The sequence below is a fragment of the Urocampus carinirostris genome, chromosome 1, assembly GCF_059441175.1.
Source record: "Urocampus carinirostris isolate Australia breed hairy pipefish chromosome 1, RoL_Ucar_1.0, whole genome shotgun sequence".
Taxonomy (NCBI): Eukaryota; Metazoa; Chordata; class Actinopteri; order Syngnathiformes; family Syngnathidae; genus Urocampus; species Urocampus carinirostris.
The window spans coordinates 22261143-22323564 of NC_142349.1; the positions used below are offsets into that span (position 1 = coordinate 22261143).

General features: G+C 40.2%; 1 protein-coding gene and 1 long non-coding RNA gene across 6 annotated transcripts; one reads left to right on the top strand and one right to left on the bottom strand.

The window, feature by feature from the left end:
- Positions 1-994: 994 nt before the first annotated feature.
- On the top strand, positions 995-29807 carry trip10a (thyroid hormone receptor interactor 10a). Of its 4 annotated transcripts, XM_088330416.1 has the most exons (16): positions 995-1535; positions 9837-9952; positions 10459-10515; positions 12283-12430; positions 13194-13256; positions 14669-14773; positions 14853-14981; positions 15975-16121; positions 16195-16383; positions 20916-21080; positions 21579-21602; positions 22663-22772; positions 22933-23065; positions 24183-24271; positions 24347-24483; positions 27511-29807. In XM_088330416.1, exons 1-16 carry the CDS (start codon positions 1512-1514, stop codon positions 27660-27662), a joined length of 1788 nt encoding a protein of 595 aa, XP_088186542.1. In that variant the 5' UTR covers positions 995-1511; the 3' UTR covers positions 27663-29807. The 4 variants fall into 4 exon arrangements, with proteins under 4 accessions (XP_088186542.1, XP_088186549.1, XP_088186556.1 ...); XM_088330423.1 differs by lacking the exon at positions 21579-21602 and having other exon boundaries at positions 996-1535; XM_088330430.1 differs by lacking the exon at positions 20916-21080 and having other exon boundaries at positions 996-1535.
- Positions 29808-40645: 10838 nt separating this feature from the next.
- Positions 40646-47746, bottom strand: LOC148373942 (uncharacterized). 2 transcript variants are annotated; one of them, XR_015852846.1, is made up of 4 exons: positions 46922-47746; positions 45744-45788; positions 41004-41118; positions 40646-40839 (listed from the first exon to the last, which is right to left on the bottom strand). It is a non-coding gene; the product is annotated as an uncharacterized LOC148373942 (long non-coding RNA). The 2 variants fall into 2 exon arrangements; XR_015852844.1 differs by lacking the exon at positions 46922-47746 and adding an exon at positions 46016-46177.
- Between the last annotated feature and the right edge of the window lie 14676 nt (positions 47747-62422).

Below are 62422 nucleotides of genomic sequence, written 5' to 3' on the forward strand. Positions count from 1 at the left end.
AAGAGTTTCAGGAGCGAGCAGCAGCAAGTCAACTGCAGTAGAGAGAGTGGGAAAGGTGAGATGGCACAACATTCATTTGGACAGGAAAGGTGAGATGGCACAACATTCATTTGGACAGGTAACTTAAAATTAGTTTTACCTGGTTATATCAGTATCAGAAATTATTTTCCCCCCATTTTATTAACACTCCACTTATTGAAACATAAATATTTTGTTTGTTTGTTTGTACATGATTCAATTGTTTGTTTGTTTGTACATGATTCAAATTGAATCGTTTCTTGTACATGATTCAATTGTTTGTTTGTTTGTACATGATTCAAATTGAATCGTTTCTCCGGCGCCGTCACGAATGGCAGCCACTCCAGCAGCTCCCGTGTTATTTTCGATTGTTCTCAGCTCAGGGATGCTGCTGGAAAAGTGAATTTCCCTTCGGGGATGAATAAAGTATCTATCTATCTATATATCTATCTATCTATCTAATGGATAATGAATAAAGAAGACAGAACAATAACCCTTAAAAAAATCCCCCCCTAGTGTAGTTGAGATGCAATTGCACTTTATCTTGGAAAAGTAAAAAATAAGGTTCCCCAAAGTCAAACGACAGATGCCCCCATGACGGAGCCACTATTTGAGAACCCCTACATTACATGATTCAAATATTTTATAAGCCATCAAGAAGGGTTTGCAGGCCCTGACGGGCCACCACTGTGGTATATGAATCATCTTTGATATAAAACACAGTATATTTTCCAAACAAAAATGTCTTTAACTGCATTGTTCGGCAAAACATTATTTGATAAATGCATCAAACTGTGCAATGTGTGTATCGATTTTACTAACGCAGTGACAAGCTATCCTTTGACCGACTACCCAAAGGATGGACTAACGGTGATGTCATAAAGGTCAGCTTTGCTTTGAAACCAAACCGGTGAAAGAAACTCCAACGTTGTATTCAAACGTAGTGACCAGAGATCGTGCAAGTAACAGGACATATTAAATTGAGTCGACTGCAAAGAGACATGAAAAATCAGATTAAAATAGAACGATAGTCTCGTGATTATTAAACAGGCGGCGGGGAACCTAGGTGTACCTAATGATGTGACCCCTGGGGGTCACGTGACGCCCGACGTGCACGGCAACGCACGAGCACGTTCGAGGACGCGCGCGCCGGTGCGGGAGGGACGTGGCCTGGCAGGCAAATTTAAGTGCGCTGGCCCTTTAAGGTTGGAAGGATTTGGGAGTGACGCTGATATGAAACCTAGTTAGTTTATCCTTCTCTCTCTCTCACTATGAAAAATATTTGGACAAACTAGACGAACAGCTGTCAGACGGCTTTAATGAGCCAATTATGTTACTGGTTTACTTGGCTCGTTGAAAGGAGCTAGCGGAAGTACGACGACGGTGCAGAAAGTGTCCCTCCGCCCGCCGTTCGGGGATTAGACTGGGATAACTTTGGAGGAATTCTTTGTATCCGGGGCGGTCGAGAGGACTTCGCCGGGGGGTGCTTGATCATGGACTGGGGAACCGAGCTTTGGGTAAGTCGCTTCCGAAAAATGACCATTCCTGCTAGCCTATGCTTGGCTAGCTACCAGACTTGTCTTAATTACTCTGGGTGACGCATTCGTGGTACCTCTTTCTGGGAAACTGGAGTTTTGGAAAGTTCGTCCACGTTTGCACAATCACTCGCGCAGGGCAATTCATTTGTCGCTAAAGTTGCAGAAATCTGTGTCCGTTTTGGTATTTTGGATTGTTGAGCATGCAGCCTGTGTCTCATTTGATGTCCGACCATCACATGCAGTGGAATTAAACATCAAGGGCGTTACGTCACCTCTTTCAAATGTTTTTCTCAATTCTGTGCAGGATCATTCGAGGTGTCCCGCAGGGTTACAACCAATGGGAAGTGTTTCCCTGGTGACACTTGTCCCCCCTAGAGAGAACTCGTGCTCGGGCAGTATAATGTTGATGTGAAAACTCAACTGTAAATTACATTCATGTGCACCACAAACTACTTAACATGCACATTACAATGTCTATTAAGCGTCAACAACAATATGTTACTCTGTCATTGTGACTCAATAACAATTGTTGTTTGTTACCATACAACATGCTGCTTTTTTAAGAAAGGCAAAGAATTATTTAAGATTTTGCGTAATCATTTCTTGTTCTAGTAGTTAAGAAATATCTCGTGGGTATCTTCACGGATCCCCTAATCACCTGGGTTGTCGGGGCACCAGTGAGGACACAACTCTGGACAGCTTTCTCCACTGCTGACGTTTAATTGCCTTTGTTTTGGTTGTGGCAAAGTTAGCACCTGTCCATTCCTTTATATTGTTGGCCCAGTTTATTTCTGTTTTCCTCTCCTCTTGCCCCTTGGAAAGTGCCCTGGAGAATAATCTTGGCCAGTCCTGATGATCTTGTGATGTGACCATACCACTGTGAACTGTTGTCAACAGTTTTTCGTATGGTCCAACGTTCCTTCTGATGGTGTTGCGTACGGTTTCATTTATCACATGGGCTATGTAGCCAATGCCTGGAAATTTCCTGTAACATCACACATCCATGGCCTGGAATTTCCTTTCCAGCTTTGCTGTGAGCGTCCCTGTCTCACAAGCTTATAGGAAGATGGAAGTAATTAGCACTTGCATTAATCTGATCCTTAATTTCATTGCTAATTTCTTTTCTCATCATATGGCTTTAGGTCATGTGTCTATACAACAAGGATGATATAATTGCAGCATGCTCCCCTTCACCTCCAATTTGGAGCCTTTTTTTGTGATTTTGGAATTACACTCTAGTAAATTACAAAACCATACACAACAAGTCTTCAGTGTCACATTCTACCTGAACCTTTTAATGTAGCTAATCAGAAAGTGGAAAGAGCTGCTCGCTGAACAAGAGTGTGTTTTCTTATTAGTTTACAAGCTTAAATTTGTTTACTTAGGCAAGTTGAATGTCTGTGTCTCCCTGCTTTTAAGGCAAGTTTCTTCCACTCCCCAAAATACCATGCTTGGCTATGCAGAGTATTGGTGCAGCATAGGTTGAGTTTCAACTCATGACATGTGAAGTTGTGGGCGTATACTACACCGTGTAGTGTTTTTTCTGATTCATCCACCTTGGCAGCTCAGTGTAGAACAGTGACTTACTCTAAACTGTTGATTAAACTGTTTTGAATCATCAATGGCAGGGGTCGGGAACCTGTGGCTCTTTTGATGTTAATATATGGCTCGCAAATCTGAGGTAGGGGTTTAAAAAAAATTATCTTTTGTTTAAATCCATCCATCGATTTTCTACTGCTCGTGTCTTGTGCAGAGTTCCGGTTGCATGAGCGATTGTCTATTATTTTAATTGGATGATAATACCCTACGTTGGCCAATACTGGGCCGTTGCTGGGGGCACAGGTACACGCCCCCTTTTGCGTCCCTTGGCACTTGGCTGTTGGTCATTAGCTCAAAGCTAACCCTTCGACAGAGAAGATGGCGAAACGAGAAAAAAGATGATGAATATTGTACATCTCAGGACGACTGGACCGAAGAATTGGCCTTTGTGGAGAGGTATGCCTAATTTGCAATGACAAAATTGTATCGATGAAACGGTTGAATGTAAAGCGGCACTTCGACACACGCCATGCTGCCTTTGCATTGAAGATGTGGATGAACAAGTTCAAATCATTGAATGAAGAGTTGGAAAGAATTGCACGACAGAAAGCGGAGTTGGCAAGCAAGCACATGTGGACAGAAATGAACAAACTTCAACCCGAAGACGAGTTGGTCCTCAAAACTTGGAAAGCGCTTCCAGTCACATACCACACACTGAGGCGTGTGAGTATTGGTGTATTGTCAATGTTTGGATCGTCGTATTCATTTGAGCAGTCATTTTCACACCTCAAATACATCAAGTCCAACCTACCATCACGGTTAACGGATGAATGCCTCAATGCCTGCATGAAGCTTAAACTCACCATGTCCCAACCAAACTACAAAACCATCAGCAAATCCATGCAGCACCAAAAGTCGCATTAATGGTGAGTATTATAACAACATTATTTAAAATAATAAATTAAGACGCTTGTTACGCTCACATTAAATTGAATTCAGTCTTAAAATATATTTAATGGCTCTCACTGAAACAAATTTCCAAAAATTGTTCTTTTATGGCTCTCTCAGTCAAAAAGGTTCCCGACCCCTGATCTATGGGTTTCACAACATCACTAATATGCTAAGTAGAACCACCAACATCTCAAATGGCCCTTCGATCTTCACTGTGAATGCTCTGTTCATGACCCTTTTAATACTCTCAGGGAAACTTGAAACATATGACCTGTAAGCATTTAATGGGAACTGTTTCTCTTATCCTCAGTGGTATGTTGCCAAACATTTTTTGCACATCCCTGTCACAGAGTTCAATTGTTTATCTCTCTGACGGAGACATTATTCCCTCAGCATCCGCTCACTGCATCCATTTGCAACTTTTAAGACCACAGCACACAAGTAGACAAGTGGTAAGCATATTTGAAACGTCTTGAGCATGAACATTGTCTGACAGGCAGAATTGCTGTGAGAGATAAAGACTGGGTGGTTCGGTCCTCATTACAGCGTTTTCCCCCTTGGGTCACGTTTTCGGTCTTTTCTTTTTTTTTTCCGCATGCTTGTGCAACTGTCTAATTAGTTTTGTCCTACTTCGATTGGACGGTCGTAGCATCAGTGAAAGGAGACCGTCTTACCCCCTTATTTGCAGTGTTTTTTTTCCAACTTGCATTCATTATTAAGTTGATAATTAGAGTATTTGTGTATCCCACTTAAGTATTTCTTTTGCCATTGCATATGAGTGTTTCTTAATTGTGAATTCTTGTTGATTGTGATTTTGTTTGATTTCCATCCCCAGCCTGTAACAGGGGTCCACTTTATCTTGCTGAATTGTTACAATGATGTAGATTTCATTAGCCCAATTCCATCCTGCCATCTAGAAATTTTTATCTCGTTTCAGAAATAATGTATCTGACTCCTGTAGCTTCAGTGGCTATTATGTGCTTGTAAGTTATGTTTTGCTTAATTTCTCCATGTCTTCTCACCATTTGTACTGAAATATACATTAACAATTTTTTAGGAATTTCATTTTGAATGCATCTTTTATGTTTTATATTGCATTGTTTGTTGGCAATCATCTAACTGAAAACTTTTTTATGTCATTTTCGTTGGTCTACTTAGTTACTCTGAACTCCCAATTGGTAATGCAAATTGACTGTCTAAATATCGGGTGTCAAAATCAGGTCTTCCAGGACCACATTCTTGCCTACGTTAATGGTTTTCCTTCTCTGACACACAGATTCTTCAGCAAACTCTTGAGTCTTGATAGCAATCTTGTTGTGGGATTTAGCTCTCTTTGAAGACGAGAACTTTTAAAAAATGCAGAACTGGTGGTTGTGAAGCCAGTTGTGTGTGAGTTCTCATCATCTACTCTAGTTGCTGTCAAATGCAAAAAAATAGCTCCTTGACTGCCTGTTTCCTGCAAGGCAGCTAACTTGTATCTTAGGTCCCCTATCTAAATAAAGTAATTCTGTAGTTTGAACGTCCTAATGTAACATGAATGGTATGTTAATAAAAGCACAATGGTAAAATTGCACGTAGAAAACACAGCTCATTTATTTTTCACAGTGGGTTACATGCTTTTTTATTGCAATTTTCTGTAATCTGTAAATTTACAATTGCAATAAATAAGTTACTTATTGCTGTCATAAAAAAAAGTTGTTTGAAGTTCAGAAAGCCAAATGGGGTCAATTGAGGAATCACGCTCAACACTTGTTCTTTGAATGTTCACCTCAACAGTTACTTGTCTGGCATTTGTCCCCTGATCACACCTAATCCCACTGCTATTTGGGTGTGCAAGACCAGTAAGGCAACTCGTGCGAGCTAATATGATATTGAATGCTGATTGAGTTTTCTACACCTTATTAGGGCTAGACAAGATAATAATGTTGACTTGTCAGACAATTGCCATATTAATTATTTTGTAGTCAAAAATCAAACAAAGACTGCATGTAAATGATGATCAATATAGGCAAAAGTTGCTTTCTTTGAATCAGCTCTGAAGTACAGGGACTCAGTCATAGAGAAATGGATTTACTGTTAACACTTGTATTGCTTCGATACACTTTGTCCCATTCTTAGAATTTTGTAAACAATTTAAATCAAAATTGATGTTCAATATTAATCCACTAGTTGGAACATGCTAGTCTAATTGATGGCATGTTTCTCTTAAACCAATTACGCTGCTAAAATAATTTGCTTAGGACTAAGAAATAAACTTTCATTCTTCCATCTATTTTTAATCCAAAACCGCATTTCTCCACATACAAGATGCTGCTTAATGTCTTCTTCTACTGTGGTCAATCCATTTATTATATCCATCTACCCATCCATTGTCTTCCGATAATCCTGGGTCGGGTCGCGGGCGGAGCAGCCTTAACAGGGAAGCCCAGACGCCCCCTATCTTCAGCTACTTTCTCCAGCTCATCCGACAGGATCCCGGGGCGTTCTCAGGCCAGCCTAGAGACAGTCTCTACAGCGTGTCATGGGTCGCCCCCGGGGTCTCCTGCCGCTGGGACATGCCAGAAACATCACCCGAGGGAGTAGTCCAGGAAGCATCCTTATCAGATGTCCGACCCACCTCAACTGGCTTCTCTCACTGCGGAGGAGTAGTGCTCTACATAGAGTCCCTCCCGGATGACTGAGCTTCTCACCTTATATCTAAGGGAGGGCTCAGACACCCTGCGGAGGAAACTTATTTCAGCCACTTGTATCACACAGGCCACTAAGGCCCGATAAGACTCTCTTCAGCTTGACTGCAACCCTCACCGCCGGTGACCACCAAAGTGTCTGAGGGATGCCGCCGCGGCAATCACCGACTACCTTACGGCCACAGCTCTGATTAGCCGCCTCCGCGATGGAAGCACCGAACATGGTCCACTTGGACCCAATGTCCCCTGCCTCCTTCGGGACTAGGGCAAAGTTTTTCCTGAGGTGTGAATTGAAATTTCTTCTGACAGGAGATTGTGCTAGCTGTTTCCAACAGACCCTCACAACACGCTTGGGTCTGCTGGGTCGGACCAGCATCTTCCCCCATCATAGGGGCCAACTCACCACCTAGTGGTGATCAGTTGACAGCTCCGCCCCTCTCTTCACCAGAGTGTCCAGAACATGCGCCCGGAGGTCCGATGAAACGACTACAAAGTCGACCATCGAACTACAGCTTAGATTGTCCTAGTGCCAAGTGCACTTATGTACACCCTTATATCTGAACATGGTGTTCGTTATAGACAAACCATGACGGGCACAGAAGTCCAATAACAATACACCACCCAGGTTTAGGTCAGGGGGGGCTGTCCTCCCAATCACGCCCCTCCAGGTCTCGCTGTCATTGCCCATGTGAGCCTTGAAGTCTCCCTGCAGTCCTCTCGAGAAGACTGGTACCAGAGCCCAAGCTGTGCGTGGAGGAGAGTCTGCAGTCGGAACTTCTCAACCTCACACACCAACTCAGGCACCATTCCTGCCAGAGAGGTAACATTCCATGTCCCAAAAGCCAGTTTCTGTAGCTGGGGATCGGCGCGCCAAGGACCCCTCCTTTGACTGCTACCCAGCACCGACCCTTTGGGCCCCTCGTCAAAGGGGTTGAGCCAATTGAAAGAGGGACGCACGTTGTCCCTTCTGGCCGTGCCCGGCCGGACCCCGTGAGCAAAGGCCCTGCCACCAGACGCTCGCCAGCAGATCCCACCTCCAGGCCTGGCTCCAGAAGGGGGCCCCAGTAACCCGCATCCAGGAGAGGGAAATTGTGGATCAATGTTTTTTCTCTTCATAAGGGGTCTTCTGATCTGCGTTTTATCTGGCCCCTCACCTAGAACCTGTTTGCCATGGGAGACCCTACCAGGGGCTTGAAGCCCCTGACAACATCGCTCCTAGGATCATTGGGACACATAAACTCCTCCACCACGATAAGGTAGCAGATCATGGAGGAGCTATTTTATTATAACCATCCCTAAATATATTAGTGTTAAATTTATTTTTAACGAAAGAAAATTGTTACAATACACCTAATTCTGAGTCTGACCCCCTAATTTCAATAGAATGGTATAAAGCTTTTTAAAACTGTACCATTATTTTTTTTCTAACGGGTGCTTTCAAAAATATACCTGTGCAGTACTATGAGCTTAAAACAAAACTTTCTCGCACAGCTATGTAGTAGTAGTTATTGTAATGTATCAGACATTGCCCCTCTCTGTACCTTCCTGACTATGGTGTGGCAAAAAGTACTAAAAATGACACACAAGGATGTGGCCTAGTTGTCTAAAAATATTCCAGACAACATAATTACGCTGACTGTGAATAAATAGCACCACGTGTTGATTTTTCATGCTCTTAGCTTCGGGTGTACTGGTTATCGGACTCTAAAATTGCGCATTAAGGATCATTCTCACTATTACCTTTTTAATTTTTTATTTTCATTTTTTGGCCCCGAAGTAAACCTGTCACTGTAATGTTTTGTAGGATTACTTCAGTGCGGCTGGTGCAAAAACGTCATCTGGATAACCTTTCCTTTTAGTACAGTGTCTTTTAACGTTTTCCTCTGTGCTGTAAATAATGTGTATCTGGAGAGTTTGAAATGACCTAATCTGAATTTATTGGGGTTGTTGTTATCGATTTTCCACACCCTACTCTCCCTTCTTCTCTTTAATACAATCAGTAAACGCAAATAGATCTCGGGAATTTCACTGCAAGAGACTATGAGAAATCTCGTCACTCATGCTTGTCTGAGTGTACTTTTTATTATCTGATTCCATTTGCAGATAAGGTTATACAAGCAAGCACATCTTATATTATTGCCAATTTGCCATCGTCATTAGCAATATGATACCATAATAAGAACATAATGAAGAGTCCGAGTTTTTTAAGATCTCTGAGTTGTTTCTGTAGAAACAAATCTATCCTTGCCTGCAAGGGTGTGTTCCTACACATATCCAAGACTTATGTGACGGATTATTTTGAATGTCCTTACAATCCAATACAATATGCTGATCTTCTGGGTTAACTCTCAGATATTTCAATGCCTCCATTACGCCATATGACACTCTAGTGTGTAATTAAAAAGCAATTAGCTGAACCTTTCTAAGATTCAGTCAAGGCAACCGTTCCATTCCGAAATAAACACAACTTGTTTTTTTACGGCACCTTTGTCTCTGAACATGCGAGTGTCAGTTTCTAATCGGTATTCAATATTGAACAGATGATAAATTCAGTTTTTTTGTTGTTGCAGCAACTACAATTTTCAGTACATTGGAATTAATATTTTCCACCTTTTTGTAAAGGCTCATAAATATTCTCTCAGTGGGTTACGGCTTAACACATTTTTTGTGTGTCATGGCAAGTTATGTATCCATGTTGAATTTCAGTTTCCCAAAAAAGTTCCTTCTGCTATAAATGGCTACGATTTGAGAGTCTGAAATGCTGGTGTTGAAACTGACTGTGTTTAGTGTGTTTGTGGTAAAGGCTTGTCATGTCAGCGCGAACCTATAATTGCATCAGTAATGTCTTAGTACTTCACATTTATGAATGAAATATTGGCAAAGCAGTTGAGCAAACTTGCATTTATACGCTTGTTCAGCTGCAACTAAGCTACTTTGCTACTACTCCTGCGAAAAGTGGAATTTTCTACAATGTAAGATTGAACAAGATTATTAATGACATTCCATCCAGTTCAACATTATCGCTACATGATTCACATCCTGCTGCCTTTCTTTTACCTAATGAGTCCCTTGTGCTCTAAACATTTTTTTTTCTTTTTCTAAGGACCGATGTGACGTCATCGAGAAGCACACACATTCCGGGCTAGAGCTTGTGGAAAAGTATGTTAAATTTGTGAAGGAGAGGACAGAGATCGAGCAGAACTATGCCAAGCAGCTGAGGTTGGCCTTGTCTTTTCTTGCATAAACTGTTTCTAAGAGTGCATGCGTGTGTGTTCACATTTGGAAGGGCTGTTTATGGCATGTTTGTCTGGTCTCATGACTATCGGAACACACTGGCCTCATTCTCCAGCTGCAGGCCCAATGCTCCCAACTCCCACTTGCTGTGCATGTGCTGAGGAAGTGGGAGCAGACGGGCACATGACTCCCAGGATGTGGTCAGAGGAAGAACAAAATAAGGAAGAACTAGCAGGAAGAGGACAGGAGTGTCTTTTTTTTAGATACTGTTCTGTGGTTGTTGCGGACAATTGATACATGATGCAATTGTGCTCTCACTTTTTATTTACTCAGACCTTTTTCTGTTGGTAGTAAATTGGTAGTACTGGGATTCAATTATGAATTAATATTTATTATTTAGATCATTATTATTATTTATATTATTGCCAAAATACTCTTTCCAATGTTGTGTATGGTTTTAATGGTTTGAACGCCCTTTTGTCTTATCTCAGGAATCTTTCAAAGAAATTTAATCCAAAGAGGATCAGCAAAGACGAGCTAGACGGCAGGTGAGAAAATTAAGTGCGCTTAATTTTGAAATTGCATGCTGAAATCTTCTAAATGATACTTTAGGGCTGCACGTTCTTGGAAAAAAAAACAAACACACTGCAATATTTACACGAGAATTGCAACTTTGGTGATTTTCGAGTTTAAAAGAAAAGTGCATTTTCTGTGCTAGGCTTTTTGGGTGAGTCATAGTGACCAGTGTTTCCCATAGAATTTGGTGACACCCCAGTGGGTGGACAGCCTAGGGCAGGGATCTCAAAAATGCGGCCCGTAGGCCAATTGCTGCCCAAGGAGTGATTGTTTGCTGCATTAATATGCAAGTTTAAACGGACAATTGAAATATTAAGTGCCTCCTCAAGGTATATAAAAAAAACTTATTTATTAAAAAGTATAATATAGATTTGAAAAATGCAAAATACGGGAACTGTGATATAAACGCTCATTTAAAACCTGTCACCCGAGAAATTGGTATTTGTTTTACATAAAGTGCCCATCTTGCTTTTACAGGTAACCAAAAACCTCAAAAAGGCTAGGCAAGAAAATGGGAGGTAAAATCGTGAATTTTGGTCACTTTGAATCTCCATAGTTTGTATTATTCCTTGCACTCGTTTTTGGTTGCTCTACTCAATAGATGGATATCTAGTGTATAGTTTTACATCAATTCTTTTTCCTTTTAATCTTTTTGTGTTGCAAATTAAACAATATACTTGCAAACAGTGGAATGTTGCAATCAGCTTTTCTTGTGGAAAACCTGATTTGGCCCAGTTTTACCTGGACCCTACCTCCAGAGCAGTGCTAGGAATCGAATGCACTGAACCATTTCAAGGCAGTGGTGTATTTCAGTGTTGTTCACGTTTTTGTTTTACTTATTTTATTTTCATCATTTTTGAGCCTATCCTGGGGAAGAATATTTAAAGATATTATAAAATATAACAAACAATATTTAAAATGAGAAATAATATTTTTTGAAATAGCTTTCAATAATTGTTTCTGTAGTGCAGTGGTTATCACATTTGCCTGACAGCAAAGGTCGTAACATGTTGGTCTGATTGCGCCAGAATGCTGTACTTGCCCAAGACAGCACAGGAAATTTTCCCCCTACGACCCTAGTGGTTAAGGGATCCAACCAACCTGCCCTTTATTAAGGAAAAAACAGTTTTTGAAATGCTATAATTTCGGGGGGTGCTTTGGTTGAACCGGCTGGTTATGCCCACGGGTAAAAGTTCACTGAAGATTGAATATGACACAACCACAAATTCGCCCCCACCCCCCACAGTGAACACAGGAGCCAGTGCGGCGGGTACAAAAACATGCTAATTAACCAATAAACCAATTAACCCATATTGCAAGTGTGTAGCGCTGTTTCAGTTGGCCAACTACTCCTTTCAATCATAAATCCTTGAAAGAAACTGCTGTCTTATACGGTTACACAATCACACTACAATATCAATTAGATTTCTGTTCATCGTGCACCCTACCTCTGGACCATCTGTGAATTTTACAACACTATAGTAATAAGTACACTAAATGAACTGTGCTTAATGTGAAAGACAATTTTAAATTTCAGGTTGGACACCATTGTCAATATGTTATGTACTGAGCCTAAGATTTTGTCTCAATGAGAAATTGCAAAGTTTAATATTCCCCCCCAAAACATGGAAGAGTTCACAGCCCTCTTACCCTGACTTCCCCCTTAGTGTGCACAGTGTTAAATGGAGTCCTCATCAGTAATTTCTCATCCTGCCATCTTTTACTTGTAATGATTTTAGGCTCACCAGCTACCAGTCATTCATGGACATCTTGAATGAGATGAACGACTATGCAGGTCAGAGGGAGCTGGTGGCGGAGAACATGTTGATGAACATTTGTGCTGACCTCACAAAGTACTTGCAGGAGCTCAAGCAGGAGAGAAAATCGGTAAGCAACAGAGATGGTTGTGACTTGGAGTATATTCAATATTTCTCTTAACCATGTAAGAGTGTTTCAAATAATTTTACTCATCTTTATAACCGTCAGCAAGAAAGCTTCTGATTCTATTTCAAAACGTCCCCTTACATCATTAAAATGAGAAATATATTCTATTTAAAATGTGTTTTTGGGTCGTTTTGGTCCCATTAAATAAGATCTTCGACTAGACATCTGAAATTACGAGTAAAGGAGCATGTGGTCAGAAGTATTCCATTGCTTCAGTAAGCAAGTCTTGGCTTTAATTGATTAGTTTTCCCTTTGTGAGTTGTTCAATTGAATTCAATGATCCCATAAAAAAACTTAAGGATGAACTTGACCTTGAGGTTGCATCTTTTTTCCCTCCAAAAATGTTAACTTTAAGTGGGTTTCAATCCTGGAGATGAGGACTCCAGGATTGGAACACAAAGTAAACATTCGGGGCATTTGAGTTGTGTTAAGGTAATGTGGACATTGTGGAAGTTCATTGAAGCCAATTGAGATGTGCTGTCTCCTCTTAAAGGGTCATTCTTTGGCTCTGTCTCATTTGATCATCAGACTGACGGCAGACAAGATGTCTGGCAGACACGCTGGCATTTGTCCATTCCATTTTATTTTTCCTCATCTTGTCACTTTTCACCTTGCCCCTACAAACAGCCCTCTATCCTTGCTGTCACATGAACACCCCCACGCTTTCTTCCCTCCTTTCTGACTCTATTTTTACGAATGTTTGCAGTATCTAATGGAAGCCAAGAAAGCCCAGCAGTCATTGGAGAGCACCAGTAAGCAGCTAGAAAGTGTAAGTGTAATACAATCGTCTCATATACATGTTTCACAATAATATGAGGTTTGATATGGACCAGATATTAAAAGTTATTTATGTCTTATTGGCAGTCAAGTGATTACATGACGACTAAAAATATACATAAACCATATTTCCAACAATTGTGTAGTATCTACATACAGTATCAACTTGCTTCATTCTTGGTTTATTTCCTTTTTTTTTCAAACACCATCAATTTGTTCATACATTTTCCAGTTTACTCCTGACATTTTTTACTGTCTTCTTTGTTAATGTAAAATGTGTATTGTTTCTTGCTATCATGGGCCAAATATAGCATTTAATAATATAAACTTAATTGTAAACAAATCATTTTTTTAATTGTGTGCACCCAGTCAACATAGTACTTGTAAGCTAAGAGCTGTTTATCTGTTTTTGACTGCTCTACAAACACCACACAGTATTGCCATTCGATGGAATTATTTCATTATATGGTACTTGGAATATAAGTATTCAGAAGTCTAGATATAATTCAAGTTTTTTTAAATCTCAAATTTGTAATATTAGACTACTAGATTGCACTGTCTTGTCGGGTTCGAGTGAGGGCCAGTAATAATTCAGCATAGCGGATTCCAGGTGAAATAGAAAGACAAATAAAATTTGTATTCAAATGTTTTTTTTTTTTTACTGGATGAAAGTTTTTATGTAACACTAGGAGGCACTAAATATTACACATTGACCCTTTAAATAAATTGACATAAACAAAAAAGCTGTTACACAAATGATCTCTACTGCAATGGGGAGGAAGACCACAACCTCTTTCACTTATTTTATTTTTGTTTAAAAGTGGCCTTGTTCTGGAGGGATGTGCAACATGGGTCAAAGAAAATTGGATTTCATCTTGAATTGAAACCAATACGTATTATGGGAGGCCTCGAAGAAAACAATACACTATTTGTGAATACTTCATGTAGGGCAAAAAATTTTTTTTTACTAATGCTAAAACCACATTACATTTTATTAAAAAATATTTCAATATTTTGATGTGATGAATGGTCTAAAAAGGATAACGGGCAAACATTACCAAACATTATGATAATAAGTATTTGCCTAACTAAGAAGGAGATTTTCTTTTTGTTTTTACATTTGGATTACCTTATTAATATACCCGTTGTTAACCTGATTTGTCTTAAAGAATATTATATTAATGACAATTGTGAAAGATAATGACTGTAATTTATGGGAGTTGGGGTATGACTATTGAGATTAAATTGGGTTATCTCAGAGTTGTGTTTTCTGCTATTGATTAAAAAAATATTTTTTAAAAATGCAAACCAATAAAGGTTAATACTGTATGATCTAGCCTCATTATTAACTCTTGCATTGTTCATTTTCATCCCCTTCCATGCCGCCCTTTTTTTTTTTTTAAGAGTAAAAAGCGTTTCGAGCGAGAATGGCGAGAAGCAGAGCGTGCAGCGCAGAATGCCGAGAAGACTGACCAGGACATCAACGCCACTAAGGCGGATGTGGAAAAGGTTCAGAGTTTGTTTTCATTCAGTCATCAACAGTGCAATGTAAATTGAAACGACTGTGCTTTTATTGTCCTCTTGAAAGGCTAAGCAACAAGCTCACATGAGAGCGCATGTCGCAGAAGAATCGAAGAATGATTACGCTGCTCAGCTACAGAAGTTTAATAAGGAGCAGAAGCAGTTCTATTTCACGGACATGCCACTCATATTTAATGTAAGTTATTACTCTTAAGGAGACTATAACAACTGTATCATAATTCCACTTTTTATAAAAAGATTATCTTTTTTTGCATTAACTCATTTAGTGCCATAATGTTGAAATAGGTTTTCAGAAGCATTGTCCCTGAGTTCCTAAACATAAAAATACACATTTTTTGGTTTCTTTAAAAAAAAACATTATAAAGAGAGTGTGCAGCTCATCAGTAAGTATCAAGCCTCTGGAAATGATTTCAGGATTTTTGTCCCCACATAGAGGGAGCCTCCACTTCCTAGTTTTGCTTTCTGTATCCAGCGATTAAAGTGTGTAGGCAGCCCCATATGGCGAGTAGGTAATGAAGCAGTGTTTGAGAGAAGAAAAGATATGGATAAGTACAGAGCTTTTTTTTCTATAAAAAGATGACTAAGTCCCTTCGTCATTTTGGGGACAGAGGGATAACGTTTCGTGCACGTCTGCTGGAACGCAATCGCCAAGGAGACTGAAATAATGTGATCATGTCACCGGAAACATCGGGTGCGAATGTGTTCTCTAATTTCGGTGTTCTTGCAATAAAATGTTATTTTTAAGCAAAGCGCCCTTGTGTTTATGGAAAGCATTGTTTATATATTGGAAGTATCACAAATTCAAAAAAAATGTTCTAGTGAAAGTTGTGTTCGAAATGCATCCTTTCACAAAAAGCTGTTTTTCTCAGAAGTTGGCAACGTTCAACTGTCATTTACAAAATAATAGTAAAAGCTAGGAATGAAAGTTAAAGGTTGAAACATTCATTTGATATGTCTGATGCCTTTGTAGCTACAGAACTAAAGTGAATTGGCATTTAATGAGTTAATTTAACAAAATTTTTAGTGTACAGGATTGATGAGAAACTTCAAGTAGAATGTTAACGCATTATACGTTTCCATTTTGCTCTTCTAATAAGTACAGTAAACTAGCTGCTGTTCATCTCAACCTCATTTATATCATCATCTCTCCACCATGTGTACTAACCAGAAAATGCAAGAACTGGACGAGCGGAGAATGAGAAAGTTGGCGCAAGGCTACATCTTGTTTTCAGACACGGAAAAGCAGGTGATGCCTATCATTGGAAAGTGCCTGGATGGCATCACCAAAGCCGGCACAAATGTCAATGAGAAAAATGTGAGTCTGTCCTTCTTTCTATTGGCTTTCAACAGAATAACCGTCTGCTATTTCTCACATTTTTCTGACTCAGGACACCTTGGTGGTCATCGAGCAGAACAAATCAGGTTTTGAGCGTCCAGGTGATGTGGAATTTGAGGACTACAGTCAGGGCATCAATAGGGCATCATCTGACAGTAGTCTGGGGACACCAAAAGGCTCCATTGACCTTTTGGGCAAGAACAAAGGCAAAAACTTTTGGCTTTTCAGCAAAAAGACTAAGGTAGGTTTTGCATGTTACCACTGCAATCAATGAAAATTAGGGTACATGAAAATCTCAATATTGTGTGAAACGTTTACATTTATTTTACGTAAGTCGTTAAAATAAACATGTGAAACAAAAGTGCAAGAACAGGTTTGATTAATGGCAACAGGTACCCACCCGACTGTCAACATCCGGAACAAAAATGTTTGTTAGTGTTAAATGGTAAATGCATTTATTTAGTGCTTTTCAAGTCAATGAAGACCTGCCAAAGCGCTTTACAATGTGCTTCATATTTACTTATTCACACACACACTCACACACCAATAGGGAGTCAGCCATGCATGGGGCCTACTTGCTTATTGGGGGCATTAGGGTTTCGGTGTCTTGCCCAAGGACACTTCGTGTTGAAAACATAACTGAATTAATTGGATAATAATTATCCCTACGCTAATTTGCAACAAATCTAAGGGGTCAATTTCACTTTTAAAAATTGAACTACAGAAATAAATTAAGCTTCCCAATGTGTTGAGACCTGAAAATAGAAAAACATGAACGCAGTAGCACCAACAGTAGTCCACTGTAGGTGGCACATTGTATGGCAGGGCAAGCCTGGATGGATCCTGTTCTCCAAACCATGTCTTTCTTTTTTGATCATTGTGCTCTATTGCACACTGTGGATCACTTCTAGAACACACCCCCTTTGCATGAGTGAGCTCCCTCCTATTTCCCCCCCAAACCTTCAGGCCTATCTGACTGCACGTAGCTGGCAGTCAAGCATTGTGCTGCGCTTGTGCTTTCAACAGCACAGGTCCAGAACAACATCAAATTTTTCCTCCGTGGGCATCCACATACACACTGCTTCCATTATACTTGTCGCTACAATCGCAAGCATTGTGAGGACAAGCCACAATGTTATTTGCTGGGTCAGTAAAACAGGAATCGGGGTCAATGGGCGCTGTGAGTAACCACTGCCAAGTTCATAAGCACAAGGCTGTTTGAAGCGCATTAGTTTGTCAGTGTTGTGTAGACTACATTTTCCACTTCCACTAAACTTTCCTAAATACGTACAGTAGCCCAAATTTTGTGCAAGTTGAGAAATGTTTCTTAATAATTGACTGTTATCCTTTGCTTCTTGCTGGTCCACAACACACAGCAGAAAAGCTTTCTGTGACGGCACTTTCTAAAACGTGTTACTGCCACCTATGCCAGTAGAATGGCAATGGCATTGACAGGCAAATTTTTCATAGTTTTAGGAAAGTGAGATCAAAATCACTCACTCTTATCCGGTACCGTTAGTGTTAGTCAATGACCCACCACCACAACACGTGACCCCTCCCTGCTATTCACATGACTAAATGACTCCCGTCTGTATTTGTGTTGGCTTGTTCAATGCTTCTGTGCCTTCAGCATGTCCCAGGCTGTGTTCTGCCGTGCATTTGTTGTTATCGTTTGTGTGTGCGTGCGCATGTGCGGTTGTGTGTCTTCACTTGTTCTCTCTCAATTGTGACCTCAGCCCGATGAATACTAATTTAACTTAAGAGACTTTCTGTAAGCACCAGCCTATCCCTTTTAGCTCTCAGGTACTCAAAGTGGCTGCCTTCACTTTAAATAAAACTGGCACAGGTCCTTCAATATATTGTCCCGCATTCTTCAAGTATTAACTATTCATGGATAGTTCTTATTTTGGAGTCCGATTTGTATTGCTATCACATTACTGTATACCAGGGGTCGGGGGCCAATGGCTTGCGGGGCAGATATGGGTCTTTTTCATGAGTACATCTGGCTTGAAGATAATCTAGCCCATGAAAGTCTTTGTTGTTCTAATTTCCGTATGTGTGAAGCTAGATTTGCAAATGGTTTGGTCCAGTATATATAGGGCACAGTCTCAACTACGGTTTAGAATCAAGGTGTCACACCAACAAACTCTGTTTTGGCTGCACATTGCTAAGGAATCCTATATGGAAGTTCATTAAGCAATATCTATTCACTGACCCTTTATGATGAAAAACCAAAGAACAAATTTTAAACACTTGAAACGCCAGCCAAGCACCCAGAAAAATTTAATTGGGTGAGCAGTAGTGATAGCCTGAGCTATGCACAGCTCACGCACTCCTTTTTCTCTCTCGCCCAGTGTTGTCTGCACCCAAAGGAAGTACATTGGTTTCCCTATTGTTTGCTTTGTTTTGTGAGATTTTTGCCATTATTTCAACATTAATTAATTAAGAACATAGCCTGCGCCTTGTTTTGAAACCATTATTTCGGACAAAAATGATGGTCAAAATGAGCCTCAACACTCTTAAGTAACTGGGAGGGAGACAAATTTTAAGTTGTATATTTTTATTCATATGAGACACAGCTTCTGGCATTATTATTATTTCATAGATTTGAAATCCACCCAGTGAAATAAAATGTGCTGAAGAATTAGCTTTTGTCTGAAGAGCAGGTTTGTCGGTTTTGTTGAATTTTGTCTTAAAATATATGGTGTGTCTCTCTCTCAAAATAAAAAATAAATACAAATATTTTGTTTTCATGGCTCTTCGGATCAAAAAGTCTCCAACCTTTGCAGAGTACACGTACATGTACTGGGCGATTTAATGTAAATCAGAAGTGCTATCTCCTAAGTTTAAATACAAGTACTTCAATATTTTGAATCATCTTGGCCTATTTCTTAAAGTTTACCTTTGAGATTGAAAGCTTATATACTAAAATATCCTAATGTGCCATAACTTGGGCTTATATCAAGAACTACAGAGTGCACCTGATTATAAGCTGAACCTGATAATAAACCGCAACCCAGTACATCTTTTAGGGATTTTTTTTTTTGTACATACATAAGCCACATCTGAATACAAGCCGCATGCGCCCACATTCAAACATGGGATATTTACAGAGAGAGACGGTACACAAAAGGAGTTTTAATAATATACGATACCTTAACCCATTAATGTTCCACCTACCCGCTGGTGGGCAGCCATACTTTTGATAAACTAATAGTGTCTGTACGACATCACCAGTTACTGAAAAACGTCATGCCACATATCATTGGAAAGCTTACTCTTGGGATTCAAGATCTGATGACCAATTTCAAACTTTACTCATCAGATAAACATCATGGTCAGTCTGAAACAAGATACCCGAAAACTGTAAAGCCAGCGTAACTCACCAATACGTCACCTGGCCGTCTTCTACTTCTTTGGAAGTCCGCGAGAATCCATAGAATCCAACTGTAAAATCCATCCATTACCTGCACCGCCTATCCTCAGTAGGATTGCTGGGGTGCTGGAGCCCATCCTAGCTAGCTTTGGGCAGTGGGCAGGGGACACCCTGAACTGGCTGCCAACCAGTCGCAGGGCACACAGAGACAGGCAACTCACTTGCTCATTCACACCTAGGGACAATTTGGACCGGCCAATTAACCCGACATGCATGTTTTTGGAATGTGGGAGGAAACTGGAGTGCCCGGAGGAAGGCCACGCAAGCACAGGGAGAACATGCAAACTCTACACAGGAATGTTCGATCACATGACCTCAGAACCGTGCCAGACACGCGCTAACCACTGCGCTGCCGTGCTGCCCGCAACTGTAAAATATGTATCCCTAAACACACAATAATGCCGACCAATGAATACAAATCCGCCTTCAGTGGATGTTGCTTCTTTTAATCTATTCGTTTTGCCACAATATTTCTCTTTACAAATAAACACTCTTAAAAATGTTCCCCAAATGGTACTTAGCATTGCACTTTTGATTAACACCTTTTCCATGATGAGGGTCTGTTCATGCTAGTTTTATTCCTGCGCGAAATAACATTAAACTTGCGTCCTCCTCGACACATATATTCCACGTGTCTTACGCTTACCATTACTGCTTGGGCAACCCTGGTGGCCGTCAGAAAAAAACACATGGATAAGCTGCAGGGGATAAAGCTCGGAGAAAAAGTTGTGGCTTAAAGTTGGAATTTTACGGTTATTTGTTCATAATGTGTTGCTTCTCAAGCATATACCAACCTTCTTTGTTGTTTATTTTGTAATCATACAAACTGAAATATTCTTGATTTGATGGATGCTTGGCTCCCAAATGCACTAATCCATTAAGGAATTTGGACCTGTTTAATCAAGAAAATAAGCTTACATACAATACATAATATTTTGGCGACGAGACTAGCTATAATACATGAAATACTGTAGGTGAATTCAGCCTCTAATGGTAAAGGAGAGTTACTGCAGGGGCTGGGCTGCTGTTGCAGAGATGTGGTGTGGTGGGGCTCAAGCTATTGCTGCTTGCTTTACTATTAGTATTCTTTTTTATTTGCAAAGTATGTTCTGCGTCAAAAGGCCTTTTGAGTATGATTTCTGTCAAGTTGCCGGGGCTCAATGTTGTCTTCTTACTTTGTGTTGTGCTTTAAGGTGTTGACGGTGTCTTTTTCTTTCTCCTGTCATCTTCTTTGTCAATTTTTACCCACCAATCCATTTTTTCCCCTTCCCTTTTGCTCTTCCTCCTTTACATGGACCCGCCTGCCTCATCATTTTACCCTCCTTGCTTTGTACCAGCTCTCCCCTTCCACAGTCCCACCTTTCTCTACCCCTCCTGCCCCCTCGCCCGTTAATGGACCCCCGTCCCCCAAGTTTGGCCGGGACCCCCTGTCGTACTGTTTGAAGGAAATCAATAAGACAGTCAAACCCAGAATATCATCCTTCCGCACACTCAGGAGATCGGTGAGTCCCTCCCCAAGGCATAGCCTCTGGGGCCTCTACGTGCAGCTCTTCTACCTATGCACTACTTCGTTTATTGGATTGCATTTTCATAATATTGATTCCTCCGCACAGAATATTTTTCCCCCTCATTTTACACACATCACTTCCGTGCAGTTCCTTGCAAAATGATTAGTCCTCCCTCAATTGTTTATTATTGGGCCAGTTTCAGGCTTCAGAGATACAGGTAAAATATACTTGTGAGTCTGAAGAATCAACGCTAAGTGTGAGACAAATGTGATGCATGATAAAACATATTTGCTAATCTTAAATTGCCAAAAGAGCTCAAGAGGCACTAGTTACCCCTTGCAAGGCTTCCTACGTACGATGTGTTTGTGCTTACATGGAAATGGAATGGTGCACTATTATGAGTTAAACGTTGTGGACACTGTTGCTGTGGGGAACAACGTCTTTCTATCATGGCATGTTTTTCAATGCATATTCTGTTTCTTCCCTCTTCAGAAGTTTACACCAGAGAGGATTCCGGTAATATAGAGTGTATTAATGACGCGGGTTTGGCAGTGGGTGATTCATGAAAGCAACCACCTTCCCAATGTACACTCTCTATAAGTAATACTTCAACAAAGCAAGAAAAAAGTGGATGACTGTAAATCACTGCAGTTGGCTTATTTTGGTCTGCATTGTAAAGGTGGTCACATTTTGGTGGAGGGGAGGAGAGGAATTTAGGCACACGATGCCTTTGTTTGCACCATGAAACATGACAGAAGAGTCTTAGGGCTACATTGATTGATTACAGCTAGAAATATATCAGTTGTAACGTTGCAAGAATTATGTAGAAAATGGGTAATAACATCAAAGGAGGAAAGTTCATTTTGAGTAAAAAAATTTACAATCTATAGATGTTATTGCATTTTAGGCTTGAAAGGTGTATTTTGTCTCATTTTGGTCATTATTTGATTTATTAAAAAACGTATTTACTTACAATTTCTTGGAAATAAAATTTCCATATTCATTCCTTTTACTATTAAGAAGAGGATGACAAATGCAGCAATTAAACTGTATGGGTAATAAAACAGTCACAGGAACTTTGATGTTTGGCTCATTTTTGTAGATTAAGTACACAGTTACTGTTAAAATGTTATTTGGAGTCTTAATACCTTTAAATGTGGTAAAATAAGGACATGGTAGGATTCGGGCTATGCCTGAAAAGCAAAAAAACCCACTAAATTTGAATAAAAGTAAAGCCAATAGTTGTATGTTTTCAATATTTTGTTTAAATATCGATGATTCTTCTCAAACAATAAGTTATTTGATATACAGATTTATTGTAATAATATGACATCATTCTTAAATAAAACAAGTTTTTGTTTTGAAAAAAATAAATAAAAACAACAACTATGTTCTCCATTGTTAAACATACAGGTCTTTTCAATGTAACCCTAACACTTCTTAATTAAGATTATTTTACCTTGCAAAGTGAGCTTTACTCTAATCTGAGCCTTGGTGTGTTTTCCTGAGGTGGGGTGTTTTTTTCATTCTGTGTATTCCGCCGCGATAAAGTGGACTTCCTGTGACCTTTCCACAGCCCGCAGTCACTGAGGACTTTGCTCACCTCCCTCCGGAGCAGCGCAGAAAAAGGCTGCACGAGAAACTGGAGGAAACCAGCCGAAAGTTGCAGAAGGAAATCGATCAGAGGTTTGTGTTTGTGCTCATTCACCTCCAGTGGAGTCTTTCTGGTAGCTATAAGTGAATGTAATATTCTTATACCGGTCACGCAAAGCCACGTAGGAGTAAAACTTCTCAATTTTCTATCAATTTATCTAACTTTCTGTTTCTGTGTCTGTCTGGCTGTCAGTGAGGCCCTGGAGAAAATGAAGGGTGTTTATGAGAAAAATCCTGATCTGGGAGATGCCGCCAGCCTTGCACCCCAAATCAATCAGACGAATCAAAATATAGAACGTCTCAGGGGGGAGCAAAGCAAGTACGAGGTAATTCTGTCTTCAGGGATGTTATTATTTATTTAGGTATTTAGTTATACTTAATTAGCAATTTTACCACAGAGTATTGTAATTAATCATTTATTTTGATTGGGAGGTACAAGGTATTACAATTTCCGAATTCAGTTTTTCCACATGATCTTACTATTCGTTGGCAATGGTCTTTTTTTTTTTTTTTTTTTTTTTTTTTTTTTTTTTTTTTAGTAATGCCACTGCTAATTCGGTAAACACTCTTTTCAACCGTCTGATTTGGCATTCCGACTGTGCAAGCAATCAAACTGCAGTTATTTCCTGAAACTGTCCACCAGAAAAATGCTAAATAACTGTAAGATAACTTTGGTGCATTTACACAGATTGGAACCAGTCTCTTATCAACATGCATTGTCGCTTTGAAATAATAATGCAATGAAATAAAACTCAAACAATCCTTTCTTATAAATTGACCTAGCTTGTCGGAGTCTGCAATACGCACTTTGGTTGGTTCATCACGTTAAAGAGTGGGGCTTAGCCATAGGTCAATTCCCTTTTAAAAATTGGGCACTGGAGTCAAGTCGAATTTTTTTAATATGGCACCTAATCACAGAGTCAAAGGGCGGCCCAAAGTTAATGCACATCTTGTTTCATATAAATACACCTCCTGAAATCTACTTGCTCAAATGAGCTCAAAGTTTTAGGATTCTCATGATATTTCTTACATTTTTTAAGCATAAAGCAAAAAAGACCTAAGCTACAGCTTTCTTTCTTATCTTTCTTTTTTATGTGTGCCTTAAGCCCACACTCAATGGCATACAGTATGTCCAAAATGTGTGGTCACTGAAATGTTCACACCTTAAGATTTTTGAGGTCCATTCCCTATAATGTCAATGTTATCAAAAAATGTTTGTGTTACCCCAAAAAACTTGAACCTTAATCTAAATATATTACAACAATGCTATATTATGGAGTTAAATAATAATAATTAAGGTTGTTTTTTAATCACAAGGACCATATATTCCAATCACCACATAATCCCTCTTGGAATTCAATTTAGTTTATTATTCAATGAGTAAAAACGCACATCCATGGATTTATCATTATTAAATGTGAATTCTGGGTAACCGTATTCCAGGTTTGGCTAGCTGAGGCGGGAGGCCGAGGAGACACGCCGCGTTACAAATCTCACTCCTTCAACAATAACGACACGCACGAACCACTCAGGTGACTTCCATCTTCTTTACTTCACTGTTGGCCCATTGGGATTTTCTCAACATCAGTGTGTGATTGTTTCTACAGCCCAGATGGAGCTCATTCTGATGGAAGCACGCCAGATGCCTCTTCAAATGCCATCTATGCGGAATTTGATCATGACTTTGAAGATGAAGAACTTGCAGCTCCCATCGGGAACTGCACCGCCATGTATAATTTTCCTGGTATGTCGGCGACTATGTTTTACTCTGTGTTTCGGCATACAAGGCAATCTCATGTGTTAAGGCCTGGATACATAAATCTGGTGTCTGAGTGTCCGTATGTGGCTGTTTGATTCATCTTTTTATGAAATTAGCACTTTGGGGAAACATCTCAAAGGCATCTACGCCTAATCAACCAAGTCCTATAGGCTATGGGACCTACGCTCACTTGGACTGGCTTTTAGCTAGTGAATCACCACTCATGGATGTATCCAAACCTACAGTTGAAAAAAATGTTTGATATATCTCCATAGCTCCTTTTTTCACTCTCGCTCTCTCCTATTTATTGTGCTCTCATTCTCACCCTCCTTTTTTGCTTTCTACCTCCTTTTCTCACTCCCTTTCACATTTTTGTGCTCATTTTTTGCTCTTTTTCTCACCCATTTTTTCATTCTTTCCTTTTTGTTTTTTTAAATTTCTTTTGCTGTCTCTCCTTTATTTTTATGGATCTTCATGTATTTCAGGGGTCGGGAACCTTTTTGACTCAAAGAGCCATAAAAGCAAAAAATATTAATTTTATTTTGGGAAAGAGCCACACCATATATTATGAGACAAATTTACTAAATTGCTAAACCCGCGCCCCAGACAAAAGCTTAGTCTTCAGCACATTTATTTTTGATGATGTGATAAAAATTATGAAAAGAGAATAATGCCAGAGCCCCTTTCCCAAAATCAACAAACAGACCACTTTAAACTTGTCTCTTTCTTGCAATTACTCAAGATCGGTTAAACTCCTTTTGACCCTTTTTTATCATACATGTTGGTTTCAAAACCAGATGCAACATTTATTTTGTAAAAACGTCACAACATTCTGAGAATAGGGAGCCTTATGTGCTTACCTTTGGTGAGAGATGGGAGGGAGTGCTTGCACTTTTTGCATAGCTCCACCCATCCCTCCCACTCACCCAATCAAATGACTAAGTTCTCTTCCGGTGTTTTGGCGTATTAACAGTTCTGTGGATTCATCATAAGGTATCTGAACACAGATTACATAGTGAACTTTTATATAAAGGATTCTTTAGCGTTGTACAGCTAAAACGAGATTTTTTTCCCCATTTTTTTGTGTGACACCTTGACTGTAAATTGTAGTGAAAAACGTGCCATATATATACTGCGAAGTAATCACTTATCAGTAAGATTCGTATTGGCTTTGCGTGTAACTTAGTAGGATAGTAGAATCAAGCTTTGGACAAGATGGAGAAATTTTGCATGCAATCAAATTTGTCTCTGAGCCACAGATACTCATAGAAAGAGCCATATATGGCTCGCGAGCGATAGGTCCCCGACCCCTGATGTATTTGATCCGAGACCATTTATGATAGCGTCATTGGTCCTCTTTTTTTACTTTAGTGTATGTGCGCTTCAGGACAGTATAACGCTTTGTAAGATTTTGGCCATTCCCGTGTATTTTCAACTCCTAGCTGACTCAAGTAATCAAACAACACACAGGTGAATAGTAAGTGTATCATGTGATACCTGACTCTAGCCTCATCAACTCAACAAAACAAAGTGCAAAGATGTGGGGGGGTTGAGGTGGTGTGGGTTAGGGGAGCATTTAGTCTTCACTGGCTTGCCAGATTATTTTCTTTCACCAGATGAATAGTTTTATCAAGGTCAGTGCCTATCTTCTGAAACTAAGGAATGAGGATGACATTCTCTTGCTCTTCTCTTTTGCTCTCTCTCCCACATTTTCTCTCGCTCTCCCTGTCTATATTATGCGGGTCCATCTCATGTGTATTGAATCATGCAAGTTCTTTCAAACGCATGCAGACAGCACAGGCACTCTACTGTTTAATTTAATTGCCTTATCAAGGGAAGCACTTCCTTTAGCTGTCAATTTGCACGGATATAGTTTGTTTTGCGCTGGGAAAAACGACAAGGTGAGCGTAGGGGAATCATGAGCAGTGGCATGCACAAATAGACTCTGTGTCGCCTAAGTTGCCTCTACAAAAAACACACTTGAACAAAGGCAATGTCCTTTCTCCACGTGACTGGGCATTAACATGTCAGTATGTCAGCAGTTGAGCCTATGAGATACAATCAAACAGGCCTAAGAGAAATATAAACACATTTCACGTAAATTGATGTAATAACAGTCATCCGTCGGTTATTGCGGTTGATGGGGAGACCAGAAACCCTCGCGAAAAGAGAAAATCTGTGAAGAAACGACGCCCTATCGTAAAAGACCCCCAAGGGTCAAACTTACCTCGAGATGACGTTCTTATTGACTGAGCGTATACGACTGTAACACAATAACAACTATAGATTTACAATAAGAACACAACACAGAATTGCAGTTGAATGTTTTGTCATTATACAAAAGTACAAAAAAATGAAGGGCTTCTTTCAGTGAAAGAATATACACAGTCGTGCCCACCCAACACATTTCTTCCTAACCTGCTCCTGTGATAGCATTGGCTGTGTGCTGTCTGCTCACACAATGCACAATATGTTGATATCAATGACAATAAAGATATTCATTCATTATCTGCACCGCTTATCCTCAGTAAGGTCACGGGGGTGCTGGAGCCCATCCCAGCTATCATAGGGCAGTGGGCAGGGGACACCCTGAACTGGTTGCCAGCCAGTCGCAGGGCACACAGGGACAGACAACTCACTCCCTCATTCACACCTAGGGACAATTTGGACTGGCCAATTAACCTGACATGCAACATTTTTGGAACGTGGGAGGAAACCGTAGTGCCCGGAGGAAACCCACGCAAGCACGGGGAAAACATGCAAACTCCACACAGGAAGGTTCGATCTCATGACGTCAGAACTGTGCCGCACATGCGCTAACCACTGCGCTGCTGTGCTGCCCACAATAAAAACGATTCAATTCAAAGTCTACAAAGTAATGAACCAGCAATAATCAAAGTGCGAAGTAGCGAGGGGGTCTCTGTACATTTCAAAAAATTGATTGTAATTGCACTAGCAGCCAGTATTTGTCAACCAACTGAATTAGTGATGGAAGTTGTTGCTATGTTTTAGGGGCCAGCGAAGGTACCATTGCCATGCAGGAAGGAGAAGTGCTAGCCGTTGTAGAGGAAGACAAAGGTGATGGCTGGACTCGCGTGCGACGGAGCAACGGGGACGAAGGCTACATTCCCACATCTTACGTTTCCATCTCGCTCCATAAATGAACAAGCAGATCATCCCCACGGGACTCATCACAAAGACGTTACAGTGCCAACGGGCGGGACAAGAAGCGCATCCAGGAAGTAGGGGTTTAGGTTGGCTAATACATTCGTAGTCCCACATTAGCAAAAGCACGGTGGAAACATTGTGTTTCAGATGGTGTGCTCTTCTTGTGGTCCTAGTTAGGAAACCCACATAGTGCTATTATCTATTGAGTTCCTGGTATTGCATCAAAATCACACACTAACACTTTAGCTTTAGCATTATAACAAGCAAAGTCTGATTTCTGATTTTTGGACCTTATCATATAAGAACAGACAGAGAATGTAGTGAAACTGTGTGTTTTCACTTGTCGGTTGATAGAAGACTCGCACACAGACTGCTATCGTACAACTTAAACCACAGACGTAATGGTTCTTTGGGCTGTGTTTTCTACTACATGTAATTTATTACAAATGTTACTTTTTTATTGTTCTGAGTAGATTTTTTTGATACTCTTGGACACACAGCGGGCGATGTAGTCACAAAAGGGAGAAGATGAATGCACTTGAGTTGCGCAAGCAGTGACTCTTGTATTTATGTAAGATACAATTTAGACAAAAGACCACTTATTGTCTTATTTAGTCTTTCAAATTAAGATTTTTACCGTGTGATAGAGAAGTAAAAGTCACTAATTATTATTGTGTTGCTTTTAATTGTCTTCATGCAATCTGAAGTTTTTATGCTGCGTTTTGAGAAAGCATTTGTCGTTGGTGCCTTCGGTAAGCCGATCAACGTTATTGTTGCACGTGTCTGTATATTCACCCTTTTTGCATTAAAGATTTTCTCTTAGTTCAGAACTAAATTTTAAAGTGAAATGCGATATATATTTGAACATTAGATTTTTATATTAAAACTGACTCTATTATTCTGCTTGATTAAAATTGCACGTGATGGCATGTCCAGTTTGTTGGATTTATTTGAAAGTTACGGTGTCCTGAAAGAAAACAATTGGTCCAATTGGTTGTGACACTCCGGCCTCACTAGATGGCACTGTTGTATCTTTCCCTAATGGGCATGCCGTCGCCATCTCCTCATGTTATTTTTTACATACAGTACAGGCAATCCATTTTCATACCTCATTAGGTTGCACGGCACTAAAAACAATTAAGATTAGGATGTTTTCGACTTCTCGCTCGAGTTCTCATTTGCAACCCAAAGTACTGACGTCAATATTAATTACTGCAACAAAATGCAAAGCCCGGTGCTGCGTCAACCATGGGAACACTTAAGCAATGGTGAGGAAACTTGCATAAAATAAAAATGAGTTTTACACAGAGTCAGCGTTGAACTTGTCATTATTGAAGAGATTGATGTCCTCAAACAGAATACTGAAAGTCATTATTGAGGTTATTATTGAATATTGAGGTTCCATTTCAAGCGGGCAGGAGTTCAGCTGGTGGTATATTCTTGTCAGTATTGAAATGAAGAACTTGGAGAGGGAAAAATTGATAGCTTTGACTCTTTGGCGGAGAGGGCAGCTTTGTTCCATCATAAGCGTTAAAGATAAATTGCAGATTTATTTTTGACTATTAATCTGCAAATTTCTCCTTTGCATCTTATGTGACTCAAACTGTTGGGAGCCTTCGCTGGGCAGCTTCCTTTAAATGTAATGTATACAAACGTCATTCCGGTGTATTTGCTAGCAATCCTGGCATGTATTAAATTAGCTTATATATGATATTAATGGTGCAAACCATTTAAAGGTTGCAGTAAAAACTGTCATTACCAAGGTCAAGTCAACCAGTGCAATGTATCACCTGTATTGCAGAATATTACAGCCTTATGTTGTTTTCCAGTGAATACAAAACAGCAACATGTGGAATACATCATATGTTTCAAGTTATAATACTCATCTATTAGATTTCAGTGAAGACTACATCGGATGATAAAGAAGGAAATTTAAAAATATGTATTTTGTTTATACTTTGACCTCTCCACTCGCTAAACCTGCTAGGTAGCCTCATGTAGGTCTTTTGGCGCTCCCTTGTAGCTCGCCTTTGTGTAAATCTCTTGTCACTATGGCAACTGAGCCAGTGAAGAGTATTTACACTTTATTTGCATAACTGAGTTTATTTTCAAAATATTGTGCAATTAAAGGTATTTGACTTCTGGATTAAATTGTTATACAGTTTATTTGTTCCTCTCTTGGCCTTTTTTCCGAAAGTTGTAAAAGAAAGGTTTCTGTTTGATTTTTATGCAGTTTATAAAAAAAAGATGATTTATTTTTTTCTTCTGATAATGTTAGTTGTGTTTATCATATTTATAAACAAACAGAGGAGTAAGGGTTCAAATATTCAACAATCGTGACATTTCCGGTGTATCGGATCAATTTTGATTCGTGCTACCATGTATTTACTTGGATTGGATCAATACCAAAAAACCCAGTATCAGCCAGCCCTAAGTTTTGGCTTTCCACAAATAAAAAAATCCCGGGGAAAAACATGGCATACCTAAAAGTCGAAAATAAAAGGTTTTTTTTTTTACAACTAAGGGGCACTAAATCACACACAATATCCCTTTTCAAAATACATCTTTCTTGACTCGCGGAATAAATCCTTTCAGAGAACGAGATTTAAGTTTCCTCACAGGTGGAGGGTATTTATACTGTCACGGTCTAGCATGTTGTAATAAGGATTGTATTGAAAGCGCCGTACAGGTCAGAACATTAATTTTGCACAAAAACTCAAAGCAAGAGAAGAATGGGCGCCGGCATGCGTCAACTTTTATCCATTGCTGAATTGAGTGATTAATATGCCAATGTAAATAGGGCTTTGCTTCTGAAATAAGCAAAGTATCACAAATGACACGCCGCGGTATTATCTTCCACAATAAGAATACAAAACGTGATTGCTTTATGTAATGTTGAATTGGACTTTTTATTTTTTAATTTTTTTGTTTACTTTTGAATGTCTGACAATAAAATATTAACTGATGCGTTTTTATGGGCTCCGTTGTAATATGAAAAAATGTTACTTAAGAATAAAAACAAAAATAAAATGTCAAAAGGATTACAAAAGTAAACCTTGAAATTAAAAACGACAGCATTGACATTAAAACAGATGCATAAAGCAATAAAATCATGTTCTTTAAAATGACATCGAAAATTTCCTGCCCCCATAAATCAGGATGGGTGTAATGCGTCATCTCGCTCTTTAGGGTTGAGCCATATTCTATAACTGAAAATAGTGCGATCATAAATATCAACTGCTGTGTTGCATTAACCTGGCGGCAAGTCCAGTGGTCAGAATCCAGCGCCCTCACCATCAACACTCGGGCTTGTTAGGTTTTAATATATTAAAAATGTACCGTTTACCAAATTGTTCGAATTAGTTATCTGACTCCATTAACCAAACACAACCTGCATTCTCCTAACAATGCGCGCTCGTTTCTTGATGTGAAAAGACGGACAAGAGACTGGCATTTCCACACGGGGCAGATTTAATTTCTTGAATAATTTAACTAAGTAAACTCCATCGAATTAGTGTCGCTCGAGTCTCCGTCAAGCCTTCTCTCTTGATCTACCTCAATCTTCTGAAGTTCTTCTACCTGCCCATGTTTTTTTCCACAAGCTAGTGTGCCGGCTCCTCCCATGGGCGCGCCCGGAAAGCCTACCACGTGGGCTCCATCATCCCGGAGAAGAGTGTCACGATGTCTGTCCTTGTGTGTCGGGCATTCTCCGTCAGAGTCCTGTTATCAAAATTCCCCAGCCAAAACATTCCGCATTTGGAACAGCGTGACCTGAAGCTCACTCAGTGAAAATCTTCATTGCACTCGATAAATGTAACTTGTATTTAATAAAATCCTTTATAGTAAAATGTATAAAATCCTTCAGGCTCGATCCCTGTTTACAATCGTAAAATTTGAGCTGGTTAAAAGTGAAAAAACATTCTATAGCGATTTTAATTAAAAAAATAAGGGTGCAGGTTATACACGAATAAAAATGGAGCCTGGCGGTTAAGGGATCTGTGAAACCCAAACCTGAAGTATGTCACTGTTAGAAAATTAAAATAATTTTGGAAATAAATTAATATTTGACACCTAGCCAGTGCTATATAAAACAAAAAGGAAATAAGATCTCTTTTCATAATTCAATAATAATTTACACACTACATGTATAGACGTACTAATATACTGTAAGTATGCATATTATGGAGGCATATGTGACAAAAAAGCAATTACAGCATTTCTCCTGCTGTTGCACCAGATGTGTTTAAAGATTTAAAATTCAATTTTCTAGCAGATACCCAAATATGAAATAGGACACATCCGGGAAAGTTGACAGTTTCAGAAGCTCTAAAACAGGGATGTCAAACTTATTTGAGCTCAGGAGCTACATGTTAAAGTGACATTTTCACAGGGGCCAGACTAGCAGATTAAAGTGAGAGAGATAGAAAGAGAGAGAGAGTTAAAGAAAAAGTGCCAAAAAGAGAGAATAAAAGTACAAGATATAGGAAAACCAAAAACAGTGATAAAAAGAGACGGAATGAAAGAAAGAGAGGGAGAGAGAGAGAGGGATGGAGTAAGAGAGAAAAAGAGAGAGAGAGTAACACAAGAAAGACAGAAAGAATTAGATAAAGGGAATGAGAGAGAGAAAAAGATAAAAAAAGAGTTAAAGAAAAATCGGAAAACAAAAAGATCTAAAGATAGAAAGAAAGAAACAGGGAAAGAAAGAATGAAATAAAGAAAGAAGGAAAAAAGAAAGAAAAAAAAGTACATGCATGGGATCGCTACTATGGTCCTGGGACCGATATGCTGCTCTTGCACCAATTTTTTTCAAAGCAACCCTTTCTCTCTCTCTCTCTCTCTCTCTCTTTCTACTATCGAAATCTATGCCTGGAAAGATAGCAAACAGGCACACCTTTATGACTACTTGACTAGCCTATCAACCTACCAGGCCACCAGCTGGCCTGCTGCATACTACTATTAGTGGCCAAAAATGACAGAGGCAAAAAGGAAGCGTGATGTGGCCCCTTTTTAGTGACAGAAAAGGAAAAGGCCATGTTTCATTTGCGTGGTGAAGTAGTTTGCTACTGTGGCAACACTATGAATTTACATGAACACACGGAAAAAAACAAAAACAAAAAACGCTCACTCTGCAGAGAACAACGAGCTGCAACCCCAAAATGTAAACCTTTAAATCTGTTGTCACTCTGGCAACAGAACAAAAAGGGCTTCTTACAGACTTTAATTACAAAATATTGAGCAAGTTATTTCAGGTGTCTTGTTTACAATGTTGTACAGGATTTGTATTTTTGTTACATTGCTGCTTTTTTTGGTTTGACTCTCTTGGAATTTGTCCTGAAACAGGTTAAATAGAAATATATGTATCTTTTTTAATCATAGTTATTTAGTAATTAAGTAAAAAATAATTATTTAGTAATTATTTTTAAAAAATGTTGTGCCTTGAATTTCTGTTGTGTGTTTATTGTATTATAACCTAACACAAGGGGGGAAGGTTCTATTATTAAATGATGTGTCCAAGGAAATGTTATCGGTATCGAGATCAGGATCGATCGATATTACCCTGTTTTTACTTGGATCGGATTGATACCAAAATTTCCAGTATCGCCCACCTCTACTAAATATGAAACAATTGGCAACCCACACAGACACAATAATACGTCACACTATTTCAGAAAGACTTAGCCGTGTCCATGTCCAATAGACTAAGATTGTTTTCATAACAAAACCTGATTCGTTGTTGCTCTATTTGACCCGAGCCTAAGGATGTATTTGATTTCCCTGGTGTCATGAATGCAGCACAAGGCATATTTTTCTTAACTATCTTTACATGGAATTGCTTTAAAGGACAGCAGTATCCCAAGAGGTTGAGCGCATATATGGAGACCCAGAGGTCGCACGATCGATTCCGGGCTCCTATGAGGTAAATTTTGAGGTGTCCTTGGGAAAGACAGTGAACCCTTAATGCCCCCGATAAGCAGGTAGGTGCCTTGCATGGCTGTCACAGCTCTCAGTGTGTGTGTGAATTGGTGTGAAGTATAAAGCACATTGTAAAGCGCTTTGGGAGGTCTTCATTGACTTGAAAAGCGCTATACGTAGAAATACAGACCATTTTCCATTCTTTGCTAGCTCTTCTCACTGTGTCTAGATTTTCTTCAGCTGTAAGACGCACCATTTGTGCTTAGCATTTTGTCAACCCTCAGATTGAGCTTTCATTGAGGATGCTTACTTGGATTTGCGCCAGTATCATTGCTTTAGCTACATTTAGCTTAGCCCCATTAGATTTTTGTTAAGTGGTCGGCCATTTTGGATGACAAACACCCAGGAGCCCTAAAATCGTTACAAATTGGATCGGGTGTGATTTCTTTTCCACCACTTTTAGGTATTCCATTTTTTCCCTAGGATGTTTTGTGTTTGTGGAAAACCAAAACTTTAAGTTTTCATTAGGGCTGGCCGATACTGGGTTTTTGCTGTTGATCCAGTACATGGTAGCATCAATCAAAATCGATCCGATACCGATACTTTTTGCCTGGAAATTTCACGATTGTTGAATATTTGAATCCTTACCCCTCTACGTTCGTTTATAAATATGATAAAAACAGCATTAATATTATTAGAACTAAAAAGGTGGCAGGACCAGAACGAAGACCGGACCCACTTGCGTGCGTTTCTCTGTGTTTTATTGGGAAGAATGGAAAGGGTAGAAATACAGGATCCGTAGATTGTTGATTGTGAGGAGTAGGTTACTCAGACGCAGAAGTGGTATTTCCGTGGCGAGCGAAGGCATTGTAGAGAGCGGGGAAAAACTGATCGATTGCCCGGATGGGGGAGCAAAAACGTAATCAAGTTCAGAAAAGGGGTCGGAGTCGGGAATCAAACAGGAATTAGGAGAGGAGAGAGTCAGGGTCGAAAAGGCTTGCCTGGCAGGAGCTGAGGTTCGCAGACGGTCTGACAACGGGTGACAGGAAGAGATAAGCATCCAATCAGCATCCGAGGCAGTTGGCTCTAAAGGAGCAGACTCGGGTGCCTCGCATCAGTAATCATGACAAAAGGTTTAATTTTTTTATAAACCGTATAAAAATCAAATAAAAACCAAATAAAAACCTTTCTTTTGCAACTGTTTCGGAACAAAGGCCAAGAGAGGCAGACCAAAAAATCAGCAATCTAACAAAAATTGTATAACAATTTCATCTAGAGAAGTCAAATACCTTTAATTGCACAATATTTTGAAAATAAACTCAGTAATGGAAATAAAGTGTAAATTGTCTTCACTGGCTCCGTTGCCACAGTTACAACAGATTTACAGGACCTGTTCAGGAAGATTAATGCTTACATTTTGTGTGCAGCTTGTTGCTTTTTTAGGGTGAGCTGTGTTTATTTAAATATTTGGTATTGCCACAGTAGCACCATACAAATTACACCTGGCAAATTTTGCACCATGCTTCCTATTTGCATCAATTGTATGTAGCTTCTGGTAGATTAGGGTCGGTAGATTTAAGCTCTCTCTTCTGCCCAGCAGGCAGGAGGCGGCAGCAGGCGAGGTAAGAAGGGTTGCTATCAGTGTGCCTGTCAGTCACAAACCAGAGAGTGGCCGAGGACTATCTTCATTGAGAAGCGGTGTTTTGAAAAAATGGTAGAGGAGTGAAGTATCAATCCCAGGACAATAGTATAGATCCGATCCGAGTACTTGCTAAGTATCGTCAATATCAATGTTTGTATCGGTCCGAGTTCATTCTTTGTCCAATCGTTGCACGCATTCGGGTGTGGGTTTGTCAGAGCCAATCCCAGCTGACATTGGGCAATGGACAGGGGACACCCTGGTCTGGTTTCAAACCAGACTCATAACAACCTTTGGGTTTTGTTATTCAACTATTGTCTGATTACGGTAGCAAGTAGGAAACAACATGCTACATTCGTAAAATTAAAAAATCAATTCTAAATAATATTATGGAGTGTCCTTAAATGCCTGAGTTTGAAGAAATTGAATCCCCATCGCTGTTGTTTGCACAGTAGCCCCTCAAGCTGAGTGCCGTTTACGATTATTATGCTTGCACACTATCTTTAAAAGCAAAAAGAGTTTGATCATTCAGGTTTATGAGGGCAATAACACAGGTGGGTATTAATTAAGCTCGACATTTATGCTTGTTCAACTAAGTTACAAAAACGGTCATTGAGACTCTGTTTTTTTTGTTGGAGGCTGTTGAAGGGAGCAGCTCCTTAGTCAAAATGTCATCTCCTAATGGATGACTAAATAGCTTGCAGTGCTGAGGTGGTCTATGGCTGTCAATTGTTTACTGTAGGAGTTTTATTAGCGACCTTGTCAAAGCCCCGGTCATGATTCATTCAGTTAATTGAAAAACGATATCTGTCTAATTCTATACAGGAGATGATGGATCACACTCACAAATTGAAAGGATTGGAAGTTAGAGGAACTCTGTCGTTGAATGATTGCACTTCAAAAGTTTGAACCCTTGATGCCTTTTCTTGGCCGTCTCGGGACTTCCTGTACTTTGCCAGCTGTGAGTTTTGTTCGGACTTCATTTTTTTGTCCATTGTTTTCTGGACATGTTCTCACCACGCCATTCCTTGATTTGTCAGTATAGTTATTTTTTGTTTTTTCTGCCCCCTTGGACTGTGCCCTGGACAGAGGTGGGTAGAGGAGCCAAACATTTTACTCAAGTAAAATTACTGTTACTTCCGAATAATATTACTCAAGTAGAAGTAAAAGTATTCATCCAAATACTTACTTGAGCAAAAGTAAAAAAGTATTAGGTGAAATAATGACTCAAGTACTGAGTAACTGTTTATTTATTTATTTTCCCCAAAAAAGTCATCAAATTATCAAAGTCCATCCAATCAACAAAAATACATTCAATTTAAAAGTAGATTAAAATAATCAACGTAAATTCAAGTGGTTTAATAAACGATGAAATAAAAACAGTATAAATCAAATAAGTAAATTTAACACATTTAAAGCCCCAATACTTATCTTAGGCTCTGCAAGCAGAATAACAAGCTAGCCCATCAACTCCAACAAAGGAGACATTGCATATTGTAGCGGGTGTTTCGCTCCCTTTTTAAGGGGAACATGCTTTGGATGTGAGGCCAGGGGTGCTCCACTTCTTCTGTGTTTTCATAGTCAGAATTGCTAAGCGATATTTTCCATCTGTTTCATCCGCAAACAAATTTTCCCCGTTGAAGTGGAATATGGTCACGTTGCAAGGCTGCTACGTTTGATTGGGTAAACATGGTAGAGCCTGCCGGAGTTCGGCGTCAAAACAAATGGGCCTTAGCGGAGACAGACGCGTACTTACATAGAAGGGATTTATTGAGTAACGACTTCAATGTTGCCTAAATTAGAGGAGTTAAAATACTTTTTTTCTTCACAAATTTACTCAAGTAAAAGTATAGGGATTTAGAAGTGCAAAATTTCACAAAACTTACTCTAGGAAATGTAACGGAGTAAATGTTCTCCGTTAATACCCACCTCCGGCTCTGGAGAAGATTTTTGGCCAGTCATGATGATCTTGTGGCCTTGACTATAGCACTGCAGTTTTCATCTGCGCACTGTTGACATAAGTTCGTAGGATCCAATGTGCCCTCTGATGGTGTTGTGCACCATTTCGTATGTCACATGGGCTATGGAGCGGATACCTAGAAGTTTCCCTGTAGCGTCACACATTCATGGCCTGGAGTTTTCCTTCCAGCTTTACCGTGAGAGTCCATGTCTCGCAAGCGTTGAGGAAAATCGAAGGTACCGGCACTTGCATTAGTCTGATCTTTGATTTCTCTGCTATGTTCTTGTCACTCCAGATGGGTTTAAGTTTGGAAAATGCAGCTGTGGTTTGTCATAATTTCTGGTTCTGATCCTTCTTATATGACAGCTCCAAGATATTTCAATTTGGTGACAGGTTCAAGCTCTTGGTGGTTGACGGTGATGTCTGTTGTGATACTTTGGGGGTTGTTGGTCGTTCTTTTTTTTGGTGGTGATTTTTATCCTGTACTGGGCTGATACTTTGTCCAGGCAATTGATCAAACTAACGGAAAAAAATTGTGGTGACAAGCATGAAGTCACTCTCCAAACCTAAGCCCTCCCCCTTTCTTTCTACCTTATATGTACCGAACAGCTTTGCGTGGTGGAAAACAAATATAAGGACTCTTTGAACTCAGTTGGAAATTGTCAACACTAACTTAACAGAGAAAATGTTCTACTCCCAACCTTTTAAGGACACCTCTAATGAAACAACCCATCTTTAGGAAAGTCTTTAGCTTCATATTTTCTTTACCAATAACATGTGTCTTCAGCAAAGAGAGAATTTTTCCAATGTGTGTGTCTTCCCATTGAATAGCCAGTATTCGGGTGACTATTTTACTGCAAAAATCAGCTTGGGGAGGATGCATCACAGCAGAGATCCTAATGATAATAAGTCCCATGGAAAAATAATAGATGGATGCCTGATTGGTATTTGAGAGGGTCATGCCTCAGGTTTATTTGGGGGCGCACTTGAGGGTGACAAAAACTAATCAGCCTTTCCCCCTTACTTAATTCCGATCCACCAAAAATACACTTAAACTTACGACTCTGCTATGAACCCATTTGACACAGACAAGGTTGGAAATAGTTTTCTTTTAATTTGATGCATTTGAGTTTGAGGAGAAAAGGTTAAGGACATAGACAAACTCGAAAGTCTCTGAACGATCATTGTTTGTTTTCTGGCTGTGACAGCTGTGTTATCTGCCAAGCAGCGCCTGTACCAAAGGGCAGCCTGGAGAAAAGAAGAACCAGAGCAAAGACGAGCGTTTCCCCCTCTACGGCGTGCTTCTGGCATGCTTCTAATAATAGTTGAGATTTAATTAGAGGAATTAATTGCTGCTCTAGCTTGCTTACTTTGCTCAAGTTGTCACATGGGGAGGTGCTGATGACATTGGTCCCAACAAATGCAGAGCTTGGTTCCTTCCTTACGGACATTCCAAACTGAATTATTTACAACTTGAAAGAAAGGAACATATTATCATTTTCAATGCTTTTTTTCAACAGATGCAGTGCAAAAAAGGCTCAAAATATTTGTTTATACAGTAGGTATATAGATCAGTTGTCATGCTCAAACACACACTATTTAGGTAAACAACACCACAAGAAGCTGGGATTAATCATGATGTACATATAGTTTAAAGGAATGACAGTTTGGAACTCTCTCCTATTTCCTTTTCTGATAGTTTAAAGAAAATTTAAAGAAATTTAGGTTCCATTATTATGTCATTAAATATATAATGCTAGTTACTAGCAAGCTGCTAACCTGGTACGATCATTTTTCTCCTGCCTTGGTGATTTGATGATTTTGGTGTTAATTTTAGCCTAAAAAAGTGATATTGTGCACCAAAGTCTCCGACTAGCTCTGGGGTATTCAGTGTGGAGCCCGTGGGCGCCAGGTAGCCCCTAAAGGACACCTGAGTGGCCCACCACCAGGTTATGAAAATAGCTCACCAGTGACAGGTCATTGTGATTTTTACAGGAAATTTAATTTCTAACTGCAAAGATGTTTTAACAGACGACTGTGCCTATTTTAACACAACTTTCCGGTTCCGCTATGCTGGTGTCACTTTTCCACATCCATTTATCCATTATCTGCACCGCTCATCCTCAGTAGGGTCGCGGGGGTGCTGGAGCCCATCCCAGCTCTCTTCGGGCTGTGGGCAGGGTACACCCTGAACTGGTTGCCAGCCGGTCGCAGGGCACTTTTTCACTTGTGGATTGAAATTCACTTTCCTTCAGCACTCAAGTGATAAAACTAGGTTATTTGGTATTTTCTGATGCTTTTTATGTTTAGAAAAATATTTACGTAATATAGTTGATATAGTACTTGGATTTGTAGCTCACTTTTGGCTAGTAAATCTCATTCAACAAAAACATGTATGATTGGGACATTTTATCACGGGAAACTTGACATTGGATGTGATTGGCTTGATCGAACTTGAAAAATAATGAGGCACAGTTCCATATCAGGGTTGTAATAATTACAGTTGAATGTGTTTATTTTGTATTTATCAGCTTCAAAACATTTTTTAGACTGACACCAATACAGAAATCTTGAGACGTCATTGGTAACAAAAATACAGATACTGAATGAATTAAAATTCACTTTCTTCTGCAAAATAATTTCATGTTTAAAGAATTACCTTTAGATCTCATCAAATAATTTCCTTTAATATTTAATTTATTTACTGTCACATCACGATTCTTTCAATTTCAGGTTCTTGATTTTAAGATGGCTACTAGAACAAATTCAATATTGGCTACCATTGAGGGTACTGATGTGTTCAAAATGGTTTTCTGTGGACAATGATGTGGATAGCAGCCATTTAGATGATAATCTGTTGGAAAATAAATGAAGGAATAAATAAAATGCCAAGATGCGGCTAGTCTCTGAAGAGTGGAATGTTGTTTTACACCAAAAAACAACAACCAGATGATGAAGGTGCTGTATCTGAATCAGACAAGGAGGCTTGTCCTGCTACTGCTTACCATGGATCTGTTTCACGTGGGGAAGCAAACCCCAAACCAGATCCAGCCTGAAAAGTGATGAGCGCCGCCAGGCTGTATTTGGCAAAGACTACGATCTAAGTGGCTGAGGAATGTGAATTGTAAATGTGAATAACACAGTAACAACATAGTAATAACACAAGTTGTCATTTTAGAAGTGCATATAAACCAGCCCTTTGTGTCAGTCAGTCACAAAAAGCTCACAGCTTCACAAAGGTTGGCGACTGCTTTTTATCACAAACTAAATGTCCTTTTTTTAAAAAAAAAAGGAAAAGCGCCCTCTGTGCACCGGTTTAACACCGGTAATATTTTACCCATGAATGTGACCTTTTGGCACACTACCAAATGGAAACATGTCTTCGCCACCTGAACACATTTGCAGTCGTCTCACTGTCACTCACAGGTTGTACTCATCTCCGAGTAGCCTTTAGGCCTCACCTTGACTTTGCTTGTTCTATCCCAGGCACTGCTGCCTGCTTGGGTATGCACCGTATCCCCCCTGTGGTGATTGATGCCCAGGGAAGGGGAAAGGAAATCTTTCCTCGGGGTGCAGCGTGGACTGTTGATGAACGAGCCCTCTCAGGCCTGAGTAGAACTGATGGGTCACGGGCGGCCAAGACCTCGTGAGATGGATGAGGCTGCGATAGATGAGGATAGAGTCTTACTAGAGGGAGGATAATGGGAACAGGGCATGTTTTATACAGCTTTTTGGTTTTTCGTTTGGCATCAAAGAACAATGGAGCATTTTAGGCACATTGTTGCCATCACAACAAATTATTCAAAGATAAAAGGGCTACGGTACCTCTGGTTGGCTGCAGCTAAACGCTGCAGAAAGACAACTGTGTGCTGGTAGTTATGAGTGTTAGGACCAACCTGTTACAAAGAAACGTGTTTCTGGAACACAATTACTTTGTTCTCTGAAATAAATACTGTAACATGTTAATAAAATGTTGTCACTCAACTGTCATTTTTAAATGATGTGTTACTTTGGTACTTATTAAAAGCAGATAATAAATTAGAACATCCTCTGACTGCTAACAGTTCCTCCTTGCTCACGATGTAGCACATAGCCCTCGATCTGACATCATTGGTCTGTGAAGGGTGGACGTGCTTATATTTATCTACAAAGTACAACTGAACATAAACACATAATTCGGGGCGGCAGTGGCTCAGGAGGTAGAGCGCGTGTCTTGGGATCAAGAAGTCCCGAGGGTTATATGTCGAAGTGTCCTTGGGCAAGACACTGAACTCCTCATGCCCCCGATAAGCAGGTAGTTGCAGTGTTTGAAATAATGTCTGCCCGGACACCCGGGGCGTGCATCTTTTACGTACAACTTACAAAATTTCTCCGCCCAGGTGGCCGACAACTTTTTCAAGAAAAAAAAAGCAAAATATTTATTTTCAAATCATACGTTTGCTTTATTCCGATTTCGAAATATGCGTTCGGTTTGGAAATTTCGAAATTCCGGTTCGTTTAGCAATTTGCATACTCGGCAGCCGATCAGAAGATATCGAATAACTTCAGGCTTCTGGACTTTCCCGAGCGTTATAAGGTGGTGCATTTGCATATCATTTTCCAAAGTTGTTAAGGATATGTCAGAGTGTGCAGTTTCCTTTTGCGTGAGAAGATAAGCAGGACATTGTGGTTCAGCCTTTAAGCATATTTATTCCTCAATTTCCACTGGTTGGTCTACATGTTTTTTCTATTTATTTTATTATGTCGCTATTTTCGTGAACTTTAGTGAGTAGTTTAAGAATGGGACCCTTTGATGAGCCCTTCATTGCAGCTTTGCAACGTAATCCCGGTGGCATTTCTACGCCAAATTTTTGTTTTCCAATAATGTCCACATAAAGGTATTTGTCAAGCAAAGGTTGATCTGGTAAATAGGGGTTGTTCTTTAGTTTCAATGTATAATAAAGTATTTAATAAAAGTATAAAGTTTCTGCCTCTTTTTGTAATGTAACCCCAGCAAAAACAAGTCAGTATGACTTTGTCCAAAATATTTTGTACACCTGACTCAATCCTTCAATGTGGCACCTCCTCGGGACATACAATAAAAATCAAAAACTACCCAAATCAAAAACCCTGGATGTCCAGCGAGGTGCGCACCCTCCTCAAACACCGCAACACCGCCTTCAGGTCTGGAGACAAGGCTCTTTACGGGGTGGCCAGGGCTGACCTGAAGAGAGGCATCAAGGAAGCAAAAGCAGCCTACACAAGGAGGATCGAGCACCTCTTCGCTGGAAATGACCCGAGGAGGATGTGGCAGGGCCTCCAACACATCACCAACTTCAGAGGCCACAACCTGGCAGCTGTTGAGGCTGAGGCTTCACTAGCTGAGGACCTTAATCAGTTCTTCGCTCGCTTTGAAGCTGGTAGGCCACAAACAGCCACATCACACCTACCAACAACCAGCAGCAACTCTCTCACATTTCAGGAGCACGAAGTTAGGCGTGCGCTGAATACCATAAACCCCAGGAAGGCAACTGGCCCGGATGGAGTACCAGGGAGGGTACTCAGGGACTGTTCCAATCCGCTGGCTGGGGTCTTCACCACCATCTTCAACCGGTCCCTGTCACAGGCGACCGTCCCACCTTGCCTCAAAACCTCCACCATCATTCCCATCCCCAAAAAGTCAGCAGTGGAAAGCCTCAACGACTACAGGCCTGTAGCTCTTACGCCTGTGGTCATGAAGTGCTTCGAGAGGTTAGTGTCCCGGCACATCAAAAACTCCCTGCCACTCACACTGGACCCCCACCAGTTTGCCTACAGGGCAAACCGCTCCACTGACGACGCCATAAACACAGCACTTCACACCGTGCTGAAACACCTGGACCACCGGGGGAGCTACGTCAGAATGCTCTTTCTGGACTTCAGCTCAGCCTTCAACACCATTATCCCGGAGATCCTGGTGGAGAAACTTGCACACCTAGGACTCTCTCCCTCCATCTGCCACTGGATAATGGACTTCCTCTCCAACCGCCCACAGTCGGTGAAACTCGGTACCCACGTCTCTCCCACCCTAACACTGAACACTGGCTCCCCCCAAGGTTGTGCACTGAGCCCCCTGCTTTTCACCCTCTACAGCTCCGACTGCTCACCGACCCACCCCACAAATACTATAATTAAGTTCGCTGACGATACCACCTTGATCGGCCTCATCTCTGAAGGGGACGAGGCGGCATACAGGGATGAGGTGGAGTCACTTTCAACGTGGTGTTCGGAAAACCACCTCATATTGAACACCACAAAAACAAAAGAACTGATTCTGGATTTCAGAAGGAATGGCAGGAATCCAGCACCACTCACCATAAAAGGAGACTGTGTAGAGAGAGTCCACTCTTTCAAATTTCTGGGTGTGCACATATCCGACGACCTCTCCTGGTCTGCAAACACCAGAGCGGTGGTAGGGAAGGCCCAGCAGCGACTGCACTTCCTGAGATTGCTCAGGAAAAATAACCTAAAACAGCAGCTGCAGGTGTCCTTCTACAAAGCCACAGTGGAGAGCATCCTAACATACTGCATCACGGTGTGGTATGCTGGGTGCACAGCAGCAGACAGGAAAAAGCTCCAGAGGATCATCAAAACAGCCCAGAGAATCGTCGGCTGCTCTCTGCCCAGTCTGGAGGACATTGCCTGCTCTCGCTACCTCAGCAGAGCAGAAAACATCATCATGGACTTTTCTCACCCCGGCCACCACCTCTTCGACCTGCTGCCTTCCGGCAAGCGCTACAGGTCACACAAAGCAAAAACAAACAGACTCAGAGACAGCTTCTTCCCCACAGCCATTACCACCCTAAACAGACACCGCACAAAAAAACTGAAAACTGTTGCAAAAAACTACCTCACACGAATGTAAAATGGTACTCACGTACATGCTGTCTGCACTATGTTTGTTCACTGCTCAAAACAGACACAGCACAAAAAACCTGAAAACTTGTGCCAACACTACCTCATACGAATATAATGGTACTAATGTCTATGTTCTTGCACATGTCGACTGCACTACGTTTACTGCTCACCTTGCACAATGTCTGACCATTTCCTTTTTTCTGCACTATGTTGTCTATGTTTGCACCAATGCATATGCTGACTATTTTTTGCACTATGATGACTTTGCACCAAATGCAATATTGCACAACCCTTACGATACCAACGGTATCACGACAACACTGTATGTAACATCCCACATGCCGACATTTCTTGTGTAAATACCATGTCAATGATAACTATAGCCTTATCCCCCTTGTTTTATAACCTTATCTTCTCTGTTCCTTTATCTTCTTGGCTCATACCTCACTGTGAATGTGTAAAACTGGAGTGTCATGCCCAATTTCGTTGTCACAATATGTTAACCCATTTTGTAACAATGACAATAAAGGTATATTCTATTCTATTCTATTCTATCCATCAACTGCTTGCCATGAATTAAAGTAAAATCAATTTAGGGTGACGCAAAGTAAAAAGAGAGAAACCGACAGAAAATATACAATCTGTGTTCTTTATGACAGTTGTAGACGAGTGCGGTAAGTGATTTCAGGGGAAGAAAATCACACCTGACAGGTTCAACCTGTAAAGTATTGTTTTTGTTCTCAAAAATAAGCTCTGCTTATTTGTAGAGGAGCCTCTACAAAAAGAGATAACAATTCCCTATCTTTAATGTAAAAAAATATGGTAATAAAGAACTCCAATACATTGGAAATATTTCCGCCTTCCCTTTGCTGTTAAGGAGATTCATTGCGACAACTCTCTGCATGGCTGCAAACCTGGCCTGGATCAATGTGGCCATAAAGAGGGGCACAACACAAAAACAGCTTCTTTTATGAGCGCCCACTGTTTTTGGTATCCCAATCGGGAAAACGACTCTCTCACCTCAATGCACGGCCCTCATCTACATGCACAAAACCTTCAAAATGAAATACATAGATTTCGCTCCAATTGCAGGGCGCATGCCCCCCAGCTACTACATCCACGGGGAGACCAGAGTAGTGATAAATTGACGTGGATTAAATGTCACCCCTTGGAGCGCATCCACCTTCGGCCTAGCCATCGTGAATCTTTTAAGCGGGAAGAGGTGGGACAAATTACAGTCTACATCCCGCACGGTAATACAAGGTTGACACAAAACACACAGACTCAAGGAGAGACCAGCCACCATGACTTAATCGAATGACAAAAGTCATTTTTAAAGGGGCAGTATGTATCACAAATTATTATTTATTATTAGTATTATTTATATTACAGTACATTATTATTATTGTTACTACGATTAGGAATATTGCAGAAGTACAACATGGGCCAGAAACTAGTTCAGACCATTGAACAGCTGTATGCCAATGCTAACAGTGCGTTACTGATTACTTGTAAAATTGGAGTGTGGTTTCAAACCTTATTCGGTTTGAGAAAAGGCTGCATTTTCACTCCAACTTTATTCAACATCTTCTTGGAAAGGATTAAGACTGAAGCCCTGGACCAACATGAAGGTACAGCCAGCATCGAGTGACATGACAGCAATAACCTTCATTTGGCTGATGATATTACCTGACTGGCGGGAGAAGAACAGGCACTTGAGTTGTGGTCAATCACCTGGAAAAAGCATCAACACAATATGGGATGAAATTTAGCACAAGAGAAGACAAACAAAGGTAATGACCAACAACCAAGGTATCATCACACACATCACCATCAGCCACCAAGGGCATGAACCAAATTTAAATATCATAGAGTTGTTGTATCAGAAGATGGGTCAGAACCAAAAATCATGGTCAGAATAGTTCAGGCCAGGGATCTGTGAACCATGTGTTATTATTCACCTGCTAGTGGTAAAACCATCCATCCATCCATTATCTGCACTGCTTATCCTCAGTAGGGTCATGGGGGTGCTGGAGCCCATCCCAGCTGTCTTCGGGCAGTGGGCAGGAGACACCCTGAACTGGTTGCCAGCCAATCGCAGGGCACACAGAGACATACAACTCACTCGCTCATTCACACCTAGGGCCATTTAACCTACCATGCATGTTTTTGGAATGTGGGAGGAAACCGGAGTGCCCGGAGGAAACCCACGCAAGCACGGGGAGAACACGCAAACTCTGCAGAGGAAGGTTGGTAGCTGGATTTGATTCCATGACCTAAGAACTGTTCTGCCGACGCACTAACCACTCAGCCGCCGTGCCACTCGGTAAAACTAAACTTCATTAATTGAAAAAAAAACAAAAAAAGTTGATTTACATCAGGGGTCATGCCCAACACTGCAATTACCCGTTTCTTTTTTTTTGAGGGAAGAACAAGATTTAAGAAAGAAAATTCTAACCATCTGAGCTGGTTGATACAAGTCATATTTCACTGACATAATATTTGTAATCTTTTGTCAAATTGTTAAAGGAACACTCAGGAGGTAGAGCGCTCGTCTTGGGATCAAGAAGTCGCAGGTATAATTCCCGGCTCCTCCGTGTTATATGTCGAAGTGTCCTTGAGAAAGACAGTGAATCCCTAATGCCCCCGATAGCAGGTAGTTGCCTTGCATGGCTGACGCTGCTATCGGTTAGTTAGTGTGTAAATGGGAAAAGTGTAAAGCACATTGTAAAGCACTTTGGGAGGTCTTCATTGACTTGAAAAGCGCTATAGAAATGCAGACCAATTACATGTATTAGTGAGTTTAGAAATGAGCTCTCCTTCAAATTTTCAAAGAGGTTTCTTTGGCTTGTCATGATCATACTCACTTGCAGATGGTTTTCCGATTTCCAAGAGGTCACTTGAACACAACACGAAGCAGTAACAACGTTCGAGCGCAATGACTCTTCCACGTTCTTTGCCTGTTCCGAGAGTTGCACCCGCAAAGTCAAATGGACATGGATAAAACCTGACGGCAAGGTCTGCCACACAAAAATGGGTAAGGATATTTGTGATATTCTCACAAGTCGTCAAAAAAGAATAAAAACACCTGCAGAAAAATGACTACCATTTTTATGGCATGTTAAATGAGCAGCCCTGAATGTTGAATATTTTTCTTTCTTTATGGAGACAAAATGAATAAATTATTGGGAAAAACAGTATACAATTGGAAGGCAGGGGATATAGTTGACCTTTGTTCTCTGACAACTCTCAGCTGACAGCAAAAAGTCTGTTTAAACTCGGCAACGATTGCTAAACGACCTGCTTTGTGTATTTGCGTGGGCTCAAAGTGAACTCTACACAACTTTTTTGCATATTGTAAACTGCCTTGTTTCTAATATTCCCTTAAAACTTTTTTTAATCGATGCAGGTGCAAATTCCAAAAATGCTACTCATGCATGATAGTCGTGAGCACACAACATCAGCTCTCGCAGTTTACTGCACCAGCTGTCCAAAGACATTTACGCTGAAAAAGACATCGCGACTCAAAATCAATTATTGATCTTCGACTTCCTCTCAACAGAATTATGGGAACACCATGTGAAAAGAGCAAAGGTCTACCTTCACAATGAAGTATGGTTTCTAAGTATCGATATCATTGATACTGAGCGAGTACTTGAATCCGATTTAAACTATCGTCTTAGGATCGATTCCTCCGGGCACTCCGGTTTTTCTCCCACATTCCAAAAACATGCACTTCAGGTGGATTGGCCGGTCCAAATTGTCCCTAGGTGTGAATGAGCGAGCGAGTTGTCTGTCCCTGTGTGCCCTGCCCACTGCCCGGTGATTGCTGGGATGGGCTCCAGCACCCCCGCGACCCTACTGAGGATAAGCGGTGCAGCTGATGAGATGAGATGAGATGTGTCTACACTTTATTTGCACTGCTGACTCATTTCCAAAATATTGTGCATAGGAGGTAGTTTAGTTGTCTTGGTTATATTCCTACATAGTATTTGTATTTTAGTTACATTGTTGTTTTTTTTTTTGTTTTACCCTATTGAATTTTGTTCAGAATTTTATATACTCAGTGGCATGGCGTGCATTTCACACCTAGGCCTTCTGTGTAGGGATTTAAGTGATGTGTCACTCTATGAGCCTACACTGGGAAGTGAAGGGTTCCCTTCGAGAAGCTTCTTTTGCTTGTGATTGGTCAATATGCTTGTTTTCATCATGTTGTTGACTTGAAATTTGTCGAGTAAAAAGTTTCACTAGCAATGGTTGCGCCGCGAATAAACCTCATAGACCACGAAAAAATGTTGGAAATGTTTTGTGTTTTATCCTTTTTTTTACATCTGTATATATTTTAATTTATGTTTCCTGTGTTTTTCAAGAATAATGAGCTTTACATAACAAATGGAAAGTTAATAATTGTATTTCATGTTCACAGTAAAGTGAAAAAATAAATACTATAATAGCGTTGAATAATAGACTTCAGACTTTAGTGCATTACTGCCCACCTGCTGACTTACTTACATCTGTAAGTAGGCCTTGATGTTACCAACTTGAAATCTGATTGTCTCAATCAACAGTTTCATCATCACTTGTTATGTCTCAGGTGGGCCCGCAAATCTGCTGGTGAAGGCCTCTGGCCAGATTTTGTAGCCTGGCAACAAGTAATGGATGATATGTGATTGTTTAAATCCTTAAATGTGAAAGCACACATTCGGAAAAAGCACAACCAGGGGGAAAGCAATGACAGACAGACAAAATATTACATAAAGTAGATAGATAGATAGATAGATAGATAGATAGATAGATAGATAGATAGATAGATAGATAGATAGATAGATAGATAGATAGATAGATAGATAGATAGATAGATAGATAGATAGATAGATAGATAGATAGATACTTTATTCATCCCCGAAGGGAAATTCACATTTCCAGCAGCATCCCTGAGCTGAGAACAGTACAACAATAAAGCCAAAAGAATACAATATACAAATACCCAGTGTGACGTGCAAATGCCCACTGTAGCGTGTTATATAGAGTAACTAAATAGTGCTACACAGAATACATATTGCAGTAAGATTCTGTAATATCCAATGTAGGTGGTGTGGTTTATCTGCACTGCTTATCCTCAGTAGGGTCGCGGGGGTGCTGGAGCCCATTCGAGCTGTCTTCGGGCAGTGGGCAGGGGAAGCCCTGAACTGGTTGCCAGCCAATCGCAGGGCACACAGAGACAGACAACCACTCGCTCATTCACACCTAGGGACAATTTGGACCGGCCAATTAACCTGACATGTTTTTGCCATGTTTTTGGAACGTGAGAGGAAATTGGAGTGCTCGGAGGAAACCCACGCAAGCACGGGGAGAACATGCAAACTCCACACAGGAAGGTTCGATCTCATGACCTCAGAACTATGCCGCACACGCGCTAACCACTGCGCTGCTGTGCCGCTCCTATTACATAACATGTTTCCGATATTTTTAAGGCCTTGCAGGCCCTAAAGGCCCACCATTGTATATACTGGTAACGGTTTTTACATTGTATTCTTTGCACTTTCTGAGTTTGACATTGTTATATTTGTTGTTGTTTTTGTTTTATTTGACTCTCCACTTTTGTTTTGACGCCTCCTTAATACAAATATCTATATATTTTTTTATCTACTAAATATTTCCATTGCAAATATTTGATGAAGGTTAAAACAATCTAGAGTCTAAAATCTTTGTGCTGTGTCTATTGTAAGTATAAATTAATGCAATGGGGGAGGTCAATTTTTCAATAATCTCGATACTTCCAAGCAAAAACAGTACAGAATCGCTATTTATTATAACTACCCTGTATTTACTTTTCCCAGATCAATACCAAAATTCCAAATACCCATAAGAGTTCATACTTTCCTATTTTCAAAGCCGTTGATGCTGACCTGTAACTAAATTTGTGATGAGCAAACTGCAACCAGGCGGATGTCCACCTTGCATCATGCCCAACAAACTGGCCTGCTGTTTGACTGTGGGGGGGAAAAACGTCCAGTAACTGTGGCTCCGTCTTTATCTCTAATGGACGACTGCCCAGAACTAAGTTGCTTCTGGGACCAAGTGGAGCTTGTGCAATGCTGCAGTTATTACCAGACACAAAGCGCTTGCACTGCTGAACATGTTGACAACAAGGGCAGGAAAAGGACATTGTGGCAATGTGCTGGCTCTATTCGAGAATCTGTTAACATCCTCTTGGCGGCGGAATCTTTGCCTGCTCTAAGTCGGTGTTAAGCGCAGCTCTCAATCAGCATTGGAAGGCTGGAGAATCTACCTAATCTGCTAATTGATGAATGGTTGTGGCCGTGTAAAGCGGAGGCTAGTGCAGAGCAGAGGAGGGGCTTGGGGAGGGGAGAGCAATTTGAGGCTCAGCAAGGGGGACCAGTCGGTATGGCAACTTTCGGCCATCACTCCAATTTGCCTTTGTGTGTGATTTCTTTGATTTCTTTTCTTTCACTACTAGGTTCCACTTAGCGAACAAGCAACACTTGGAAATTGAACATTAATGAAAGGAGAGGGCAAACAATTCAGTCCAGGGTTTGTACGCGAGCTTGAAATCCAGGAAAATGCTTTAATTTTTATGTTGTGTTGTCAAGGATTGAAAAGTGCTTGAATTTTGGGTGAACCGCTTGTAAATTCTTAAAATTGTTGCCATGTTTCTCATCAAGTCGGCTTAAAAATGACAATGACAATGCTCTCTATCAGCTTCACTTTGCCATTACGCTTCTTCTCCCTTCATATTTAACGACAGCTGCCATTAGTCTGCATGTCATGCGAAGTATCATAACCTGAACAAGGCGCTTTAAAATATGTATAATTATTATGAACCATGCAAAAAATTAAGGTTGTATTTCCCAGTTGTAAATTGTACTGGAATTTACTTGCTGCTACATATCACTCCCACGTTTTTGCAGAGGGATTTGTCTCAAAAACAAATATGTTTGTGATTTACTAATGATAAATGCTCACATGAGATGAATAGTCGCATATATATACTGGACTGTCTCAGAAAATTAGAATATTGTGATAAAGTTCTTTATTTTCTGTAATGCAATTAAAAAAACAAAAATGTCATACATTCTGGATTCATTACACATCAACTGAACTATTTCAAGCCTTTTATTATTTTAATATTGCTGAATTTGGCTAACAGCTTAAGAAAACTCAAAAATCATATCTCAAAATATTAGAATATCATGAAAAAGTATACAAGTAGGCTATTCAACTGATCACCTGAATCATCTAATTAATTCGAAACACCTTGCGAGGGTTTCCTGAGCCCTAAAAACACTCAGCTTGGTTCAGTAAACTAAATCACATGTATGGGGAAGACTGCTGATCTTACTGCTGTCCAGAGGACCATCATTGATACCCTCCATCAGGAGGGTAAGACACAAAAAGAAATTTCTCAAAGAGCAGGCTGTTCACAGAGTGCTGTTTCAAAGCATATCCACAAAAAGTCTGTTGGAAGGGAAAAATGTGTCCGGAAACGCTGCACAACCAAGAGAGATGACCGCAGCCTTAACAAAATTGTGAAGAAGAGCCGCTTCCAGAATTTGAGGGCGCTTCAAAGACAGTGGGCTGAAGCTGGAGTCCAGGTATCAAAAGCCACAGTTCACAGACGTGTCCGGGAAATGGGCTACAATAGCTGTATTCCCATGGTCAAGCCACTTCTGAACTCAAGACAACGGAAGAAGCGTCTGACTTGGGCTATGGAGAAGAAGCACTGGACAGTTGCAGAGTGGTCCAAAGTCCTCTTTTCAGACGAAAGCAAGTTTTGCATTTCATTTGGAAGTCAAGGCGCCAGAGTCTGGAGAAAGGCTGGAGAAGAGCAAAATCCAAGTTGCTTGAAATCCAGTGTGAAGTTCCCACAGTCAGCAATGGTTTGGGGAGCCATGTCAGCTGCTGGTGTTGGTCCACTGTGTTTCATCAAGTCCAGAGTAAATGCAACTGTGTACCAAGAGATTTTAGAGCGCTACATGCTTCCATCTGCTGAAAAGCTCTATGGAGATGAGGATTTCATTTTCCAGCATGATCTGGCACCTGCCCACAGTGCCAAAACCACCAGTAACTGGTGCACTGACCATGGCATCACTGTCCTTGATTGGCCTGCTAATTCCCCTCACCTGAACCCCATCGAGAATTTGTGGGGTATAGTTAAGAAGAAGATGAAAGACACCAGACCTACAAATGCAAATGAGCTGAAGGCCGCTATCGAAGCATCCTGGGCATCAATAACACCTCAGCAATGCCACAGGCTGATTGCCTCCATGCCACGCCGGATTGATGCAGTAATCCGTGCAAAAGGATTCCCAACCAAGTACTGAGTGCATCAATGGACATTTTCAAATGTTTGATTTAGTTTTGCTGTTATAAAATTATTTTTTTACTTGGTCTGAGGAAGTATTCTAATATTTTGAGATAGGATTTTTGAGTTTTTTTCAGCTGTAAGCCAAAATCAGCAATATTCAAATAATAAAAGGCTTGAAATAGTCCAGTTGATGTGTAATGAATCCAGAATGTATGACATTTTTGTTTTTTTAATTGCATTACAGAAAATAAAGAACTTTATCACAATATTCTAATTTTCTGAGACAGTCCAGTATATATATATATCACAGACATGTTTGTAGCTCTGCAAATACATGATTCACACTGGATTTCTTCTTTTAATGGAACTAGATAATTTGCATTGAATGTCTTTAAAAAGTGTTTGAATTTGGCCATAAAAAGGTTGTATGAACCCTGTAAGTCACGGGGTACATTAGTTTGAAAAAAAAAAAAAAAAAAAGTACAGGGGCAGGTGTTCTCAAATTCCATCCAAACAATCCAAACGTCCTACCAATGCCCAGTGCGCAAATGCACGCATGCGCAAAGCGCTAATTTTTCGTTCTACCTATATGAATTGCCTTTAAAAGCGATGATACAATCTGTTGAAAGTGGTGAGTACTTACTATTTTTGTTGGTATTTTGTCTAATTTGACTCTTTCAGTGGTTCAAAATACTGTATTCTGACATCGCTTTTAAGCCTGGTTTTTCTGTGGTAGCCTTCTAGCATGGTGGTTTTTAACTACAGTTATCACGTTTTATATCATTAGTAAAATTCTATTTGCAATAGTTCAGTGTAGTTTCGGTGTTGCTAGTTGTACTTGATTTTTAAGAAAACGTCATTGCTGTCAGATCAGACGTCTCGACGGGGTATGCCGTTACGACAGAAAAAGATGAAAAAAAAAATGGTAGCTGAATGATGTATATAATCTTAAATTCGGTACCAGGGCAACACGTGGGGAAAATACATGACAAAAGCCAATCTTTTTTTTCTCGTTTGTTCTTTGCATACGTTGTGTTTCACTGTCTATTTTTTAATAAAGGGACAATTTCATTCAAATTAGAGAGAAACACTCTCAATCAACATATTTTTTATAAAGGAAAAAAAAAACAATAAGAGTGGTAGCAAAGTAATATCACCCTTTTTAAGTGCTGCATTTAATCATTTCCATTTAAATCTCAATGTAATAGGGCTACTCCTATTCTCAGGAGGAACAACCTGGAAAATAAGCTGCTGGTGTCCTACAAAGCCGCAGTGGAGAGCATTCTGGCATGCTGGGAGCACAGAAGAAGGCAGGAAAATAATCCAGAATATAATCAAAACAGCTCAGAAGATCATCGACTGCTCTCTGCCCAGTCCATTGGACATTGCCGGCTTGCAAAGCTATAGGAGAGCAGTCAACGTTATAAATTACACTTCCCATCTCGGCCACTGACTCTTAAAACTGTAACCCTCTTGTAGGTCCCTCAAAACAATGACAAACAATCTGAGTCAGCTTCTTGCCCAGGGCCACTACCACCCAAGCATGCAAAACTGTGAAAACATATGTAAATGTTTATTTTATGCCTTTTATCCTGATAGTCTTTGGTCTTTTTTTATCTTTAAAGTCTATATTACCTGTTAACCTGGAATGCCATGTCTGATCTCGTTGCATACAATATTTCAATTCAGTACTTCAAAAGTGTTTTATCCCATAACATTTCATATCTTGATAAATAAATATGTACATATTTACTTGAAATGGCAATGCATCGAAATGGTGGTGCCAACCGCCGTTAAAATTGAAAAGTACTTCCTTAAACAAAGCCTTCTACTTTAAATAAAATATCATCGGGATAAGTATTTCCACAAATAATCTCTGTTTGACAAATGGTAGTCGGCATATACAGCTACAGTGGGACGGTTTGGAATGGTGTGCAGCTTTAGCGACATCCAGTGGACTTCTTTAAAACTGCAAGTCATTGTTTGACAAAAAGATGCACATTTTTTTCCCTATGCTTCTCTTAGCGTCGTCTTGCGGGCCATATAAATCTGTTAGCTGGCCTAATACGGCCCGCAGGTCATAGTTTGATTTACGACATAATCTTTGACTTGACACACCTTTTTGGGGGGAAGTATAGTGAACATTTATTAAGACAACAGAGACATTCATCAACGGGAGCATGGCATCAACCAGATCGACTATTGCATCAAGGACTATTTTGAGGTTGGGGTATGGGAAGTTTGTTATAAAGATGGAGGAAGATGAGCCCTGAGCCCTCGCAAGTGTGTGCTTGCGTCGGTATAAATATTCATCTCGCTCATTTGTTGGTGCGCCAACAGCTGAGGCGCTTTCATCCATCGAGCTATTGCACTTGGAGAGAAAAGATTGGAGCCATGCTGCACTGTGCACGGCATCCCACTGAATTTGTCAGCCAAGCCCACTAGAAGGCCTGCGTGCTAACTTGTTGTCTTTGCTACATGATTCATAATGAATGAGGTCCACCAGAATGGTATGTTTGTCAGTATTTGCCATTTATGGACTAGCTAGATCTTGAAAACAAGTTTGTGTCAAACATATTGCCTTTGAAGATAGAATCTGTGGTCTGTGCAGCTCTTTGAGACTCCTTGTGATTAAGGGCGTCACAAATAAACATAACTTGACTTGATATGACATGTTTCTGCTGACTGGAAGCTACAAATAGAAACTGGGGAGAACATAGCCATAGTTGTGATGCATTTAAATTAATATTAATGTATATGGGTGGTTGGTTGGATCCCTTAACCACTATGGTCGTAGGGGCAACATTTCCTGTTGTGTGTCTTGGGCAAGTAGAGCCTGTTGGCGCCCATCCCTTGCAAAGTAGAAGTTGAGAAAATAACTTTTTGTTTGATTTATAAGGAGAAACCCAAATAGCTTCCTATAGTTTAATTTAGAATTGGGTATGGTACATTGGAATAACAAAAGGCTGTGATAAGTGCTAGGGACATGACAAAGAAAAAAAAACTAGGACAGACCTAAGAAGTCCCTGTTTAAAACGTGCCGTGGGATAGTCCTGATAGGAAGGAAATCAAGACAAGTGACTGCACCAGTAAGGAGGAAAATTAAGCCTTTAGGTAAGTGACCAATAAGGTAAGGCCAGACGATATAGGACAGAGGAGGGAGAGAGAGTGATTGCTAGAGAGGAAACCTAGAGAAAAGGTTAAGATGAATGCGGTTATGTCACAAAAATGTCCTGTGACCCTAGTGAGGATAAGTAGGTCGGAAAAGTAATGGATGGATGATAGATCAAATTGGCATGATCATGATTGTGGTATTGAAGTCAATTTGATCTTTGGGTATTTAAAAGCTGACTATATGATCATTTTGTAGTCTAGTAGGCAATCTAAATAAGGAGAGAAGACATTTATGGATTTTGAATTTGCATGGAGAACAGGCTCAGACTTCAGATAAGAAATTCCAACCTGTTCTAAAGGCCATCCCCTGAGTCCTTTTTTTGTATAAAATATCCTAGGTTACAAAAGCAGATCCGCCCTAAAGGGTGTGGGAATCAAAGAACAGCAACAAGAGCGGGTGATATAGACAACAACATAAACAGTTCGTAATTGTCAAAATAACGAACAACAATGCACACTGATAGATAATAACATCATATGCAATCTACTTTGCAGTTTTCCAATATTAAAACCCGAAAAAACCTATGACTGTGTAAAATACAGTTTTCTAAAAATGTTGTTGTTTTCTGAAAAATTGTTGGCAGGCTACAAATGGCAGCTGAACCATAGTTTGAACAGACTGTTTTAAAACATGGGTCTTACGTTAACCATTTTTTTCAAAAAGTTTTATTTTATCCCAGATTAAATGGTTATGGAAATTGGATTTTGAAGTGATTCAATTTGGCCTAAGTTTTATACCAATAAACGCTAGCGTACGGTGCGTTCACTGCTTTGATTTACTCATTACTTAATGTCGAATATTTATTCTTATTCAGTTCATATATTAAACAAGAATATTGCAGTTCCCAATATTCATCCCATTGAGATCCTCTATAAATAAACACATGCTTAGACCCTGACCTGCCTTTTTAAAATCTTTATGTATTAAATCTACAGCTACTTGGCATTTCCCGTTTTATGCTCCCCTGGTAATACATCTTACTCCCAGCGGACTGTGGTTGCCATGGTGACTAGAATGTTGCTAAATTTTGTAGTGCGTTAGGAGCCCAAAGGAGCTGCAGTGGACATGTTGCCCAAGAGAAAAACATACAAGCTTCTGTGGCAAGCTGAGAAAGATAACATCCTCTCTTGAATTAAACATCAGCCCAGCTGTTCATAAAATGCAATCCTTTCTTTTGTCTTCACTTTGTCGAGACTTGTTTGTTTTTACCATATTCACGTCGCATGCTCATTTTTTTTACAAGGTATTTCCATTGCACTCCTGTAATGGTCTTCTCTGTGAAAGCAGAATGTTGCTTTAGTTTGCATAGATGATTATGGTCGTTAATTAATAAAAACATTTTATTTCCACCTTGTGAGCCACACATGACAGCTTAATGAATGTGGAAAGAAAACCTCAAAACAAAGTTGAAGAGTGTTACTGCAAATTAACGGAATGAATGGCGAGAAACAGTCATACACTATACACTTACTTCTGCTCCGGTAGCCATAACGATCAAGTAATATTATGTCCATTTTCATTGCCGACTTTGAAGCATCGCTTCTAGGTGGGTGTTGGTTGTTTATTTGGTTGGCTTTCGATTCGCTCACCCACTGTTTGAATGTGCTTTGCCCTGGTTTTAAAGGCCCAACATGACAGGCACCCTTAGATAAACAAACAACAAACAGCCCACGAGCTGCACAAGAAGTGATAAACATTCATGAAGCCTGTAAATGGCGACGGAATGAGGCAAAAACAGTCTGCTACGTGTACAACATTCTATGTGAATTTGGTTGTTGCCTGTGACACACTTCAACAACGTAAACATGGGTATCGTTTTAAATCTTTATTACGTGTTCATTCTGGGATGCCACGTGTCATTCCCAAGACTTAAAAAGTGGTCGGCGGCGCCCTCTGTTGGCTGCGGCTGCATCGGCTCGCTACAACGGGTCAGGTGCAATCGACATTTCGTTCTGTGTACATTGTTACACAGAATGACAATACAAGGAAATTATTATTATTATTATTATTATTGTTATCAGCATTCATTACGTTGTTATCAATGATAATAGAGCCAATTCTAATTCAATGACATTTTTCATGATGCTTTTTCCTTAAAAGTTTAAGAGTAGAAAGTAAGAGTAAACAAATGTCAGGATAAATCGGCAAACTATTTACAAGGAAACTGGCCTAAGTTGCAAGTGCATCTTAACAAAACTGCAAAGAAAAAAAGTGCAATAACATTTAGCATCAAGAAAAATCACAGAAAAGTTGATAAACAAGATATTAATACCCTTTTTGTATACGGTACATAGGCTAGATGTTTATTTTTTACAGTCTTGTGCACTAGTTTAGGGTGGTAATGGCCCTGGGGAAGAAAACAATTAGGTGATTAAATTCTACTTTTCATGTTTTTTTTGATTCCCAAAACTACAAAAATAACATTCCCCCCCAAAAAGATGCACGTAAAAAAAAACACTGGGTCTGTTGACTCACTTACAAACAACTTTAGAACTGCTTTGGTAAATGTTCTTGGTTTTGTGGCGCCCCTAAGGCTTACATTTCGACCTAAGAAGCATACACCTTGGTTTACTGAAGAAACCAGGTCACTCAAACAAGGTTGCAGGAAACTATAACAAAAATGGCGCACTACAAAGCTGGAGGTCTTCTGACTGGCCTGGTGTGACAGCTTGCAGAAATGTAAAGTAGCTCTTGCCTCAGCTAAAGCATAGTTTTTCTCTAAGATTATTGTTAAACATAAGAATAATCCAAAATTTTTGTTTGACACAACGACGAAACTTACCAGACAACAACTTAACCCAAATAGTTCTACTTATTCTGCTAATGACTTTATGGAATTTTTTAATAAAAAGATTCAACTTATCAGGAATGAAATTTTAAATGAACGCTCTGTAACCTCCTCCTACCTCAAAGATGTGGAGGTGTTAGGTAAGGACTGTGTCGGCGGTTGTTCAGTAACATTCTCCAGTTTCATTGATTTGTCCCTTGATAGTCGAACACAGATGGTCAGTAAGGCCAAACAAACTACTTGCCTGCTTGATCCTTTTCCAGCTTCACTGGTGAAGGATCTGTTTGGGATCTTAGGACCATCAGTTTGAAATATTATTAATATATCGCTATCCTGGGTATTGTTCCTGTAGCCTTTAAGTCTGCCGTCATTAAACCCAAGCTTAAGCGACCTAACCTTGACCCAAAAAGCCCAGGTAATTATAGGCAAGTGTCAAATCTGCCATTTTTTGCAAAATTACTTGAAAAGGTCATTGCACAGCAGCTAAATGACTTCATGTCAGAAAATAACCTCTTTGAAACTGTCCAGTCAGCATTTAGGGCAAATCACTCTACTGAGACAGCCCTGGCATAAGTAACCAATGATCTCCTTTTAGCAATAGATTCCGGTGCCTCATCAATGGTACTGCTGCTGGATCACAGGGCTGCTTTTGATACTGTCGACCACAACATATTACTTGTTCGTCTGGAATGCATTGGTATCTCAGGAACTCTTCTCTCGTGGTTTAGGTCCTACCTGTCAGACAGGATGCAATGTGTTGGCAATCTGACCTCTAAACACTCTAATGTCCCCTGAGGTGTTCCACAGGGCTCTGTACTTGGCCCCCTTCTTTTTAGTATTTATATGATTCTGCTTGGTGACATTATCCGCAAGTATAATATTAGTTTCCGTTGCTATGCAGATGACACTCAACTGTATGTGCCACTGGAGACAACTGGACAGTTAAGTTGTAGAAATCTGGAGGCTTGCCTTACTGAGATTCAAAGATGGATGTCACTTAATTTTTTGCGCCTTAACCCAGAAAAAACTGAAATGTTGATTATTGGTCCAGCTCACTGTCGTTGTTGTTGTTGTTGCGTCACTCAAGGCGCCTAACTCCGTGATGATGGAGGCTGAGGACCAATCGTTATTCTGGTCTAGCCAGGCGATTGCAGCGATCATGGCAGACTTTTCGGCCTGAAAAGAACTGCTAAAGGCCCCTGTTGGCGCATGCCAGGAGTGGATTAGTGTGTTGCCTTTAAAGATGACCACTCCTCCATTCTCCGTACCGTTGAGGGTGGAACCATCGGTGAAAATATACAAGTCGGTTGGGCCCAGATCCGCAAGTGTTTCCTCTGCAGTGGCAAGTTGTTGGGCAGGGGATGCGGACTTTGGGACAGGGGTGAAATGGATGGGTGGTGGGGGCGCCAGAGGCCACGGAATATTAGGGTCATGTACAGACTCCGAGTCCACTGGCGTGAGGTTGAGAGAGGATAAAATGGGGGTTGTGGAATTACGCCAGTCCTCTCTCTTGAGGCGTTTAGGACCGTGCTTTGGAGGAGTACTCTCCTGTGATCGTTGGGAGGGAGGTGGAACCATTCATCAGCTTTCCTAAGGCTGGCAAGCTGAAGTCGGGAGGAGACCGGTGGGAGCTGGGCTTCATGGAGGACAGCGTCGATGGGAGTAGATCGAAGTTGGCCCGTAATTGCTCGAGTCGCGTCCGATTGTGCCCTCTCCAGTTTCTGGATACTGGTGTTGCATATTCAGCGAGCGACTGTCGTGAGTTATTTTCAAACACTGCCCTGAACCTAGACAAATGTGATATCACCCATAGTGACTCAGTCAAAAATCTAGGTGTTATATTTGATCCTAATCTGTTGTTTCAGTCACACGTGAAAAATATTACTAGAATAACTTTCTACCACCTCTGTAATATTGTGAAGATTCGTTAGATGCTGTCCCAATCAGATGCAGAGGTTTTAATTCATGTGTTTATTAATTCTTGGCTTTATTACTGTAATGTATTGCTTTCTGGTCCCCCGATGTCTAGCATCAAAAGTTTGCAGCTGGTTCAAAATGCGGCAGCTAGACTTTTGACTAAGACAAAAAAGTTTGAGCATATTACTCCTGTATTGGCCAACTTGCACTGGCTCCCAGTCCACTTAAGATGTGACTTTAAGGTTCTCTTATTAACATACAAATGTTTGCATGGACTTGCAACCTCTTATCGCTCTGATTTGATTTCCCCTATGTTCCGGAGTCTGCGCTCGGAAAATGCCGGTCTACTTGTAACTCCGAGAGCCAAGAAGTCTGCAGGCTTGAGAGCGTTCTCCATCCGGGCCCCGGTGCTATGGAATGCCTGCCTCCGTAGATAAGATCTGCAACCTCAATGGAAGTTTTTAAATCAAGGCTTCAGACACACTTCTATTCCAAAGCTTATGATTGATGCCCACCTCATATTTTGTATTGTCCTGTCTTTTTCCGACTGCCTGCCTGGTGGTGATACGAAGGAGAAGGACGATTCGAGATGAGTCAGTGGACCAGCGTTTGACATGAAGCCTGTCAACGCCTGCATTGACCAGCTGGCAGAGATGGGAAGCTGCGTTGTGGCCGTCATAGACTTTCTGAACTAGTTTACAGGCTGTGGGCGTCATTTCTGTCATGCACTTTCCGGACAAATTTTCAACATGTTACCTAGTGTTTACTATGTTTGTGTACTGTAATGCTAAATGTAATTCACCCTAGTCATCCTGAAAGGGGGATTACCACTTGTGAGGTCCCTTCTCAAGGTTTCTCTTTTTCCTCACGCTGAGGTTTTTGAGTTGTTCCTTGCCTGCATGTTGGTTTAAGATAAAGTAATTGTGTCATAGTAATCCTGTGCAGTCCTTTGAGACATTTTTGTGATTACGGGCTATACTGTATAAATAAATGTGTTTCGACTTGACTTGACTACATGTATTAAAAGTACATGTATGTTTGTATAAAGATTTTTTTCAAATGAAGAATATTTTTTTAACCTTCTTAATTTTTTGACAATACTTTTTATTTATTATGCTACTCATTTGATTCATTAAAAAATAGTGACTTTTTTATGTACAACACCCTATTGTCTAGTTAACCCCAAACTTTTATTGTTTTACAATTGTTGTACTATTAAATAATTTATTATACATTGTAACCAAAGGAAAAAAAAAGCTATTTACAGGTTCAAGCATTTGATTAACAAATACGAGTACTTTTTTTTCCTTTTTTAATTTTTTTTTTTTCATTATTATATCCTTTTTTTTGGGCAAACAACTCCTATATCCTCAAATAATAGGCGGGGAAACTGTTTAGCCAATCAGAATGCAGATCACAACGCAAGATACAAACCTGTAAAGTAAACCACGTTGTAGTGAGGGATTAATATGTATATAAACATTAGCCAACAGCCAAAACATAACACAAAGTGTACTTTTTAGCATGAGCACTGCCCTTTTCCCCCTTATTTCATGTTAAAATAATCATCTGAGCTTGCAATTATTGTATTACCAGAAGGGAATACCAAAGGTCCAGCAGAAGTCTCTTAAGCCTATCTGAAGAGCAAACATCAACATCAAAACAGATGCACGTGTTGTTTGATCAAACTAAGGGACTATTTACTCAAGAAATTAAATAGAAGTCAAGTCAAGTCATTTTTATATGTATAGCCCTCAATCACAAAGAGTCACAAAGGGCTGCACAGGTTATTGCACAGACTATTATTTCAGACTATTATTACACCACCCCCTGATCTGGAACCAACATGAGGGCAAGGAAAAACTCAAAAACCTCAACATGAGGAAAATGAAGAAACCTCGAGAAGGGACCGCACATGTGGTATCCCCCTTTCAGGATTACCAGACAGCAAAGGATGTTGCAATTACAAATATCACAGAGATATTGTCCACAATATAGGTTATTCATATGCTATAGAGTAGAAGTGTGTTTTAAGCTTAGATTTAAACATTTCCACTGAGGTTGCAAATCGGATCTCAGAAAAAAAACATCTCTTCAAGAAGGGACAAATTCAGCATGTTTTTAATTTAAAATGGTAACATGTAGCAAAGACAAGTTAT

Coding starts and splice junctions, on each gene's coding strand:
- trip10a (XM_088330416.1), top strand. CDS start 1,512: ATGGACTGGGGAACCGAGCTTTGG. Junction 10,516..12,282: donor AAAGACGAGCTAGACGGCAG/GTGAGAAAATTA, acceptor TAATGATTTTAG/GCTCACCAGCTACCAGTCAT. Junction 22,773..22,932: donor CAGAAGGAAATCGATCAGAG/GTTTGTGTTTGT, acceptor TCTGGCTGTCAG/TGAGGCCCTGGAGAAAATGA.